The sequence below is a fragment of the Silene latifolia genome, chromosome 9, assembly GCF_048544455.1.
Source record: "Silene latifolia isolate original U9 population chromosome 9, ASM4854445v1, whole genome shotgun sequence".
NCBI lineage: Eukaryota > Viridiplantae > Streptophyta > Magnoliopsida > Caryophyllales > Caryophyllaceae > Silene > Silene latifolia.
In genome coordinates this window covers 83,102,126-83,174,214 of record NC_133534.1, presented here as the reverse complement: position 1 = coordinate 83,174,214, position 72,089 = coordinate 83,102,126, and the positions used below count along the sequence as shown (strand labels likewise).

Here is a 72,089-nt window from a genome sequence, read left to right as displayed (position 1 = left end):
TTTAGGTATGACCTAGGGGTCAATCGATCACCACCGTCACACACGACAAGAATGTCAAACTCTAGTCGACCAATCATTACCGATATATTTTGACCAGTTGACAGTAACAAAATTACTTCCCAATTGTATTCATTAAAATGAGATTTTTAATAATGATATTTAAATCATGTGATCGCACTATTGTTGAGGACACATTTCCCAACAATCTCCCACTTGTCCTCGACAAGTGTGCGTCACCAATTCTCTTGTCCTATTACTATCTCCCACTCAATGCAAGGTGTCTTTCGGTCGTACTTGCAAGTGATCATATCGAGAGTGGTTTCCTCGATCTGGAGAATAACCGATTGACCGGATTTATCTATCATAGATACCTTCCGAGCGTGGCCACGCATTTCCAATTCATTACTCCTCGAGTGGCCCCGAGATATTGTTTTAACCCTGACAAGGGGATGGACAATTCCTATCGCACTCATTCCCTTCGACTAGCCACACCATCATAACCCAAAATATGCCCATTTGACCCCATTTACGAAGGTCGTAGTAACACAAATCAAAGTTAATCTGAAACTGAGCCATCTTAGGTGAATAGTCTTTAGTCAAAAGAATCGACTCATTTGAATACTATAGCAGCTCTCGCCACGACCAGGCTATATAAATTGCCAGAACTCTATAAGCGGTCATAAGGCCCGACAAAATGTTCCTAACAGTCTGCCTATGTGATCGACTAGTCATCTCACATGACTCTATGGCACTTGAACTTGCCATCAATCGCATCACACTCTAGTTACTTCGAGACGTCACCTCATACAAGTAACTATGGGCAAATACAATGTTAATCCGTGTTCACTTTAACGGGGTTCAATTTGTCTCCACAACCCGTTTGGATGTAACAAAGTATAATAAAAGAGTTTTAAAATAAAACTCGAACGACAAATGTGATTATCACATATGAATAGTCAATGCCTGATTACTATTTCATATTCTATAATCTAATTTGATCTTGTACGTAGTTGTTCATTTCAATTCAATTGAAATGACATGACTCATCATGTTTAGCCTTTGAGAAGGCTTTGGTTAGTAGGTTTTATCAACTTCTTGTACCTTACTCAACCTTACTACATACTCGTTTTCCTTTGTAATGTATACATTTGCATTACAAAACTTTCTGAATACGTGTCGAGATCCAATCAAGACATAGGCTCTCTAGCCTAAGAATAGCTCCCACTGTTTTCACAGTGTGCGGGACTCATCCTTCTTGCACATCTCATGATCGCAAGTGTACTCAATTTCCGTTATAAATATCTCTCATTGTTCTTTATTGCCTAGAACGATTCTAGAAAATCTACTTCTTAATTAACATTGCCACAATGGTATCTTAACCATCCTAATGTGTTTTGATTATGGTTTTGTCTGAAACCATGCGCAACCTCAATTGTCAATTGTCACTTGTGTAACACCCTTACACAAAATTGCATCATAAACACTCTGCTTTACTTCCTTAATGCTTCTGCATGCACTTAAGGGTAATCTTTATGGCTTACTTGGCAAGGATTACTTAAATTCGATTTTGAAAACAATTCATCATACTCAAAGCATATGAAGTGTTATACATCATTTCTTTTTAATTGATTCGGCAGCGGAAGCAAATGAAATCAATCAAATATGTTCAATTTAATTGAACTGGTCATGAATCTTATCAACATAAGACTTCTTATTGACGCTAATATCACGTGGATTTATCTTCATAAATCCGTATATTAAAGATGTATTATAATACTCCAAGAGTCTTAAATCATTCGTAATGATCAATATGTCATCCACATATGTAAGACTAATTAAAATTCCGTAACTCCCACTAAACTCCATGTATAAACACAACTTCTCGACTTATCGAGAAAAGTTTTATCACATGATCAAAATGTTGATTCTAACTCATTGATGTCCTACTTAAGACCCTCTATTAAGTTTCACATTATCTTAGGATTGCAAGAATCTATAAAACTTATGACATGTATTGAATACATTGCTTCTATTGAAGAAGTGGGTTTTAGATTCACTCGCTATGTATTTCATAACCTCATAATGAAACACAATCCCTAAGAAGATCCAAATAGACTTAAGCATTTCAATTTGTGCAAAACCCTTTGCAACCTATCTTGCTTTGAAATATCTCTTTATTAGTGCAAAACCCTTTGTCACTTATCAAGCCTTTTATTTCGGATTCTCATGGCTCTAAGCCTTGTATTGAGTTGTGACTTAAACACTCTTATGTTAGTCATTTGTTGATTACTTTCCAGAAGTAATCAACTTGAATCAAACAATTTCTTTTGTAAGTTATAAGCTCTTTTCTTTCTTAAAAGTAGCATGAATTCATCATTTTTAACAAGTGACGAATTTAACCTCCTAGGTTTTGAAGAAACAATGTCTTACACAAAACGTCTCATGTAGCCAAGAAAGACCAGTTTCTTGCGACATAACATTCTTTGTGGCTCTTGAATAATTTCTCCCACTCTGTCTTCTAGAAATAAACTTGTATTTTAGTAAGACAGCTTCACGAGCCGCAAACCCGTCGTACTCGTGATAATTGCAAGGGAAAAATGAGCATTTGTTTCTTGTGAAAACTTACAAACATGGTACATTACCATTTCATATCTCATATGATTTAGTGGAAAATAATTTAGACAAAATGATAAATTCCCAAAAAGGAATCAAGTAACCCAAGGTAACTTGATTGAAGTCCAAACCATATCGAATAGCGTTTGGATTTTTATCCAACCACATATTATTCCATAATGTGTGCTAAGAGAGATTAACTTGTGATACTATATCACATTTCCTTTGCTTATATCAAAGTCTTCACTTTGATAATCCCATCACGACTAAATCGTGATTCCTTGAACTCTTTGAAATTCTTCAAAGATTTCTCTATTTACCTTATTAAGTGAACATATTAGCGTCAACTTAAATCGTTGGTAAAAGAAAATGATCAACCTATTTTGAATCGATAATTTACAACCTCGATCTCCTTTTCAACCAAAAGGCACGAGACATCTTGCTTTGAATACAAGATACGCATATACCATTAACAATCTAATGGTTTCAAGAGTACTCGATAACTCTTTGCGTTCATCATTCCAAAATTTAAGGTTTAATCTTGGGTTACCAATTTGAGTCTTACATCATCTTCATGATATATCATTCTAGTTTGGTTTAGAATATAATCACCTTGATGATGGGCTAGCCATACATCAAATCATGGTGTAAAGGGTCACAAAGGTGAAAACCTCTTTTGTATCTTAACAAGTTTATATTCTTATTTAGAGTTTATGCACTTAATAGTCATAATTAAGTACAACTTTAAATCCAAAAACTAGATTGAGTACACAATTACTCTATCTCTCGATATTATTGTTGCTAGTCGTCATATTCTAGTCATCCTATGTATCAAGTACAATGATGAAAACCTCCATTGGTTTCTAATATTGACGAAGTAGTACTAGCAAAATTTTATGTTTAATCAAATAAACAATTTAAAGAAGAAGGTCCCATTAGATGTCCCACAACTAACTTGTTGATTCTTCAATAATTTGGGGTAGTTTCCTTTCTCGTGTCCAACATTTAAGACAATGGAAACTTTATCGGTCGGGATTGATAGGTTTAGTATCGTCATTCTCAACAACTTTACCTTTAACATTACCTTGTATCAATTCCATTATAATCTTTACTTCTTGAACCTCGTCCTCATCTTAACGGTTTAAGAGAACGCTCCCACTTAATTCAATGAGTCTTTGCTTTGAGAAGCAAAAATGAATTCACGAAGATCACTCTTCATTTGTTCGTTTTAGTCATAAAACTTTCATTGAGGTGGTTGCGTTATTTTGGTCAATTATGAATTCTTGACAAAACTAATTACCAAATCGCTTCAAGGTACTTAATTCAATTAAGTATATGAATAATAATCCATTGTAAGTAGATGTGTTAGTCAAGTATCAAAAACCTGTTTGATAATGAACAACTTTTAATCTATACTCTTTACAAGAGATCCTTAACAATGGTTTATTTGAGGTTTTAGAAGAAAATTCAAATTTTGTCTTTAGTTACGATGTTTTAATGGAGATTTGTATCAAAATCGAAATGATATCGTATATGAATTGTGGTAAAGAAATAGAACAATATAAAAACGGAATAGTGGAAAACTTAACATTTATCGTTTTATTAATACTTGTAAACAAGTATAGCATTTACATAGTGACCTCTACCCAACTATGATAAATGATTCCAAGATCCAAATTCATATTAACTTGGGCACGGTGGGGCCGATACATCCCTTATCAATATAACTCGGTGGATTAACTCTTTAATCGATTCTACTTTTAGAACTCTTGGTCGATAAAATTACATTAACATTTATCTTTAGCCCAAAACACATCGACAAGGGCACGGTGGGGCCGATACATCCCTTATCAAATACTTTTGTTGAGTTCAATCCAAATTTCGAATAAATGTGTCCATGATCCAAACCCACATTAACTTGGGCACGGTGGAGCCGATACATCCCTCATCAACATGAATTCGGTGGATTAACATTCATCACCCACTTCCCCTACGTAACAAGGTTTGTACCCCGGTGTGGCCGAGTGCACTCCCTCACGAAATAGGTTTTCATGGTTTCTACTATTTGGTAAGGCTATGTCTCAATTGATAGGTTTAGCGAGAGGTCATGTCAATTTATTATCTATCACGTTTTAAGTGAACTAAAGCGGTGAACTACGATAATTCTAATTGACACGGTCGATAAACTCGATAAAAAGACAATGCATGTTTAGTTATGGCGATTTAGCGATGCATGTGACATAAAATAAAATGAAATGCAAGCATAAAGATAAATAAATCCTAATATGGCCTTTCCTAAAATAGAAAAACTCTTAACTATTACATATTCGGAAACCAACTCCATTGGTCCCTTGAACTTCGGTTGTTTCACGCATCTCGAGGTAACACCGTCTTTATGTATCGCCATTCTTGAAGAAATCCGTCTTTGGGAACTCCGGAATGAATAAAATTACATAATAAATTACATAATTTCCTATTATACATTTGTAACTAAAATAAAATAAATCTATTAAATTACAAAACGGTGATACGAGATCACAATTAAAATTACAACCGAATCGATATTCCCATACATTTCGGGAAATACCAATTAAAATCTAAGGCCATACTAAGTAAAATTACATAATTCAAAATTACATAAATTAAAATTATGACAATCATAAAGAAAAATGCAGCATTATAATATGTATAAACATGCTCAATTTTTATGCTAAATCGCCTTTAATAGCCAATATCATATATTACTCGGTTTTTACGGATTTGCGTGATTTCAACATTTTATAATCACAAAAATGCATAAACTCATATTTATGCATAAGTTAATTACCCTAACCTCTTAGGACTCAAAATTTAGTCTTCACTAATAATTTGACCATAATTAACCTTTATTTACAAAATTGTTCATAAATGGACCAAAAATTACAAAAATAAGCTATTAAACTTCAAATAAATCCAAAAATCCCAAATAAATTCAAAATTTGAAATTTAAATTCATGAACATTCTGGAAAAAATTCCATGACACTCATAATGTTCAAAATCTTGGGTTAAAAATTTCGAAATTTTTCCGGAAAAACAATGTTGCGGTTTATCGATATTTAATAAAATAATCATAAAAACATGGAAAAATTATTTTCATTAACTTTTCAATTTTAGATCTGAAAAATATAATAAAATGCAACATTAGACGTTTTTCCTAAGTCATAGATTATGTTTTATTAATTTTCCACTAATAATGTCACTATTTATGCTATTTTTCTTCAAAAATTCATAAATCATGCAAAAAGACTTCTTTATAGCCAATTATTTTACACACATCTTGTAAAATTGCATGTGACAACATATTAATTTTTTATGACCAGATTCGAAATTTAACTCATATTAACCTATTTTTTCACTTAAATCCGAATTAAATAATGAAAAATTCATTTTTCGAGCATAACTAGTCCAAAAATTATGAAAATTTACAGGTTATCTCAAAATAATATATGTGACAACATATCCAAAAACCAAATAAAAATACGAAGTATAGCTATTTTTAGACCAAAAATGACATTTTTACTCATAAAATCACATTTAAATGCCATTATTGTAAATTATGAACAATAAAAATCCGAAAAATTAACCAAAATATCCTAAAACACTTTAGGACCAGAAATATTAACATGCATGTAATAATTTCATGATATATCATAATAACACAAATTTTACAAGTTTTATTTGTTATTCATATAACTCGGAAAAACTTTTAACCAATTTGCATGCAAACAACCGTGGCTCATGATACCGATTGAAGGAAATGTAGATCTATATACATACTAACATACTCATATATGTTAAAATTAATTTGTCATAAAATTAAACATGGATTTTATGCATGCAAACAATAATAAAATAGAGGAGAAATCATGTCCTTACAATGATGATTTCGGTTATATTGGGCACAAGAGAGATCACCTTTCTCTCTTGTTCTTGAGCTTTTCCTTATGGATGAACAAGATCTAAGTATAAGATCTCTCCCTAAGCTTTATACCCAAGGCTTTCTCTTAATCTAATTAATATTATTTGAGCTAGTATAATATTAATCTAGGTAGAAAATTGAACCAAAATATTTATAAAACACTTATATATTTCGGTATTATGGAGGAAGAAGTAGAGAGCTTTTTATCTCTCTAGAATACTCATTTTGGATGAACAAGTAAATGAATGAATAATACACCCATAACATTATAGTGTATATTTAAAATATAAGAGGAAAAATCAAGTGATTTTTCTTCTCTAAAAATCCGGCCAAGAGGAGGTGGAAAGGAGCCAATGCATGGGCTCATTTGTCTTCACAATGCACCATAGGCATGCATGGCTATTAAAGCAAAACAATCATTATGTTTAGCTACTAATTAAACAATTAATTAGCTTAACCCTCTTCTTGTAATTTCGGTCCATTTGATAATATGGATTCCATATTATTTTTGTCAATTGTCAATATGTCACATGTCATATGTGACATAAATTTGTTATGTATTTTTAACATATTAAAAATCAACGTATTATCAAAAATACGTCACATACAAAAATCGACTTAGTAATATCATAATTACTTGTACCAAAAATTTTACCAATTTATAAATCACAACAGTTTGTATTTATAACAATTCATTCAAATTTAATTGTTACATTAAACAATTATTTCATCCGAGTAATGATACAATTCAATTACTCAGACCGTATCTCATTTAATCACATTTCAATTTGATACGTAAATTTTACTTCCAAAATCGTCCGTCAATTTTCAAATAATTTAATTAACTCGTAACGTTATACGATTAATTAAATAATCAATTAAGAGTATTGCCCTTTAGGTATGACCTAGGGGTCAACGATCACCACCGTCACACACGAAAAGAATGTCAAACTCTAGTCAGCCAATCATTACCGATATATGCTGACCAGTTGACAGTAACAAAATTACTTCCCAATTGTATTCATTAAAATGAGATTTTTAATAATGATATTTAAATCATGTGATCGCACTATTGTTGAGGACACATTTCCCAACACTAATGAACAAGGAGAAAGGGTTCACACAACGAGTAACATGGACTAATGAACAAGGACAACTGGTTCACACAACGAGTCACAAGGACTAATGAACAAAGACAAATGGTTCACACAATGAGTCACAAGGACTAAAGAACAAGGACAAATGCTTTACACAACGAGTCACTAAGACAAGGATAAATGGTTTACACAACGAGTCACAAGGACTAATGAACAAGGATAAAAGGTTCACACAACGAAAAAAGGAAAAATTGTTAACACAACGAGTCACAAGGACTAATGAACAAGGACAAATCGTTCACACAACGAGTCACAAAGACTAATGAACAAGTAGAAAGGATTCACACAACGAGTCACATGGACTAATGAACAAGGACAACTGGTTCACACAACGAGTCACAATGACAAATGAACAAGGACAAGCGGTTCACACATCGAGTCACAAGGACTAATGATAAAGGACAAGCGGTTCACACAACGAGTCACAAGGACTAAAGAACAAGGATAAATGGTTTACACAACGAGTCACAAAGACAAGGATAAATGGTTTACACAACGAGTCACAAGTACTAATAAACAAAGAAAATTTGTTCACACAACGAGTCACAAGGACTAATGAACAAGGAGAAATGGTTCACACAACGAGTCACATAGACTAATGAACAAGGAGAAAGGGTTCACACAACGAGACACATGGACTAATGACCAAGGACAACTGGTTCTCACAACTAGTCACAAGGACTAATGAACAAGGACAAGCGGTTCACACAACGAGTCACAAGGACTAAGGAACAAGGATAAATGGTTTACACAACGAGTCACCAAGACAAGGATAAATGGTTTACACAACGAGTCACATGGACTAATAAACAAGAAAAATTTGTTAACACAACGAGTCACAAGGACTAATTACCAAAGAGAAAGGCTTCACACAACGAGTCACATGGACTAATGAACAAGGAGAAAGGGTTCACACAATGAGTCACATGGACTAATGAACAAGGACAACTGGTTCACACAACGAGTCACAAGGACTAATGAACAAGGACAAGCGGTTCACACAACGAGTCACAAGGACTAAAGAACAAGGATAAATGGTTTACACAATGAGTCACAAAAACAAGGATAAATGGTTTACACAAAGAGTCACAAGGACTAATAAACAAGGAAAATTTGTTCACATAACGAGTCACAAGGACTAATAAACAAGGAGAAATGGTTCACACAACGAGTCACATGGACTAATGAACAAGGAGAAAGGGTTCACACAACGAGTCACATGGACTAATGAACAAGGACAACTGGTTCACATAACGAGTCGCAAGGACTAAAGAACAAGGATAAATGGTTTACACAACGAGTCACAAAGACAAGGATAAATGGTTTACACAACGGGTCACATGGACTAATAAACAAGGAAAATTTGTGAACACAACGAGTCACAAGGACTAATTACCAAGGAGAAATGGTTCACACAACGAGTCACATGGACTAATGAACAAGGAGAAAGGGTTCACACAATGAGTCACATTGACTAATGAACAAGGACAACTGGTTCACACAACGAGTCACAATGACTAATGAACAAGGACAAGCGGTTCACACAACGAGTCACAAGGACTAAAGAACAAGGATAAGTGGTTTACACAATGAGTCACAAAGACAAGGATAAATGGTTTACACAACGAGTCACAAGGACTAATAAACAAGGAAAATTTGTTCACACAACGAGTCACAAGGACTAATGAACAAGGATAAATGGTTCACACAACGAGTCACATGGACTAATGAATAAGGAGAAAGGGTTCACACAACGAGTAACATGAACTAATGAACAAGGACAACTGGTTCACACAACGAGTCAAAAGGACTAATGAACATGGACAAATGGTTCACACAACGAGTCACAAGGACTAATGAACAGGGACAAATGCTTCACACAACGAGTTACAAAGACAAGGATAAATGGTTTACACAACGAGTCACAAGTACTAATGAACAAGGACAAATGGTTTACACAACGAAAACAAGGAAAAATTGTTCACACAACTAATCACATGGACTAATGAACAAGGACAAATCGTTCACACAACGAGTCACAAGGACTAATGAACAAGGAGAAAGGATTCACACAACGAGTCACACGGACTAATGAACAAGGACAATTGGTTCCCACAACGAGTCACAAGGACAAATGAACAAGGACAAGCGACTCACACAACGAGTCACAAGGACTAATGAACAAAGACAAGCGGTTCACACAACGAGTCACAAGGACTAAAGAACAAGTATAAATGGTTTACACAATGAGTCACAAAGACAAGGATAAATGGTTTACACAACGAGTCATAAGGACTAATAAACAAGGACAAATTGTTCACACAACGAGTCACAAGGACTAATGAACAAGGAGAAAGGATTCACACAACGAGTCACAAGGACTAATGAGCAAGGACAACTGGTTCACACAACGAGTCACAAGGACTAATGAACAAGGACAAATGGTTCACACAATGAAAACAAGGAAAAATTGTTCACACAACTAATCATAAGGACTAATTAACAAGGACAAATCGTTCACACAACGAGTCACAAGGACTAATGAACAAGGAGAAAGGATTCTCACAACGAGTCACATGGACTAATGAACAAGGAAATTTTGTTCACACAACGAGTCACAAGGACTAATGAACAAGGAGAAATGGTTCACAGAGCGAGTCACATGGACTAATGAACAAGGACAAATGGTTCACACAACGAGTCACAAGGACTAATGAACAAGGGCAAATGGTTTACACAATGAGTCACAAAGACAAGGAGAATGGTTTACAAACCGAGTCACAAGGATTATTGAACAACGACAAATGGTTCACACAACGAGTCACAAGGTCTAATGAACAAGCAGAATGGTTCACACAATGAGTCACATGGACTAATGAACAAGGACAAATGGTTCACACAACCAGTAACAAGGACTAATGAACAAGGAGAAATGATTCACACAACGAGTCACATGGACTAATGAACAAGGAGAAAGGGTTCACACAACGAGTAACATGGACTAATGAACAAGGACAACTGGTTCACACAACGAGTCACAAGGACTAATGAACAAAGACAAATGGTTCACACAATGAGTCACAAGGACGAAAGAACAAGGACAAATGCTTTACACAACGAGTCATTAAGACAAGGATAAATGGTTTACACAACGAGTCACAAGCACTAATGAACAAGGACAAAAGGTTCACACAACGAAAAAAGGAAAAATTGTTCACACAACGAGTCACATAGACTAATGAACAAGGACAAATTGTTCACACAACGAGTCACAAAGACTAATGAACAAGTAGAAAGGATTCACACAACGAGTCACATGGACTAATGAACAAGGACAACTGGTTCACACAACGAGTCACAATGACAAATGAACAAGGACAAGCGGTTCACACAACGAGTCACAAGGACTAATGATAAAGGACAAGCGGTTCACACAACGAGTCACAAGGACTAAAGAACAAGGATAAATGGTTTACACAACGAGTCACCAAGACAAGGATAAATGGTTTACACAACGAGTCACATGGACTAATAAACAAGAAAAATTTGTTAACACAACGAGTCACAAGGACTAATTACCAAAGAGAAAGGCTTCACACAACGAGTCACATGGACTAATGAACAAGGAGAAAGGGTTCACACAATGAGTCACATTGACTAATGAACAAAGACAACTGGTTCACACAACGAGTCACAAGGACTAATGAACAAGGACAAGCGGTTCACACAAGGAGTCACAAGGACTAAAGAACAAGGATAAATGGTTTACACAATGAGTCACAAAAACAAGGAGAAATGGTTTACACAGAGAGTCACAAGGACTAATAAACAAGGAAAATTTGTTCACATAACGAGTCACAAGGACTAATAAACAAGGAGAAATGGTTCACACAACGAGTCACATGGACTAATGAACAAGGAGAAAGGGTTCACACAACGAGTCACATGGACTAATGAACAAGGACAACTGGTTCACATAACGAGTCGCAAGGACTAAAGAACAAGGATAAATGGTTTACACAACAAGTCACAAAGACAAGGATAAATGGTTTACACAACGGGTCACATGGACTAATAAACAAGGAAAATTTGTGAACACAACGAGTAACAAGGACTAATTACCAAGGAGAAATGGTTCACACAACGAGTCACATGGACTAATGAACAAGGAGAAAGGGTTCACACAATGAGTCACATTGACTAATGAACGAGGACAACTGGTTCACATAACGAGTCACAATGACTAATGAACAAGGACAAGCGGTTCACACAACGAGTCACAAGGACTAAAGAACAAGGATAAGTGGTTTACACAACGAGTCACAAAGACAAGGATAAATGGTTTACACAACGAGTCACAAGTACTAATAAACAAAGAAAATTTGTTCACACAACGAGTCACAAGGACTAATGAACAAGGAGAAATGGTTTACACAATGAGTCACATAGACTAATGAACAAGGAGAAAGGGTTCACACAACGAGACACATGGACTAATGAACAAGGACAACTGGTTCTCACATCTAGTCACAAGGACTAATGAACAAGGACAAGCGGTTCACACAACGAGTCACAAGGACTAAGGAACAAGGATAAATGGTTTACACAACGAGTCACCAAGACAAGGATAAATGGTTTACACAACGAGTCACATGGACTAATAAACAAGGAAAATTTGTTAACACAACGAGTCACAAGGACTAATTACCAAAGAGAAAGGCTTCACACAACGAGTCACATGGACTAATGAACAAGGAGAAAGGGTTCACACAATGAGTCACATTGACTAATGAACATGGACAACTGGTTCACACAACGAGTCACAAGGACTAATGAACAAGGACAAGCGGTTCACACAACGAGTCACAAGGACTAAAGAACAAGGATAAATGGTTTACACAATGAGTCACAAAAACAAGGATAAATGGTTTACACAAAGAGTCACAAGGACTAATAAACAAGGAAAATTTGTTCACATAACGAGTCACAAGGACTAATAAACAAGGAGAAATGGTTCACACAACGAGTCACATGGACTAATGAACAAGGAGAAAGGGTTCACACAACGAGTCACATGGACTAATGAACAAGGACAACTGGTTCACATAACGAGTCGCAAGGACTAAAGAACAAGGATAAATAGTTTACACAACGAGTCACAAAGACAAGGATAAATGGTTTACACAACGAGTCACATGGCCTAATAAACAAGGAAAATTTGTGAACACAACGAGTCACAAGGACTAATTACCAAGGAGAAATGGTTCACACAACGAGTCACATGGACTAATGAACAAGGAGAAAGGGTTCACACAATGAGTCACATTGACTAAGGAACAAGGACAACTGGTTCACACAACGAGTCACAATGACTAATGAACAAGGACAAGCGGTTCACACAACGAGTCACAAAGACTAAAGAACAAGGATAAGTGGTTTACACAATGAGTCACAAAGACAAGGATAAATGGTTTACACAACGAGTCACAAGGACTAATAAACAAGGAAAAGTTGTTCACACAATGAGTCACAAGGACTAATGAACAAGGATAAATGGTTCACACAACGAGTCACATGGACTAATGAACAAGGAGAAAGGGTTCACACAACGAGTAACATGGACTAATGAACAAGGACAACTTGTTCACACAACGAGTCAAAAGGACTAAAGAACAAGGATAAATGGTTTACACAACGAGTCACCAAGACAAGGATAAATGGTTTACACAACGAGTCACATGGACTAATAAACAAGAAAAATTTGTTAACACAACGAGTCACAAGGACTAATTACCAAAGAGAAAGGCTTCACACAACGAGTCACATGGACTAATGAACAAGGAGAAAGGGTTCACACAATGAGTCACATTGACTAATGAACAAAGACAACTGGTTCACACAACGAGTCACAAGGACTAATGAACAAGGACAAGCGGTTCACACAACGAGTCACAAGGACTAAAGAACAAGGATAAATGGTTTACACAATGAGTCACAAAAACAAGGAGAAATGGTTTACACAGAGAGTCACAAGGACTAATAAACAAGGAAAATTTGTTCACATAACGAGTCACAAGGACTAATAAACAAGGAGAAATGGTTCACACAACGAGTCACATGGACTAATGAACAAGGAGAAAGGGTTCACACAACGAGTCACATGGACTAATGAACAAGGACAACTGGTTCACATAACGAGTCGCAAGGACTAAAGAACAAGGATAAATGGTTTACACAACGAGTCACAAATACAAGGATAAATGGTTTACACAACGGGTCATATGGACTAATAAACAAGGAAAATTTGTGAACACAACGAGTAACAAGGACTAATTACCAAGGAGAAATGGTTCACACAACGAGTCACATGGACTAATGAACAAGGAGAAAGGGTTCACACAATGAGTCACATTGACTAATGAACGAGGACAACTGGTTCACATAACGAGTCACAATGACTAATGAACAAGGACAAGCGGTTCACACAACGAGTCACAAGGACTAAAGAACAAGGATAAGTGGTTTACACAACGAGTCACAAAGACAAGGATAAATGGTTTACACAACGAGTCACAAGTACTAATAAACAAAGAAAATTTGTTCACACAACGAGTCACAAGGACTAATGAACAAGGAGAAATGGTTTACACAATGAGTCACATAGACTAATGAACAAGGAGAAAGGGTTCACACAACGAGACACATGGACTAATGAACAAGGACAACTGGTTCTCACATCTAGTCACAAGGACTAATGAACAAGGACAAGCGGTTCACACAACGAGTCACAAGGACTAAGGAACAAGGATAAATGGTTTACACAACGAGTCACCAAGACAAGGATAAATGGTTTACACAACGAGTCACATGGACTAATAAACAAGGAAAATTTGTTAACACAACGAGTAACAAGGACTAATTACCAAAGAGAAAGGCTTCACACAACGAGTCACATGGACTAATGAACAAGGAGAAAGGGTTCACACAATGAGTCACATTGACTAATGAACATGGACAACTGGTTCACACAACGAGTCACAAGGACTAATGAACAAGGACAAGCGGTTCACACAACGAGTCACAAGGACTAAAGAACAAGGATAAATGGTTTACACAATGAGTCACAAAAACAAGGATAAATGGTTTACACAAAGAGTCACAAGGACTAATAAACAAGGAAAATTTGTTCACATAACGAGTCACAAGGACTAATAAACAAGGAGAAATGGTTCACACAACGAGTCACATGGACTAATGAACAAGGAGAAAGGGTTCACACAACGAGTCACATGGACTAATGAACAAGGACAACTGGTTCACATAACGAGTCGCAAGGACTAAAGAACAAGGATAAATAGTTTACACAACGAGTCACAAAGACAAGGATAAATGGTTTACACAACGAGTCACATGGCCTAATAAACAAGGAAAATTTGTGAACACAACGAGTCACAAGGACTAATTACCAAGGAGAAATGGTTCACACAACGAGTCACATGGACTAATGAACAAGGAGAAAGGGTTCACACAATGAGTCACATTGACTAAGGAACAAGGACAACTGGTTCACACAACGAGTCACAATGACTAATGAACAAGGACAAGCGGTTCACACAACGAGTCACAAGGACTAAAGAACAAGGATAAGTGGTTTACACAATGAGTCACAAAGACAAGGATAAATGGTTTACACAACGAGTCACAAGGACTAATAAACAAGGAAAAGTTGTTCACACAATGAGTCACAAGGACTAATGAACAAGGATAAATGGTTCACACAACGAGTCACATGGACTAATGAACAAGGAGAAAGGGTTCACACAACGAGTAACATGGACTAATGAACAAGGACAACTTGTTCACACAACGAGTCAACATGACTAAAGAACAAGGATAAATGGTTTACACAACGAGTCACCAAGACAAGGATAAATGGTTTACACAACGAGTCACATGGACTAATAAACAAGAAAAATTTGTTAACACAACGAGTCACAAGGACTAATTACCAAAGAGAAAGGCTTCACACAACGAGTCACATGGACTAATGAACAAGGAGAAAGGGTTCACACAATGAGTCACATTGACTAATGAACAAAGACAACTGGTTCACACAACGAGTCACAAGGACTAATGAACAAGGACAAGCGGTTCACACAACGAGTCACAAGGACTAAAGAACAAGGATAAATGGTTTACACAATGAGTCACAAAAACAAGGAGAAATGGTTTACATAGAGAGTCACAAGGACTAATAAACAAGGAAAATTTGTTCACATAACGAGTCACAAGGACTAATAAACAAGGAGAAATGGTTCACACAACGAGTCACATGGACTAATGAACAAGGAGAAAGGGTTCACACAACGAGTCACATAGACTAATGAACAAGGACAACTGGTTCACATAACGAGTCGCAAGGACTAAAGAACAAGGATAAATGGTTTACACAACGAGTCACAAAGACAAGGATAAATGGTTTACACAACGGGTCACATGGACTAATAAACAAGGAAAATTTGTGAACACAACGAGTAACAAGGACTAATTACCAAGGAGAAATGGTTCACACAACGAGTCACATGGACTAATGAACAAGGAGAAAGGGTTCACACAATGAGTCACATTGACTAATGAACGAGGACAACTGGTTCACATAACGAGTCACAATGACTAATGAACAAAGACAAGCGGTTCACACAACGAGTCACAAGGACTAAAGAACAAGGATAAGTGGTTTACACAACGAGTCACAAAGACAAGGATAAATGGTTTACACAACGAGTCACAAGTACTAATAAACAAAGAAAATTTGTTCACACAACGAGTCACAAGGACTAATAAACATGGAGAAATGGTTTACACAACGAGTCACATAGACTAATGAACAAGGAGAAAGGGTTCACACAACGAGACACATGGACTAATGAACAAGGACAACTGGTTCTCACAACTAGTCACAAGGACTAATGAACAAGGACAAGCGGTTCACACAACGAGTCACAAGGACTAAGGAACAAGGATAAATGGTTTACACAACGAGTCACCAAGACAAGGATAAATGGTTTACACAACGAGTCACATGGACTAATAAACAAGGAAAATTTGTTAACACAACGAGTCACAAGGACTAATTACCAAAGAGAAAGGCTTCACACAACGAGTCACATGGACTAATGAACAAGGAGAAAGGGTTCACACAATGAGTCACATTGACTAATGAACATGGACAACTGGTTCACACAACGAGTCACAAGGACTAATGAACAAGGACAAGCGGTTCACACAACGAGTCACAAGGACTAAAGAACAAGGATAAATGGTTTACACAATGAGTCACAAAAACAAGGATAAATGGTTTACACAAAGAGTCACAAGGACTAATAAACAAGGAAAATTTGTTCACATAACGAGTCACAAGGACTAATAAACAAGGAGAAATGGTTCACACAACGAGTCACATGGACTAATGAACAAGGAGAAAGGGTTCACACAACGAGTCACATGGACTAATGAACAAGGACAACTGGTTCACATAACGAGTCGCAAGGACTAAAGAACAAGGATAAATAGTTTACACAACGAGTCACAAAGACAAGGATAAATGGTTTACACAACGAGTCACATGGCCTAATAAACAAGGAAAATTTGTGAACACAACGAGTCACAAGGACTAATTACCAAGGAGAAATGGTTCACACAACGAGTCACATGGACTAATGAACAAGGAGAAAGGGTTCACACAATGAGTCACATTGACTAAGGAACAAGGACAACTGGTTCACACAACGAGTCACAATGACTAATGAACAAGGACAAGCGGTTCACACAACGAGTCACAAGGACTAAAGAACAAGGATAAGTGATTTACACAATGAGTCACAAAGACAAGGATAAATGGTTTACACAACGAGTCACAAGGACTAATAAACAAGGAAAAGTTGTTCACACAATGAGTCACAAGGACTAATGAACAAGGATAAATGGTTCACACAACGAGTCACATGGACTAATGAACAAGGAGAAAGGGTTCACACAACGAGTAACATGGACTAATGAACAAGGACAACTTGTTCACACAACGAGTCAAAAGGACTAATGAACATGGACAAATGGTACACACAACGAGTCACAAGGACTAATGAACAGGGACAAATGCTTTACACAACGAGTCACAAAGACAAGGATAAATGGTTTACACAACGAGTCACAAGGACTAATGAACAAGGACAAATGGTTCACAGAACGAAAACAAGGAAAAATTGTTCACACAACTAATCACATGGACTAATGAACAAGGACAAATCGTTCACACAACGAGTCACAAGGACTAATGAACAAGGAGAAAGGATTCACACAACGAGTCACACGGACTAATGAACAAGGACAACTGGTTCACACAACGAGTCACAAGGACAAATGAACAAGGTTAAGCGGCTCACACAACGAGTCACAAGGACTAATGAACAAAGACAAGCGGTTCACACAACGAGTCACAAGGACTAAGGAACAAGGATAAATGGTTTACACAACGAGTCACCAAGACAAGGATAAATGGTTTACACAACGAGTCACATAGACTAATAAACAAGGAAAATTTGTTAACACAACGAGTCACAAGGACTAATTACCAAAGAGAAAGGCTTCACACAACGAGTCACATGGACTAATGAACAAGGAGAAAGGGTTCACACAATGAGTCACATTGACTAATGAACATGGACAACTGGTTCACACAACGAGTCACAAGGACTAATGAACAAGGACAAGCGGTTCACACAACGAGTCACAAGGACTAAAGAACAAGGATAAATGGTTTACACAATGAGTCACAAAAACAAGGATAAATGGTTTACACAAAGAGTCACAAGGACTAATAAACAAGGAAAATTTGTTCACATAACGAGTCACAAGGACTAATAAACAAGGAGAAATGGTTCACACAACGAGTCACATGGACTAATGAACAAGGAGAAAGGGTTCACACAACGAGTCACATGGACTAATGAACAAGGACAACTGGTTCACATAACGAGTCGCAAGGACTAAAGAACAAGGATAAATAGTTTACACAACGAGTCACAAAGACAAGGATAAATGGTTTACACAACGAGTCACATGGCCTAATAAACAAGGAAAATTTGTGAACACAACGAGTCACAAGGACTAATTACCAAGGAGAAATGGTTCACACAACGAGTCACATGGACTAATGAACAAGGAGAAAGGGTTCACACAATGAGTCACATTGACTAAGGAACAAGGACAACTGGTTCACACAACGAGTAACAATGACTAATGAACAAGGACAAGCGGTTCACAAAACGAGTCACAAGGACTAAAGAACAAGGATAAGTGGTTTACACAATGAGTCACAAAGACAAGGATAAATGGTTTACACAACGAGTCACAAGGACTAATAAACAAGGAAAAGTTGTTCACACAATGAGTCACAAGGACTAATGAACAAGGATAAATGGTTCACACAACGAGTCACATGGACTAATGAACAAGGAGAAAGGGTTCACACAACGAGTAACATGGACTAATGAACAAGGACAACTTGTTCACACAACGAGTCAAAAGGACTAATGAACATGGACAAATGGTTCACACAACGAGTCACAAGGACTAATGAACAGGGACAAATGCTTTACACAACGAGTCACAAAGACAAGGATAAATGGTTTACACAACGAGTCACAAGGACTAATGAACAAGGACAAATGGTTCACAGAACGAAAACAAGGAAAAATTGTTCACACAACTAATCACATGGACTAATGAACAAGGACAAATCGTTCACACAACGAGTCACAAGGACTAATGAACAAGGAGAAAGGATTCACACAACGAGTCACACGGACTAATGAACAAGGACAACTGGTTCACACAACGAGTCACAAGGACAAATGAACAAGGTTAAGCGGCTCACACAACGAGTCACAAGGACTAATGAACAAAGACAAGCGGTTCACACAACGAGTCACAAGGACTAAAGAACAAGGATAAATGGTTTACACAATGAGTCACAAAGACAAGGATAAATGGTTTACACAACGAGTCACAAGGACTAATAAACAGGACAAATTGTTCACACAACGAGTCACAAGGACTAATGAACAAGGAGAAAGGATTCACACAACGAGTCACAAGGACTAATGAGCAAGGACAACTGGTTCACACAACGAGTCACAAGGACTAATGAACAAGGACAAATGGTTCATACAATGAAAACAAGGAAAAATTGTTCACACAACTAATCACAAGGACTAATTAACAAGGACAAATCGTTCACACAACGAGTCACAAGGACTAATGAACAAGGAGAAAGGATTCTCACAACGAGTCACATGGACTAATGAACAAGGAAAATTTGTTCACACAACGAGTCACAAGGACTAATGAACAAGGAGAAATGGTTCACAGAGCGAGTCACATGGACTAATGAACAAGGACAAATGGTTCACACAACGAGTCACAAGGACTAATGAACAAGGACAAATGGTTTACACAACGAGTCACAAAGACAAGGTGAATGGTTTACACAACGAGTCACAAGGATTATTGAACAACGAAAAATGGTTCACACAACGAGTCACAAGGACAAATGAAAAAGCAGAATGGTTCACACAATGTGTCACATGGACTAATGAACAAGGACAAATGGTTCATACAACCAGTCACAAAGACTAATGAACAAGGAGAAATGATTCACACGACGAGTCACATGGACTAATGAACAAGGACAAATGGTTCACACAACGAGTCATAAGGACTAAAGAACAAGGACAAATGCTTTACAGAACGAGTCACAAAGACAAGGATAAATGGTTTACACAACGAGTCACAAGGACTAATGAACAAGGACAAATGGTTCACACAACGAAAAAAAGGAAAAATTGTTCACACAACGAATCCCAAGGACTAATGAACAAGGACAAATCGTTCACACAACGAGTCACAAAGACTAATGAACAAGTAGAAAGGATTCACACAACGAGTCACATGGACTAATGAACAAGGACAACTGGTTCACACAACGAGTCACAATGACAAATGAACAACGACAAGCGGTTCACACAACGAGTCACAAGGACTATTGAACAAGGACAAGCAGTTCACACAATGAGTCACAAGGAATAAAGAACAAGGATAAATGGTTTACACAACGAGTCACAAAGACTAATAAACAAGAAAAATTTGTTCATACAACGAGTCACAAGGACTAATGAACAAGGAGAAATGGTTCATACAACGAGTCACATGGACTTATGAACATGGAGAAAGGGTTCACACAACGAGTCACATGGACTAATGAACAAGGACAACTGGTTCTCACAACTAGTCACAAGGACTAATGAACAAGGACAAGCGGTTCACACAACGAGTCACAAGGACTAAAGAACAAGGATAAATGGTTTACACAACGAGTCACAAAGACAAGGATAAATGATTTACACAACGAGTCACATGGACTAATAAACAAGGAAAATTTGTTAACACAACGAGTCACAAGGACTAATTAACAAGGAGAAATGGTTCACACAACGAGTCACATGGACTAATGAACAAGGAGAAAGGGTTCACACAATGAGTCACATGGACTAATAAACAAGGACAACTGGTTCACACAACGAGTCACAAAGACTAATGAACAAGGACAAATGGTTCACACAACGAGTCACAAGGACTAAAGAACAAGGACAAATGGTTTACACAACCAGTCACAAAGACAAGGATAAATGGTTTACACAACGAGTCACAAGGACTAATGAATAAGGACAAATGGTTCAAACAACGAAAAAAAGGAAAAATAGTTCACACAACGAGTCCCAAGGACTAATGAACAAGGACAAATCGTTCACACAACGAGTCACAAAGACTAATGAACAAGTAGAAAGGATTCACACAACGAGTCACATGGACTAATGAACAAGGACAACTGGTTCACACAACGAGTCACAATGACAAATGAACAAGGACAAGCGGTTCACACAACGAGTCACAAGGACTAATGAACAAGGACAAGAGGTTCACACAACGAGTCACAAGGACTAAAGAACAAGGATAAATGGTTGCTTATTTTTATTTACTACGTGTATGTATGTCCACGTCATGACCAATATTAAGCTGCTTATATTGAGGTATTATCTGTTACTCAGCTTTCCGAATGACGTTTTTTTTTCCCGTCTGGGCTATTCGTCATGGGGGTAGTCCCCGTGTTTATTTTATGGAATAACGGATTAATCTTATTTTCCTTAATATTTTGCGTGAATATTAAGGGAAATTATTTATCAAAGATTAAAAGATTGTGAAATATGGAATAGAAATATCCGGAACATTCCAAAACATTCTGACTCGGGATTTGGCGGTTATCAGAAAATGAAGACGGTTTTAGGCCCGAACTCCAAATGTACTCTAACTACTGTCAAAACGACCGTATCGGCGCGTAGATGACAATTAAGAGGTAGACATAAATATTTGAGCAATCACTTGACAATATACTTACGAACTGTCACAAATCATTCCTTGTATAAAACATGCGGCCCAATTATCACCGGGTTGTTTGCGGGAGGTGCAGAAATGAGTTATCTATAGAGCCCCCACTTTGACTGAGGCTTGGACAAGGCGAAAGTCAAAGTATAGCCATCAGGTCAATCGAAGATTACAACCTGACGACTATGGCGACGCGAGGCGGCTCAAGGGGTCTGAACCAAGGACCTGTCGTCGGGAACATTTTAAAGTCTGTCGACTATCGGCGAGGGTCGTTTAAAGTGCATTAGACTACGTAAGGAAGCTCGCCAGCCATAAGAAGAGACCATACCTGAAATTTCTTTCTCGAGATGCTTCTGGAGGTGCATAGGAGCTAAGGTTAAGCGTAGGAGCTAAGGGTATGCATAAGAGCTAAGGGTAAGCGTAGGAGCTAAGGGTAAGCATAGGAGCTAAGGGTAAAACCTAAAAGATATATAAGGATTGTGTTCTAGGGTGTGGGACCCTAAAGGAGCGCAACAACGGGAAGGAGGCCAAATATAAGTTCGACCTAAGGGGTAACTAAGGCTTGAGTGTAAGAACTCTGCCGGTCTGGGAACTTTTGGATAACGACACCCGTATCGCACTCCGTGGGGAAAGAAGAAATATCGTGAGTAGCAGGACACAGGCGGGAACTGCTGGGAGAAATCTGCTTGGGTCGTCTTCAAACAAACTTCAGAAGAACTTGAGAAGGACGATTGTATGTCGTGAACTCTCGTTGGGGAAACCTTATCGGGAATTCATCTCCATGTCTTGAGAGGGTTTGTCTATCAGCTTACTCTCGCTGGGGGAATGTAACGAAGGCGTGTCGAAACACCTATTAGAGAATACCTGCTCGTTGTGACAAACAAGGTCTTGGAAGCAGTAAATGATGTATGATAGTCTGCAATTGGCTTAAAAATGTGGGTCTGAGCGAAGAATAATCGTCAAACGGACCAGAAAATACAAAAAATGGCATCGGGGAAGAGGCGCACCAAAGATGGGCACGCAAATAACGAATTCATAACGAATTTTTTAAAATTCGTATGTAGGGAAGTTTAGGAAGAGGCACAGTAAGAGCTGCGTCCCTTGGAAGAGGCACAGCACCTGTTGCGTCTGTTCCTGAGGGTGTCTTTCCTGCGTAAAAGCGCGATGAAACAGGGGTTCATTTCATTTGTTTCGAAACACAATTCCTCAATTTCTCTCTCAAATCTCAACCATTTCCGTCAAAATTTGATCCAAACGCTTGCATTTACCATGACTAATCGAGGTATGTATATCATTCTTGCATTAATCTTCTATAATGGACGAATTAGATCGACAAAATTTAGGGTTTTCAACCCTAAAATGTCGAAAATTTGGGGCTTTTCCCCCAAATGATCTTGCCTTGCAAAACTGACCTTGTAAATGGCTAATCGGTAGTATAAGGATCATAACCGTGTATTTGTTTCGAATTTTCGTTGAGTTTTGGGCATTTGAGTGAAATTGTGACGGTTTCACAGCTAAACCGTAAATTGCTTCGAAAGTAGCCTTAGGTTTGCCCGTTTGCGATGAAACTTGATATTTGAAATCCTTGGATGATGGGTAAACTTTCTACCATCTCGGAATTTTGGTTTGTGATGGCTTTTTCAGGACACTTTTCTAGGGCATAATCGCCGTTATAACGAAATGCTGTCGAAATTTCGACTCGAACCCATGACTAGGCTTTAACTTAGGCTTGACTTAACCCAAATTACCACATGAGTGATCGGGTTTGTGGGAATACGGCCAAAGATGACGAAAAAAGAGCGATTTCGGGGATTCTAAAGCTCGAAAATTCCCTAATCAAGGTTCGTTGTTACTTGACGCAGCCTAAAATTACTTTAACGTTGCAGGTGATGAGGCTTCTACTTCTGGGAGAGATCCCATGGACATAGACATAGCCGTCGACACTTCTCGTGCTCTCGAGGAAGCAGTTGCCGAGGACGAGGTGAAGGAGGAGGAGGAGGCCCCGAGGCGGGCCAATGTTGGGCGAGGCGGTCGTCAGCTGAGGGGAGCACCTGCGTGGGCTGAGACCTAGGACATCAAGCACTTGCTTTGGGCTGCAAAGGGTCAACTGTCCTATAGAACGGTGAAAAGCTTGGTAATCTTGGATTCATTACTCATCATTCATCTTCTTTCATTTCATTTGCTCATATCTTTTCCAATTTCATTCAAACTAAAGATAGCTTTTGTTTCAAATAACAATAGGAGGCCGGGAACATTAGATCGTTCTCGGGCTACACGACAGCAATGGAGTGCTACGAGAGGCTGTCGGCGGAGGAGCGAGCCATGATCGAGCGGGGAGTATTCGGCGCCCTGGTGCAGGCTTGGAGGGATATCGCGAAGAGAAAGTTGCGGGCTAACCTTAGCCTAGTCCGCGCTTTCTTGGACCGATTCTGGGATACGACTTCCACTTTTCACATGCCTTTTGGTGAGGTGTGAGTCACGTTGGAGGACTACAGCATGATTTCTGGCCTGTCGTGTGGGACTGAGGCGGTGGAGTGGCTGGAGACTGCCATGAGGGTAGACTCGGCCGAGGCTAGGAGGTTGATCGGCTGGAACTTGGCGCCGAAGGCTACTGCAGTGCCTGGTTTGGTGCCTAGTTCCTACGACCGAGACTACTTTGCGGGGAAGACCCCGACGTCGGTGGTGATTGACGGGAGGAACACGGCTCCTCCTCCTTGTACAACTGAGCAGAGGGCCCGCTTGTGGCTTTGGTTGTTTCTGTCTTCGATCTACCTCGGAGACAAAGGAGAGAGGCTGTCGACGAAGCTTCTTCCCTTCCTTTATGACCTGAGATCCCTAGGACGTTGGGACTAGGTCACTGCTGGTTTTGCGGTCCTCATCCGCTTCATGAGGGCCATGGTTCATCCGGAGTTGATGGAGAAGGGGACTTCTCCTAGTGCTGTCGGCCCTGGACTACTGTTGGAGGTATGAACCTTCATTCAGACTAAAATCATTTCTTTTCTTTATCGAATCACGAAAGATCGTTATTGACTATCTTGCTTCACAGGCGTGGGTGTACTCCTACTTTCCGAGCCTCTCGCCCAAGAGGACGGAGCCGCTGGAGAGGGCCTATCCCGTTGTGAGGGATTGGGTGATGTGTCGCACGAGGAGCAAGCGTTCCTCTCACGTTGTCTACCGGCGGGACGCGAACGCTCTTCAGCTGGACAGCGTGAGCATCTCACTTATATTCGTTTTGCTTCTTTATTACTTTTTACCGATCATAAAGAATGATTTCTTGCTTGTCTTTTCCCAGTGGGTGCCCAGGCCTTGGGCGGAGTACGCTGACGCTCCTCCTTTTGTGGCTGAGGTCCTTCGACCTAGGAGCTTGAGTCGGTTGTTGCTGAGGACGTCGATGGGTCCTGTGTGGTACTTGGGCGAGCGCTTGGCTCGTCAGTGCTCTCGGGATGTCTTGACAATTCCCATCGATCCTCCTAGGACTATGTTCAGGGAGCCATCTGAGGCTGAGATGGAGGCTGAATTGGCTGGCGTCGGTGGCGACGCCCTCCTGCTTCCTGGTGATGACTACTCGGCGTTCCTCTATGGGAGGTTGGCGTACTGGCCGGTTGTGGTGAGCATTTACACTCCTTATGACCATTTCGAAAGTATGATGAATGATCATCGATTTAATGGAAATCCTTTGTCTTTGCAGGAGGTTGAGGCGGCGGGCATCGAGCCCCCAGAGTACCCCGAGACCCTCGAGTACACTGACGCGATCAAGAGGACGACGATCTCCGAGCTGCGTAACTTTGACGTGGCTGTGACGGATGCTGGCTTGGAGGATTTGCAGTATCTGATTCGGAGGGTGAGCCTCTAATTTGTATGATTTTTGTGTAAGAACACATTTGATTGAACTTATCCAATTATTGAGAACTTCTTATTTGAAAATGCACGTTGCGCCGTCTCGGTTTGTGGCGTTATGGAGGGTAGCCAACCGGCTGCGAGCTACTGCCGTCGAGGCACTTGTCGGCGGTAGAGGTCGTCAGGTACGAACCTTTCGCCTATTTCATTGTTTTTTGAATTTTCCAATTTTCTTATGATTGCTTGAAATGATTGACATGCGCCAATTTGTTTTTTGTAGAGGGAGCGCGAGCTGGAGCGAGAGTTGGCCCAGTCTCGGGAGGAGACAACTCGTTTGCTGAGGGAGCTCGAGGTTCGTGACGCCGAGGTTCCTGCTCTCGAGGCGAGAGTTGCGGAGTTAGGCGGCGACCTGCAGTAGTTTTTGTTGTTGTTTGTTTTGTTTTTGGCTGTATCTTGCACATTTGTACATTTAGGACCTACATTTTGGACATTTTGGACTTTGCTTGGGGCTCGAGCCCCCAGTTTGTTTTACATATCCCTTTTTTGGTTGTATATACGACGGCCTGAGTGCCTTTGCTGATGGGTTGCGTTGTTGGTTCCTGCAGGTTAGCTTTGAACAGGTTTGGTAGATGACGGTTTACGCCGTCATGCTGCCGAAATTTACATAGAAATCACACGTAAAACATACATTTGTATATATGGCCTAAATTAGCGCAAAACAATGACTTGAAAATGCAAAAATGCAAAAAATTTGGTCGGAAATGACCGGACGGTAGGGAGGGTTACCCCCTAAAAAGAAGAAAAAATAAAAACATATAAGTTTGAAATGGAGAGTGCAATGATTCCCTAAAAAGAAAATGTAAAAAAGAAATTTACAAGTGTGCTAAAATGACGAAAAATGTCGATATCGTCTCGAGATGCGCGTCTGCGAAATTAGGAAACACGAAATATGGTAACTTTGACGTATTTACCAAAATAATAACCCGTATGAATAGGAAATTACTCGCTAAGGAATTTAGGAAAGATCCAACGCGGAAAATCACAGAAACGTTGCTGAGGAAGAGGCGCAGCAGGCGCTGCGTCCCTTTGAAGAGGCGCAGCAGGTGCTGCGCCTTTTCCCCGGTGTATCTGTCCTAGCGGATTTTAGGAAACAGATTTTAGTATAAATAGAGAAGTCGATAGAGGTTTTATTCACACAATTCTTCCGTCTCTTCCTTCGTCTTATTACATAAAATTCTCAAAACAATCCTTCATCATGAATACTCTTGAAATTCGTCTAAAAGAGTGGACCAATGAGTTTTCCAACGTGGAGAAACACGACATGAGTGCCTATAATCTTGGATCGTTTCTGAGGTTGAAGCTTATCAAGGTAGTCAAACCATTCTTAGATGCTTGTCTTGATTATTGGGACCCGAATTATCACGTTTTTGCTTTCCCCGAAAGGTGACATTTGCCCATTTCCTGAAGAAATGGCTGCGATCGGTGGGTGGGACCCAGAACACTTGCCCGCTATTCCTTCTACTTCACAAGGGTATAAGAACAAATTTAGAGACTTGCTTGGGTTGACCAGAATTGAGGTGGACCGTCTAGTGACCTCGAAAGGAGTGCGAATGTTGGACTTTATTGACCGATTTATTAACAAGGCCGACCCCACCATCTCTTATGTTGCTAGGCGAAGGGCATTCGGATTTTGCTTGTTACATGTATATGTCCTTCAAGGGCACGTTGATGAGGATTTGAGAGGCGATCCCCATTTCCTGGGCCTAGTTGAGCAAATAGAACTGCGCAGGAGCCCAGCTTGTTTATGTTTAGGAGAGATCCTATTGGGTTTGGACAACAGGAAAGCCAATCGCGACCTACCTTATTTGGGAAGTCCCATTATCTTGCAGGTAAAGAATAATAAAGAAATTCTTCTCTTTTTTTTTTGTTTTCTTTTTCGTTTCTTTTTCTTTTTTTTTTTGTTTTTTCTGTTTTGATTTTTTTGTGTTTTGTTTTTTTTTTTTGTTTTTTTTTTTTTTGACACCTGCTTTTTGGTAGGTTTGGCTTATGGAGCGTCTTCGATTGATCGAGCCCCCAGTTAATGTTCCTGCCTATCATGCTCGCTCAATTGCTATGAGGACTAGGCTCTATATGGTGGACTTCACTCGAGTCTGCAATTATTGGGAAAACAAGTTGAAGAGTGATGACGGTCCCTTGATTAGATGGATCGTACCATGGTGGCATCTCAAATCTGTCACTGGAGTGTCTTCCTTGGATCCTACCCGATCTGTGCGCATTCCTGGCTTGGAATTCATGGTATGCATCTTCCCGGAGAGGTGATGAGACAGTTGGACCGGGCATAATCCCGAAGCTTGATACTGTCCCGCAGACTGCTGTGGTGCTTACTACTGAGAGTCGAAGAGAGTGGGCCCTTAAATGGGCTTAAAGAAACGTATGGTTCTTGAACTTTTCTGTTAGTGCCTTATGGGTGTCGGACTCCTATCTGCGGTGGAGGAAAGCTACTACTCCGGAGGAGCGTGAGAGATTGAGGAAGCGCGAGCCCGTTGACTACAAGGTGCGCGAGGTGGAAAAGGAGAAAGAGAAGCATCTGACTGAGGGAGAGGAGGAAGCCGGGTTTCGAGTTCTTCATCCTTCGAAGAAACCGAAGACCTCTCCTGTCGTGGACAAACTGATTGACAAGAATGTGAAGGCTAGACCTCGAGAAAGACCATTGGTGATTAGGTCGGAAGTGGCGCAAGAGCGTCCGGCTCGAGGTCACGACAAGAAGTATGATAAAAATGACAAAGGCAAAGGGAAAATGGAAGAGTAGCCTATGTCTCTAATTATTATTTATTATTATTATCGGAATAAGAAGGCGGGGTTTTTAGAATCCTAGCCTATTTTTTTTTCTATCTTTAGCATTATTATTATGTAGCGTAATATTATTATGAAATGAAGTAAAAGAGGTGAAATGGTTAAGAAACCGTTGTGGTTTTCTTTTCTTTATTCTTGTCGAATTCCAAATGCAATTGCAAATGTCCTTCTATTTACATTTTAAAATTAATGGGTTGTATCCTGCGAAGGATTGCCTACGTATTCATTAAAAAATAAAATCAAACCCTTGCGCGTAGTTCGAGTAAATGTAAAAGAATAATAATTCTAAGCAAGAGCTTGTAATGAACTTAGAAAATAAGCATGAGCTTTTTACTTACTCTTAAGGTGCAATTTAGTTTATTTGATGGCATGAGGATGACAGATTGTCAAGATGCAAGAGCATGGTGACATTAGCTTATTTCAGCTTGGCCAGGGGCCGTTTATTTAGTGCCACAAGAGCGACACGTGAGGTTACGCGAGGCGCGTTTTTGTTCCTATTCTTGGCATAATACCGCTTTAGTTGGTCAAGGTTCGTCGGGTTGGCAAATTCATTCTCATCTAGGTTTTTGATTCTAACCGCACCCCCTGGAAGTATGGACTTGACTAGAAATGGCCCGGCCCAATTAGGTTTGAATTTTCCTCGTGGATCGACAGGTAAAAGAGCTCTAATCGACTTGAGTACTAAGTCTCCTTCCTTGATGTTCCTTGGCTTGACCCTCTTGTTGAAGGCTCGTTTGATACGTGCTTGATATGTTTGGACATTATGTAATGCGCGTAGCCTACGTTCATCCAGGAGGTTGAGTTCTTCATATCTATCCCTCTTCCAATCGGCTTCCGGGATTTGACTTTCGAGTAAGATACGCAGGGATGGTATTTCTAACTCGACTAACTGTACAGCTTTCATGCCGTATATCAAAAAGAAAGGGGTGGCCCCAGTGGGCGTCCTAACGGATGTACGGTTGATGGGACATGATGTCGTCGGGTCACATCCAATCAAACACATTTATAATACTCAACATACAACTAGTTAGTGGTAAGTCGAGGTCGATCCATGGGACGGTGTGCTTTGGGTTCTAAGTCTATCTATCTCAATTTATGCTAGTGTCACAATTGATTTGGGTTTGTAGTTGTGATCTAGACTAATAAAAGCAATAAAGTAAAGCAAGCAATAAAAGAAAGGATGTAAACAAATGATTAAAAGTGCTAGGATATCATGGGGTCATAAGGAAATCATGGGAGTTGATCATACAAACATGTTTATAAAGTTGCAAGCAATTAATGTTATAGAGGAACCGAGTTGGTTTATGTCTTACGGTTCATAGGAAGAGTTGGGTCCCGGAGCTGAATCGATTAGATTGTACAACACCTACAAATCGACTAACTTTCCTCCTATTCAACTTCTATGAATGGTCTAACAAGACTCGAGTTGGTTTATATCTTACAAGTCAAGATGAGTAGATAAGAGATGGTTGTAAATACAAGGATTCATAGGCTTAACATTTCATCAAACATAACATGTGCATAAAGTTGACATCACAACAAGTAAGCAAAGTAATTATGTGAACATAGTAGATTAAGCATGAATCAATCCCATGTTTGGTTTCCCTTAATTACCCACTAATCCTAGCTAAGAGACTACTCACTCATTATCAAGTTTAACATTCTAACAAGGATGTCAATCATATTAACAAGGTAAAACATGATGAACAAGTAAGAAAGATTAACAATAATTAAAACAAGGATTGAAAGAATTATACCTATGGAGATTCCAAAATAATAATGCAAAGAATAAAAGAAGAAACTTGATTGACTGATGAAGGGTTGTCAATCCTCCAATAATAACCCAATAATCTATAATTACCCAAATGTAACAAACTTGAACAATAATTAAGGAGAGATCAATGTGAGATTTGTGGAAAGATTAAAGAGTAATCTATTCTAATCTACTCCTAATTGAATCTAAAAGGAATTTCTAATGCGGAGGCTTAATCTAATCTCCAACAACTCTTTATGATTATTTACAAATGGGGTATATATAGTAGAGCTTCATTAGGTTAACTAAGGCTAAATTAGCAATTAAATTTTTTGAGTTTTAAGCAGGGAAATGCTAGTCTTTTTGGAGAGATGAGCATCTCGGCTGAAGACGTTGCGGTCCGTCCGTCCAGGAAGGGAAGACGCTCGGATTCTTGAGGGGGTGCATGGGCGTCTGTCTGAAAATCCGCTCAGATTGTAGTGGAGGAATCCGAGCGTCTTTGTTGCTTGGACGCTCGGATTGTCATTCTGGACGGGCGTCTTGCCTGTTTGGCCGCTCGGGTTCTGCTTCAGAATCCTTTTCTTCACTTTCTTTTTATTCTTGTAGGATTGGTCTTTAGTTCTTGCTTCCTCTTCATACTAGTCCATCTAATGTCATCAATAAGCTTCCAAATATGCAAGAAAGACGGGGAATTCCGCCTAATTATCTTCTTTCCTACAAAACATACGAACAACGCTAGGAAAGCAAAGAGGAAGGTTTTGACGGATAAAATGGCTATGAAATGTTATAATAGTATGCAAAATAGGCTCAATTAGGGGACTAAATGTGTGCAAATAATGTTCACATCAACGGTATCCCCATAAAGCAAAGGGTATTTTGCTTGGCCAATCTCGATAGTTGTCAATCATTTTCTTGAGAATTGTGACAACGTTCTTGTTTGCCGCCTCTACCGCGCCATTAGTCTGTGGTCTATATGGCGAAGAGTGGTGATGCCTAATTTTCTACTTAGCTAGCAATTGCTCAGTCTCAGCTTGGAAATGTGACCCATTATCACTAATGATCTCATGTGGGCAACCATATCGGCATATGATGTTGTTTTGTATGAACTTTGCTACATTTTTAGGCGTGAGACTAGTGTAGGAAGCCGCTTCTACCCATTTGGTGAAATAGTCAATTGCCACTAGGATGAAACAGTGACCTCCTGTTCCGGCTGGAGTTACCTTCCCGATTATATCAATTCCCCAGGCAGAAAATGGCCAAGGAGATGTCATCGTATAGAGCAATGAAGGAAGGACATGTTGTACATTCCCGAAGATTTGGCAGTTGTGGCAATGTCTTACGTATTTGATGCAATCGGATTCCATTGTAGTTCAATAGTACCCCAAACGTGTGATTTTCTTTGCCATCATGGGCCCACTCATACGAGGACCGCATTCTCCATCATGGACTTCTTCCATCACTTTTCGGGCCTGTGAATGATCAAGGCAATGCACGATTACACCAAGAGGTGTTCTTTTGTATAACTCTCCTTACATGAGAACATATTGGGAAGTTAGTAGGCGTATAGCACGTTGTCCCTTTTTCTCCATATCCGGTGGATAGGTACCGTTGATCTTGAAGTTTAGGATTGCTTGGAACCAAGGTTCCTCTGTGACTTCCTTTTTGTCGGTGATTTGGTGGACATAAGCTAGCTCTAATCGTCGTTCGATGCATAAAGGCATTTCCACCATGTCGTCTGGCATATTAATCAAAGATGCAAGTTTTGCAAGAGCATCTGCAAATTGATTTTCTTCCCGAGGTAGGTGTAGATAGGTCACGTGATCAAAGAATTGGGCAACCTGGTCTATTCTGGCTTGATAAGGTGCTAGGCTTTCGCTTCGGATTTTCCAAGATCCTGAAATTTGATTGATGATTAGGGACGAATCCCCATTCACTCGGAGGTTTTTAATGCCTAAGCTTACTGCCGCTTGTAGTCCAATGAGGCAAGCTTCGTATTCTGCAGCGTTATTTGTCACCTCGAAGTCGAGTTTGACAGGGATCGGTGTATGCTCGCCTTCAGGAGAAATGAGCAACACTCCTATTCCAAATCCTCTTAAGTTTGATGCTCCGTCAAAGTAAAGGTCCCAGGAGTCTACATCGGTTTGGAGTATATCCTCGTCTAGAAATGACCAAGTATCTATTGTTTGTGCATCATTGATGGGATTTTCTGCAAAGAATTCGACAACGGCGCGCCCTTTTATAACTTTCAGAGGTACGTATTTGAGATCGAACTCTGAGAGCATCAAGGTCCATCTTGCTAGGCGTCCGTTGAGGACGGGTTTCTCGAAGAGGTATTTGACAGGATCCATTTTGGAGTATATTTTTACGAAGTAGCTAAGCATGTAATGACGTAGCTTCTTCGTTGCCCACACAAGAGCGAGGCATGTCTTTTCGAGTTGTGAGTATTTGTACTCGTACTCCAAGAACTTCTTACTAAGGTAGTAGATAACCCTTTCTTCCTTTCCTACGGTTTGAGCTAGCATGGCGCCCATGGCTATTTCGGTTACTGTGAGATATAAACCAAGAGGTTGATCTCGTTGAGGTGGCATGAGAACTGGTGGTTTAGCTAATATCTCCTTGATTCGGTCGAATGCCTTTTGACAGTCATCATCCCACATGGTGTGGTCTGTTTTCTTGAGCTTTTTGAAGATAGGTTCACAGATCATGGTGAGTTTTGATATGAATCGACTTATATATTGCACTTTTCCCAGGAATCCTATGACTTCTTTTTCCGTTTGAGGTTGTGGCATTTCGATCAAAGCTTTGATCTTGGAAGGGTCTATTTCTACACCTCGTTGGCTAACGACGTATCCCAGGAGTTTGCCATATGTTACTCCGAATGCGCACTTCTGAGGATTGAGCCTCATGTTGTACTTTCGTAGCCTTGAGAAGAATTTGCGAAGGTTCACAATATGCCCCTCTCTGTCCTTGGACTTGACGATCATGTCGTCTATGTATACCTCAACTTCTTCATGCATCATGTCATGTAGGAGTGTAGTTGCGGTGGGTTGATATGTAGCTCCGGCATTGATTAATCATACGGCATGACTGTATAGCAATAGGTTCCCCATTGAGTGACAAAGGCGGTCTTATGCATATCTTCTATGGCCATCTTGATTTGGTTGTAACCTCAGTACCCATCCATGAAGGATAGTAACGCGTGATCTGCGGTATTGTCCACCAATATGTCGATATGTGGTAGAGGAAAGTCATCTTTAGGACTTGCTTTGTTTAAGTCTCTAAAATCAACACAAACACGGATTCTCCCATCCTTTTTAGGTACGGGTACTATGTTGGCTACCCAATCAGAGTACTCGGAAACTTTGATGAACCCGACTTTGAATTGCTTATCGACTTCTTCCTTAATCTTGAGAGCCCATTCTTACCTCATTCGACGAAGTTTCTGTTTCACCGGCTTGAAACCTGGCTTAATTGGGATTCTATGTTCTGCGATGTCCCTGTCGATCCATGGAATGTCTTTGTAGGACCAAGCGAAGACGTCTTTAAATTCATTTAGGAGGTCTATGAAACTGGCCCTTTCGGCAGAACTCAAGGTAGTCCCAATCCTAAGTTCTTGGGGTTCTAGTTCGGTTCCTACATTGATGGGTTCGGTGTTCTCTATTACTAGTCCCCCTTCCCCCTATTGTAGTATTTCCTTGGCTATGTAGGGAGGTATCTCAATTGAGTCCGGATTCCGGTCATCCTCAGTATGATCGTAAACAGAATTGCGTTCAAGATAACACAAAGAGTAAGCAGACCCTGATTTATTCATATTAAAGTTTGAGAAAAGTTGAATCAAAGAAGCCATCTGATCTGTGGTCAGCGGCGGTAAAGGGACAGTTGTTGGGACATTTCCCGAACTACTGTTACTATTTGAGGCTAAGCTAGGAGAAACAAAGGGAATGGGGACGACGACAGAAGGAGACTCCCTAGTGACTTCTCTAGACTCTGACTCTGACTCCGACTCTGACTCTGACTCGAATTCATCGTCTTCTGCTTCTCCTTCTCCAGTGGTGAGCTTGAAGAGTCTTCCTTGATTGTTGGTCCACTTGATTGATTTTCTCCATCCTTTCTGCTGGTTCGCGTTTGTTTCTGTGATTAACGCGGTAGGGTTGAAGTGATCGTCTTGAAGCATCATGGTAATGATCTCATCCTGCGCGGCTCTAACAAATCGATCTTCTCCAAATAGTAGACTTACGGTGATGATTGAATAAATGGTGGAGTAGTTCCCTTCATTCTCGATCGCGTGGATCTCATCTTCGACTGGAGAAATGAGGTGTGAATAATCTAAGGTAGATTCTTAACTTGTGATCACTAGAATTCCAAGAGGATTCTGAGTGTGGTTGGGCTTACCTCCCGGCGGTATTGGTAGTCGACCATCCTCAATCATGTCTTCAAGCACATTTTTCAAATTGTAGCATTTTTCTGTGTCATGTCCATTACCCCTATGATATTCGCAGTATGAATTCTCGTCCCAGAACTTAAATTTCTTTTCTGGTTCGGGTGTAGGGCCTATGGGTTGGAGTTTGCCTTGTTTCATCAACCTTTTTAGAGCATTGGAATAAGTGTCCCCAAGATTTGTGAATTTCCTTGGTGGGGTACTCTTCTTGGATGGCCCGAGGAGGTTAACTTCATCGGTCTTGCTAGTGGAGCCGTAAGAACGACTTGTTGAGCCTTGATATCCTCGACCTACCATTTTGGACAAGAGCCCTTTACGGATGTCATCTTCGATCCTTGTTCCTAGGACGGTTAAATCTTTGAAAGTTTTGATGTTTTGATACCTCAAATGACTCGCATAGATGGGTTTTAGGTTGTCCATGAACTTCTCCACAAGGGTAGCTTCGTCTGGGCGTTCAACTAGTTGGGTACTAGTCTTCCTCCACCTACTTAGGAAGTCGGTGAAACCTTCTTTGTCATTTTGGGTAAGAACCTCTAAAGTGCGCATGTTAACTTGGATCTCAGCATTATCCGCATATTGCTTAGCAAACTCAATCGCGGCGTCTTCCCAAGTAGCGATTTTCTTGTGTTCTAGAGAGTAGAACCATTGCTTTGAGATGGTGTCAAGAGATGAAGGAAAGATCCTTAGGAACATCTCGGGTTTGATGCCTTTGATAGACATGTAGTCCTTGAAAGCACAGATGTGATTCAAAGGGTTTTCGTGCCCCTTGAATCTAGGGATATCCGTCATGTTGAAGTTGGTTGGCAACTTGGAACTCACGGCCTCATACTTACGGTTATTTTCCCTATAAATGTCATCTCCTTTGAGATACATCAATTGTTCCTCCAAGTATTGGAGTCGTTTCTCAGCTGCAGTTGTACCCATGGGAGGGTTTTCATCCCTGAAGTCATTCACGAAGTCATCAGCGACTTCACTTTCTCGAGGAGGCATCCTCGTTTCTACGGTGTAAATTCGGCCCTCAATGGTATCAAGGCGATCATGCACTTGGTCTTGAGTGACTTGCAGACGAACTAGCGCGGTTAGGATTTTATTATTACTATCTTGGAGTTGATTGAAGTTCACATCGCTTGTTCCAGGCATCTTGGAAACTGGATAAGAGACCGACGATGAATCAAAACACGATCGACCATTCTAACACACTTACTAAGAAAGAAATGTTTTGACTTGGGAAGTGGGTGTGTGCCACTTGTGTCGAGTGAGTTTTGAAAAGATGACAAAGTTTGAAAATGTGCGTCCTAGTCAACTATAGTGTAGTTGTAGGAGTGGACTCGAAGTGAGGTTTTGAAATGGGTTTTGAGCCCGGAATTTTGACTCGACAAATGGACAGAGTTTTGACTCGGTTTTGCGCTAATCATTGGCTTTTTTTTCTAAATTTACACTTTAAAAGGATTTTGATTTTACAAAAATCGTCATGGTTTCGTTTAAAAATGGTGATCACGTAAGCTACAAACATTTATACAAGCATTATAACGGGATGCTGAGTGCATTTAAAAGGGTTTTGGTTTAAAGGGTGGGTTGCCATGCCGAATAATCAAACCCGAAGTCTGTGGAGAGGCTCGTACCAAACAAGAGTAAGGCCGATCCCTAGTCCATTTCCTCAAGTAGTGAAAGTCCTTGATACAAACAAGAGTAAGCACCATGGTATGGATGACGTCAATCGTTATCCATCCTTTGGCCCAAATAAGAATTAGGACCGTTTAGACGGGACGATTGGTCGAATGGGTTGGGTTGGGCCTAAGAAGGCCGAATAAAACGATCTAGGAAGACCGAGTTATGAAAACCGACAATTGTCTTGTACAAACTATTCCCTAACCTTGTTCAAGTTTCACCCTTTTGGCTACACGTAAGTGTATTATCCCCAGCGGAGTCGCAAAACTGTGGACACGGGCCACGGGGGCGCTTGGGAAACAAGCGTTTGCATTTGTGGAGTCGCCACCAATTTATTGTGGAAAATTGGAAAACCGTTCGAATACCTCGTGTCATGTCAAGACACAAAGTAGTGACACGAACACCAAGAACTCGTTATAGCATTCTATGTCTAGAATGACTCTCGTGGATGCCAATGAACACGGATGTTCACAGAGATCTGGAGTAAGGGGTGAGGGTACGTATTAGGAAGCTCTTTTGATCGAACTCCTAATCCCGCCCGCCTCGATAGCGGCCTCTACTAATGATTAGGGAAATTATCTATACTCGATATATTGTCGATTATATGCATGCAATGCATCATCCATTAGATTAATCCTAGCATGTGAGAATTAACTAAGTCGGTGAAACAACTAATTTATCATACAATTAAGCTGAAGTAGGGATTTAGATTCAATTACATGTCGAAGCATACAAAAAATAATAAAGAAATACAATAATAAATACAATAATGAAAATTACAACGGATTCGTGATTTATGTTGAAAATACCTTTAAAACGGATGGTTTGGAAAAAATGAATAAACAAATTAACGAACAGGAATTAGGCGATAATACGAATAATAGTAGATTAATACGTAAACTAAAACTAGGTCAAGGCAGAACGGGAGTTCAGTGACATAAATCAACCTGGAGGAGGCGCAGCAGAGCTGCGCCCTCTAGAAGAGGCGCAGCAGTTGCTGTGTCTGTTCCAAGGTTGAGTTCTGGCTGTGAAGCCGGAACTGCAAATCGTTAACATTCGTGGGTGATATTAATGGTTGATTACGATATTCGACTCGGATGAAAGTTATTTAATACATTAAATACATGTGAATGAGTCATAAAAGCGATAAAACATGGATGAGACGAATGCAAACGAATTAATTACATGAATGAAAGATTGATTAGTGACACGAGTGAACTAAATAGGTTAAATATGACGAATTAATGAAGAACTAATGACGGATATGACAATAGACAGATGGAAATATACCAAAGATCGAATTCCAGAAACTCAATATGAAAGAATCGAATTTCTACAACCCGGATTGATTTTGATGACGAAAACCCGCAAATATTAGATTATAAGGGATTTAAGTCGGGAATTAACGATGAATTATATACTAACAGTGATTAACAATAGGTTGAATTATTAGAATTATTATGCTTAAGTCGTCATATGAACAATGAACAATAAACGAAAGAAAATAACAAAACGAACGAATTGACAAGAAGATTTAAGGAAGAAGAAAGGAAGCAGAATCGCGCAGCCCTCACGAAGAGGCGCGCAGCAGTGTGTGCGCGTCCCTTCAAGAGGCGCAGCGATTCTTTATCCTCTCTTGACGTCTGTCTCCTGATAATCAGTAAAAAAGGGTTTTAAACATGGTTTTACAAATCGGTTTTTAGAAGTACTTTCGACATAAACCTTACAATATGATTACAAAAATAAAGAACAATAATGAAAAGAAGGATTTACACCCTCAGACTTACATGTTTGATGAAACGAGATGAACTAAGTTTATGTTTTAGTGATGCTCGACTTGAATGTAACGAAAGTGCCCTCGTAAGAGGAAAACTATTAAGATTTATTAAGTTGATTGATTGTGGAGTTGGTCAAATTGGTCGGTCATGCAAACGAGGCTGGTACTCAGAAGGATTCGAGCTTACGTGGTCGAAATTTCAAGCACGTAGACTCCAAAAATTAAGAACGTGGTCTAGAATACAAAGGGAGAAGAGAAGGGCGGACACTCGCGTGAGAAATATGAGGAGCAAAGGCTCCTATTTATACTAATCACGTGGAGGAATTATGGTTTTCGGAGAAACTTTGGAAGTGAATCTCGAGAAGATATGAAAAGATACGAAAAATACGCAGAAAAGGACCTGGGAAGAGGCGCAGCAGGCACTGCGTCTCTTGGAAGAGGCGCAGCAGCTGCTGCGTCTGTTCCCAGGTGGTTTCCTCCTACGGAAGAAAGATTTCCGTGTTTAGTTTATGGAATAACGGATTAATCTTATTTTCCTTAATATTTTGTGTGAATATTACGGGAAATTATTTACCAAAGATTAAAAGATTGTGAAATATGGAATAGAAATATCCGGAACATTCCAGAACATTCTGACTCGGGATTTAGCGGTTATCAGAAAATGAAGACGGTTTTAGGCCCGGACTCCAAATGTACTCTAATTACTGTCAAAACGACCGTATTGGCGCGTAAATGACAATTAAGAGGTAGACATAAATGTTTGAGCAATCACATGACAATAAGCTTACGAACTGTCACAAATCGTTCCGCGTATCAAACATGTGGCCCAATCATCACCGGGTGGTTTGCGGGAGGTGCAGATATGAGGTATCTACACACTCTCACTTAGCCTTTCACACATCACACACCCTAAGTCCATCTCGGGACCGTTAGAGGGAGATAGTTAGAAGTTTTTAGAATCCTCTCAAGCTTGTCAAGTATACCCATCCTTTAGAGCCAAGACATGGAAACTTGATCCCACGTCATTTTAACCTACCTTTATGTGCTCAGGCTACATCAAGCCAGAGGACCCCATTTCGAAGCCATTGATGCGACCATAATTGCCGCATATTTAGCCCCCGAATTACCATTGTTTCCATGCTTTTTAGTGCCTATTTGGGTCATTTCTTATCTTTAGTTCTTTGTTTTGCATACTCTTTGAGATTTTGATCCCTTGGTAGGAAAGGAGTAAGAATCTTGCATTTTCATGGCAAAACGAGGCTAAATTGATTGTATTCAATGACCAAGCATCAAGGAGAGACAAGACTAGAAGGCCTTTGTACATATTATAGTAGAAGAGCATTGTTGAGAAAAGGATCCTTGAGTCCCCAAGGAAATCCCCAAGGAATTCATGAAGAAAAGGGAAGAAAAGAAGAAGAAAAGCTGCTGCCAGACAATCCGAACGGATTGTACACAATCCGTCCGTCCGCCCTCGCCAATCCGAGCGTCCCTCAAAGGAATCCGCTCGGATTCCCCGTCGCCAATCCGAGCGTCTTGACCAAGAATCCGCTCGGATTCTCCAGCCCAGATCCGGCCGTCCCGACTCCCATCCGCACGGATTTCAGTACAGCACGTTTTCGTTCTTCAAGCCACGATAAGAGAAGCCCTTCTCTCGGACAATACCGGAGTCTCCTTGCTCAACTTAAAAAGTGTAATTACTAGTTTAGCCCTTAGTTAACCCTAATGCATCCTCCCTAAATTTCACTATAAATACCCCATTAGTCTAATTAGAGGAGCATGTTCTTCTTATCAATAATTAGTGTAGTTAATATCAAGCAAAATCTCTCTTCAATATTGTAATCAAGTATTAATTAAGTTTTAATCCAAGTTTTAGTTCTTTAATCTCTCTCTTGTTCTTCCTTTATTTTGGGTAATTAGAAGATTATTGGGTTTATTGGGAGATTGACAACCTTCCATCAATCATCAAGTTCTTCTATTATTCTTTGCATCTTTATTATTGGAATCATTAGTAGGTATAATCTCTTAATCCCTTTTTAATTATTGCTAATTACTTTCATTTATTCATCATGTTTCATTATGTTAGTATGATTGACAACCTTTCTAGCATGATCAATATGATAATGAGTGAGTAGTCTCTTAGCTAGGGTTTAATGGGTGATTAGGGGAAACCAACATGGGGAATGATTCATGCTTAAATTAATGTGCTTTCATATCTTATTTGCTTGCTTGTTTTGATCTTAATACATGCACATGTTATATTTGATGAAATGCTAAGCCTATGAATCCTTGCATTTACTATCATCTTCTATCCTTTCAACTTGACTTGTAAGACATAACCCAACTCGAGTCTTGTTAGACCATGCATGTGTTGAGTAGGAAAGATTAAGTCGACTTGTAGGTGTTGTACAATCTAATCGATTCGGCTCCGGGACCCAAACTTTCCTAGGATTGTAAGATATAACCCAACTCAATCCATCACAACAATAATTGCTTGCTTATAATTTGAGAACATGTTTGTATGATCATATCCCATGAATCCCCTATGAACCCATGACACCCTAGTGCTTTTAATCAATTGTTTACACCCCTTATTTTATTCATCTTGCTAGTTTATTTTCGTTGTTATTTTAGTTTAGTAACCTTCTACATCAACCCAATTTGTGACACCCCTAGACACTACTAGTTACAATAGAATTCTCATTTCAATACCCGTCCCTTGGGATCCGACCTTTACTTGCCTCTTTACTAATTGTAGAGTTGCTCGTGGAGTATAAATTGTGTTTTGTATCGACCATTGACCAACGACCACATATGCTTAATTGTGAACACCAAATGGCTCCGATCAAAAATGGCGCCGTTGCCGGGGACGGTGTTTAATTGATTTAAGATTTCTTTTATTGTTTTTAGTTGTGTCTTTTTCACCTTGGGGGAAGTAAAACTCCTCAAGGTTTGTTCTAATTGTTTTCGAGTTGTTTGATATTTTGCATGTCTAGAAGGTTACAAAGAAATTTGTTACCTTTTGACCGTGAAATCGAAAGAACCTTGACGAATAATAGGAGACTTGTTAGGAGGAATTTGGGAGGTGTTGGTGAAATTGTTCAACCCACTAGTGAGTTTGTCAATCCTTTCGCAATAGAAGGAGAAGAGAACCCATTAAACAATACCCCACAAAATCCACCTACAATGCCTAAATTCTCGTCACACTCTATACCCACCGAGGAGGATCTACCAAATGGTACTCCTACCCCACAACATCTCACCGGAAACTTTATTGCCAAGTCCGCCTTCATCCAACTAGTTGAGAGGAGCCAATTCGGGGGAATGCCTAGTGAGGACCCTCATTCTCATATGGAAACCTTTTGCGATTATTGTGAAGCTATCTCTCAAACGGGCGTGACTCAAGACCAAATAAGATGGGTCTTATTTCCTTTTTCGTTAATCGGCACCGCAAAGCAATGGTTGAAGGGCCTTGATAAGGCCACCCTTGGAATAGATTCTTGGAAGAAGCTAGCTCTAGCTTTCTACAAAAATTCTACCCACCGGAAAAGACTAACATGCTAAGAGCTCAAATTACGGGTTTTAAGCAAAGGGATGAAGAATCTTTGTATGAAGCTTGGGAGCGGTTCAAAGGTATTTGTCGCTCATGTCCTCACCATGGACTTAGCGAATGGTTTTTAGTGCAACAATTTTGGAATGGTTTATATGAAGATTCAAGGAACATTCTCAATATGGGATCAAATGGAATGTTCACCGAAGTTGATGACAATCAAACATGGAACAAGATTGAGGAAATGGCGGTCCATAATTCACAATATAGTAGGCCTCGCAAGGCTACTAGAGGAGGAAAGTATGAAGTGGACACCGTGACTCAATTAGGTGCTCAACTTAGTGCTCACATTGACACAATCAACTTGAAGTTTGAACAAGCTATGGCTAGGCTTGAGGAAAAATCAAAAACATCAAAGCACCATGTCAATGCCATGACGGCATCCTCATCAATCCCAAGTGGGATATGTGAGAATTGTGGAACCTTGGGTCATGACTCAAGTGAATGTAGGGGAACAACCGAACAAGTTAATGCTTTCCAAGCTTACAAAAGTGGTACCCCTTATTCAAATTTTTACAATGAAAACACCAAGTTCCATCCAAATCTCTCATACAAAAGCCAAAATGTTCAAAACCCTCAAACAACATACACTCCACCACCCATGAGGAATCAAAATCAAAGACCCTTTTACAATCAAAACCAAGGTTACCAAAATCAAAATCCATACAATCACCAAAATGACCAAGGTTTTGATGTCCAAAAAGCGGTCCTCCAAATGCAAAAGAATCAACAAGAATTTTTCACTCAAATGCAAAAAGATAGCCAAGCAAAAGATACCACCATCAACAACATTCTAGCTCACACCAAGATGTTGGAAACACAATTGACTCAACTAGCATCTTCAAGCTCACAAAGACAAAAGGGGCAATTACCACCTCAAAGTAATCCCCCTAGACATGAAACGGTTAGTACCATTCACTTGAGAAGTGGTACAAGATATGAAGCACCAAAGGAGCAAGTTGAGAATGAAGTTGTGAAAGCTAGTGAAAATGAAGTTGTTGTGCAAAGTCCCAAAGAAGGGGAATCATCAAAAGAAGAAAGTTCAAAGAAAAATGAAGACAAAGCCAAAGAGAAGGAGCCCATTGTGGTTAGACTTCCTTTTCCAAGTCGTCAAGCCAAGCCCAAATTTGATGATCAACTTGGAAAGTTCATGGAAATTGTGAAGAACTTAGAAGTCTCAATTCCTTTCACGGAATTAATCAATCACGTTCCGGCTGTTAGGTTCATATACCTATTATTAGACTCCTCTAATAGTGAACTAATTAACTTGTTAATTATTTGTTCTTTAGATCTAGTGCATGCATAACAAAATGAAAGATTCATGAGAAAAACAATGTTCCTTACATTGTATAATGGTTCGAAAATTTGGGCACAAGTAAGGTCACCTTCCTTCACTTGTTCTTGAGCTTATAATGATGGATGATCCTCCTAAGACTCCAAGTTTAGAAGCCACTCCAATAAATTGCACCCAAGATGAATCCCAAAAATCTCTACTAATATTAACTAGATATATAGTAGAAACAATACCTTAATAATACTAATATTCTTATATTACTACTTCTAGTAATAGATTTTTATGTATTAGTATTTGATGAGAGGTTTTTATCAATTTGCATGTGAGGAATATAGAGAAAAAACATGTAAAAACAAGCAACAACCAAGTAGTGTAAAATGAGCAACCAAATGCCCCTTTTAACATGCCAAAAACCGGTGGCCTTATGACAAAAGAGGAATCTTTTGTCATTTGTTTTTACTTGTTTGTTAAGTGTAGGTAGGGTGTGTAAGATGTAGGCATGATTAGAGCTAGTATGATATGTCATTTTCACACAATAACCAACATAAAGATAAGACAAAAGAGCATCTTTGCTCATCTCTTATTTGGCCGAAATATTGGTCTTTTATGGACCATTTTTGCCTTTTGTCATTTGTCCCACAAATGCTTATAAGTCTTATATTTAACAATCTTACATATTTAATTATTAATGTAATTATTTAACACTTAAATATTACAACTAATAATATAATATACACTCCACTTTTTGAGTAGTATACTACCATTATATCATCATATAATGGGTCCCATAATTGCCGCTAGTTAAAAAATTACAACTTCTTGTAACTTTAAATAACTAATTACCTCTACCTCAAAACTTATATTTATACCTCAACTAATTTAGTAATATAACACTTAATTACTAAATATAATCTTATTTAATCACATTAAAATAAGACGCAAAATTTCACTCCCACAATTAAGGAATTAATTAATTCGTATCGCATACAATTAATTAATTATCTATTTGGGCCTCATCCTATAGGTGTGACCTAAAGGGATCAATCGACCACCACCGTCACACACGACGTAATGTCAAACTCTAGTTAGCCAATCATTACCGATTAATGACGGTCGATCGTATAAAGAATCATCCCTCACGTATTCTTAGTATGAGATTTAATTATGATATTAAATCATGTGATCGCACTATTGTTGAGGACACATTTCCCAACAATCTCCCACTTGTCCTCGACAAGTGTGCGTCACCAATTCTCTTGTCCTATTACAATCTCCCACTCAATGCAAGGTGTCTTGCAGGTCGTACTTACATTTGATCATATCTTGAGTGGTTTTCTCGATCTGGAGATTAACTGTCTGACCGGAATTATCTATCAAAGATACTTTCCGAGCGTGGCCACGCATTTCCAGTTAACTACTCCTCGAGTGGCCTTGAGATTTCAAACAACCCTGACAAGGGGTGGACAATTCCTATCGCCTTATTCCCTTCGTTCAGCCACAATCCATCATAACCCAAAATATACCCAGTTTGACCTCGTTTAAGAAATCGTAGAGTATAAATCAAAGTTAATCAGAAGTTGTGCCAACTTGGGCGAATAGTCTCTAGTCAAAAGAATTGACTCATAAGAATACTATAGTAGCTCTTGCCACGACCAGGCTTTATGAATTACCAGAACTCTATAAGCGGTCACTGCCCGACAGATTGTCCCGTACAGTCTGCCTATGTGATCGACTAGTCATCCCACATGACTCTATGGCACTTGAACTTGCCATCAATCGCATCACACTCTAGTCACTTCGAGACGTCACCTCATATGAGTAACTAGGGGCGAATACCATGTCAATCCAGTTCACTTTAATGGGGTTCAATTTGTCTCTACAACCCATTCGGATACGACAAAGTAGCGGGTGAGTTTAATAAAACTCAAACGATAAATGTGATTATCACATATGAATAGTCAATACACTATTACTACTTCATATTCTATAATCTCTAGTGTATTATAAACACCAGTTTAAATGCAATAAAAGCTTGGAAAGTGGATATACCCGATATCCGTATATTGCAACCTTTTAATTGCTATTTCCTTCGTTCAACGTCATCTCTTAATGACATCAATGTCATCTCTTAATGACATGAATTTCTCTAAGTATATGTCTAGACTTCATACTAGACCCAAGCTCTTTAACTTGAAAGAAGCTCCCATCTTTGTTATCGCATAACATGTGATAAAGTCATTTGTAGAGGGATTCACCCTTAATCCTTACGTTGACCATTTTATCACAACTAACTTAGATTCCTTTTGTAGAATTTGCAATGCGCAAAACTAAAACACATTTCTTAGTTTCTTACTCCTTTGTCAATAACATTTACTTAGGATTTCATCAAATCCTTTTAAGCTTGGAAACTAAAGTTGGTGCAACCCTTCAACACTTTAACTTAGTTTATCATCCAAACATGTGTACAAGTCATCAATTGTACTTTAAGGCTTTCACAAGCCCATCATATGAATTAACTTATTATTGACTTATCATGCACCTAGCATATGGTACATCACAGCACGTGCGTCTGTTGGCATACATAATCGTTCTAATGGCGGAAACATTAGTAATCGATTTCATGTAATCAACAATTTAATGGGTTCAGTGAACGACTATGATTCCATCATAGTAATTCCACTTTCATCATCATGAATAAGCCATTCAACTTTGTTGTTGTAGATGCGAAATATCTTATCCTCATAAGACTCTCAACTCTATGCCAATATTCTCTCACATAGATTCAAAATCTAGAATACTTTGCATCCCTTTCCAAGTCTTCCAATTACTCTTACCAGAAGAGATTATTGGTATATTATTCTCAATAAGGAATATGTTATCAACATATATGACATGGAGAAACAATTCTAGCTCCCACTTAACTTCATGTATATCATGATTCTTCAATCATGTGAATGAAACAATTCACTATAATCACATGAACGAAAAGTATAATCCTTTAATGCTAGCTTAAGATCATCTTGTGATCACTTAAGATAGCTACGCATAATTTGTTAGGATTCTTAGATCTTCATCTAATCTTTTGTATTTTAAACACTTCCTTCTCTAAATTCCCATTTTAGAAAAGCGAAATTTTATTTGCCATTCTTCATTTAATGAAATGTGGCAATCCCTAACACAATTTATCTTGATCAACATCTTCATGTAAATCTTATGCATTTAAGTACTCAAAAGCTCTATTCAATTTAAGGAGACACTTTCCTTTAAGTAAATCTACTTTTGAGTAACAATTTTCGGATTGTAATGCTTCGGCTCAAATGTAATATGGTCATTATGCTATCACTTTCACAAAGTAATATTTTTAAACAATAAAGACATGTGCGATAAACTCCCACTGAACTATACTCTCAATCTATCTTCATAGACTATAGTTCGATACCAACGCACACTCTATAATACTATTACTTTCACAAAGTAACATTTCAACTATAAGAGATGTTTGTGACGATTCAATCTACTCCCACTCTATCTCTCAGAAATACACCTAATTTCTTGAGAGATAGCTTTGTGAGACACAAACATATATTTAACGGAGTATTAGGAGTTCTCAAAGACTATATATTAACTTTCAAAAGGCCATCCTAACATGGCAGCTTGATAATATGACAAATCGATCCATGTAATTTGGTTTAATAGACTCTCTATTCTAGGTATCTCATGGTTGACCATCCAATTAGAATAATATGTCCATTTGGTATCGTGAATTCCCTACTTGATGAATTCAAAAACTCATTACAACTCTTAGAATTGATCTTATATAAGTAAGTTGTTACTTTAAGTAACAAAGACATAAGGAGAATCAGATTCATAGCTTATGGACATATAATGATCCCATCATCATAATCGTCTAATCAATCAATTTAAGTTGTTTATCTAATGTTTCTCTACGCAAGTAATTTAATGATGATGATTTTAGAACAATTTAACATAATAAAACAAGTGATTTGGGTTGAAAACCAAATCACCAATATCCAAAATACAACCCGTGTTTAAAGGATACAAACCAATTTCCAAGTCACACAAGGAAATCAAAATAGTTCTAAAAACATGAAATTCATCATAAAATTAAAGACAAAGCAAATTAAAAGCCAAGTTTCCATTGATCCATCACCATGGTCGGCTACTCTAGCTTCCCTCGTGATCCTCTAGACTTGCTTCTCCTTGCCTTTGTCCTTGCTAGGAGGGGGCCCTATTTACAATAAAAAGGGTAATCATCACAACTTGTATCACATACTAATTGAGATTGAAACATAAAAGATAGGGATAGTCATATATACCTACTGGAGTAACTTTTCCAGCTTTGATGTCGCCAAGATACTTGGAACAGTTTCTCTTCCAATGTCCAACACCACAACAATAGTGGCACTTGTCCCCGGAGGAGGCACTGTACTTGGGCTTGGAGGAGCTTGCTTCATAAGTCTTAGCTTTGTTCCTGTTGGGAGTTCGCTTCTTTCCCTTTTTCCCACTTTTCTTGAAGGTTCCTTTGCTCTTTTGATTGATATTGAGCACATCTTTGGTGGTGCTAACACTTAGCCCCATATCCCTTTCGGCTTGCACAAGCATTTTGTGCAACTCATCAAGGGAAACCTTCTTATCTTGCATATTAAAATTCACCCGGAATTGAACATATGCTTTGATTTTGCTTAGGGAATGAAGAATTCGATCAATCACGAGTTCATCGGGAATTTCCACCTTTTGCGATTTCAAGGTCTCAACATGCTCTATCAACTTGAGCACATGTGGGCTCACCTTTTGGCCCTCTTTGATGTTTAGATCAAAGAATGCGGAAGCCGCCTCATATTGAATGACCCTAGGAGCTCGTGAAAACATGTTCACAAGCTTCATGTAGATCTCATGAGCGGTGCTAATCTTTATAGCACTTCGTTGGAGTTCGGCCTCCATAGAAAAAATCAATACATTTTTCATTGCGGCCGACTCCTTTTGGTAATCCTCATAGGATTGCCTAGCGGCGGACCTAGTATTAGGTGGTTCGGTGGGAGATGCCTCGGTAAGGTAACGAAGCTTGTCGTCACCTTGCGCGGCCAAGCGAAGTTGTGCATCCCAATCGGCGAAATTGGACCCATTCTTTTCTAACTTACATCGATCCATGAAGGATCGGAGCCATGACACATTGGAAAGCGGGGTGGAACTAGTGGATGCGGACGCGTTTGGAGTTGCCATTGCGGTTGATTAAAACAAATTTTTGACTACAAAATAGGAAATGAAGGAATTAATTTACATCTATCGTATTAATAATACTCGTAAATTTAACTACAAGTATTGCATTTATATAGTGACCTCCACCCAACTACATAAATGATTCCAAGATCCAAATTCATATTAACTTGGGCACGGTGAGCCGATTCATCCCTTATTAATATAACTCGGTAGATTAACCTTTTAATCAATTCTACTTTTAGAACTCTCGGTCGATAAAAATTATTCTAATTCTCATCTTTAGCCCGGAACACATGCGACTACGGTCAACAATACTTCCGTTGAGCTCAATCCAAATTTCGATGTAATAACTTTTTACTACCCCATTTCGCCAACGTAACAAGGTTTGTATTACGGTGAAGCCGGATTAACTCCCTTGTGAAATTGGTACTTCATGAGTTTCTACTATTTGGTAAGGCTTTTTCTCAATTTTTAATATGTGAGAGGTCTTGTCAATTTATTATCTATCACGTTTTAAGTGAACTAAAGCGGTGAACTACGATAATTATAATTGACACGGTCGATGACTCGATATGAAATGCATGTGTTGTTATGGCGATTTGGCTATGCATGCAACATATTAAAAGAAATGCAAAGCAATAAATAAAATTCCTAGTATGGCCTTCCTAAAATAGAAAATCAAATAATCTATTACATATTCGGAAACCAACTCCTTTGGTCCCTTGAATCTTCAATTTGGCACGCCTCCCAAGACACCGTCTTCGTCGGATCACCTTTCCGAATGGCACCGTCTTGAAGATGCTCCATAATTACAAATAATAATAAAAATACAAAGCTATTCCTATTATACATTTGTAAAATGGAAAAACTACTGAAAATAAAATAAAAGTGATTCGAGATCACATTAAATTACAACCGAATCAATATTCCCTTTCATTACGGGTAATATTGATTAAAACTAAGGCCATACTAAGATAAAATTACATAATTCAAAATTATATAAATAAAAGATATTCAACAATTGAAATATGCAGCATTATAATATGTACCTATCATGCAAAATCATGTGCCAAATCGCCCTATTTAACTTATGTCGTACATATAACCCGGTTTCATGGAAATGCGTGATAATAACCTTTTAAAATCACTAATTAACACTTAAATCACATCTAAGCTCAAGTTAATTATCCTAACACATTTTAGGACTCAAAAATTAGTCATCACTAAATTTTTGACAATAATTCAACTTGATTTAATTTTATGCTCATTTTTGACTTTAAAATCATTATTTATATGAAATAAATCCAAATTAAATCATAAATGTTTCAAAATTTGAATTTTAAATTTTTGAACATTCTGGAATAATTCCATGACCCTCATAATGTCAAAAAACATGGTTAAAATTTTCGAATCAATTTTGAGAAAATATAGTTGCATTTTTATCGTTTTTTATCTCATAAAATGTATAAAGTATACGAAAATTAAACCAATAATTTTTACAACTTTAGATCTGATAAGTGGGATAATTATGCAACTTAAAATAATTTTCTCAAGCCATGCAATACGTTTTAGCTAATTTTTGCTAAAATAGTCACTATTTATGCCATTTTTACTCAAAAATTCATAAATCATGCTAAAGAAGATATTTAAATCTAGAAATTTACATACTCTCTGTAAATCTTGCATGTGACATCATATTAAAAGATCATGGCTTGATTCGAAATTTAACTAATTTTAACCATTTTACCTCTTTTAATCCATTTTTATCTCATAAAAATCATAAATCATGCAAAATTAATCAAATTAACTCGTCCTTTTACACACAACTTGTAAAATATGCATGTGAGGTCATATAAATTTTTCAAGGTCAGAAACGAAATTTAACTATTTTTAGCATTTTAATTCCCATTTTAGTCATAAAAATGTAATAAAATGACCAAAAATCCTTAAAATGAGCAATAAATTTCCATGAATCATAAAAATGACCTAAAAACATTTTAGGACCAGAATATATAACATGCATAGTGATTTCGTGGCTTATACTCATAAATCACAAATTTTTAAGTTTTATATGTTAACCTTTTAACTCGGAAAAACAATAACCGATTATGCATGCAACATCCTTATGCTCTGATACCACTTGTTAGGTTCATATACCTATTATTAGACTCCTCTAATAGTGAACTAATTAACTTGTTAATTATTTGTTCTTTAGATCTAGTGCATGCATAACAAAATGAAAGATTCATGAGAAAAACAATGTTCCTTACATTGTATAATGGTTCGAAAATTTGGGCACAAGTAAGGTCACCTTCCTTCACTTGTTCTTGAGCTTATAATGATGGATGATCCTCCTAAGACTCCAAGTTTAGAAGCCACTCCAATAAATTGCACCCAAGATGAATCCCAAAAATCTCTACTAATATTAACTAGATATATAGTAGAAACAATACATTAATAATACTAATATTCTTATATTACTACTTCTAGTAATAGATTTTTATGTATTAGTATTTGATGAGAGGTTTTTATCAATTTGCATGTGAGGAATATAGAGAAAAAACATGTAAAAACAAGCAACAACCAAGTAGTGTAAAATGAGCAACCAAATGCCCCTTTTAACATGCCAAAAACCGGTGGCCTTATGACAAAAGAGGAATCTTTTGTCATTTGTTTTTACTTGTTTGTTAAGTGTAGGTAGGGTGTGTAAGATGTAGGCATGATTAGAGCTAGTATGATATGTCATTTTCACACAATAACCAACATAAAGATAAGACAAAAGAGCATCTTTGCTCATCTCTTATTTGGCCGAAATATTGGTCTTTTATGGACCATTTTTGCCTTTTGTCATTTGTCCCACAAATGCTTATAAGTCTTATATTTAACAATCTTACATATTTAATTATTAATGTAATTATTTAACACTTAAATATTACAACTAATAATATAATATACACTCCACTTTTTGAGTAGTATACTACCATTATATCATCATATAATGGGTCCCATAATTGCCAGTTAGTTAAAATTACAACTTCTTGTAACTTTAAATAACTAATTACCTCTACCTCAAAACTTATATTTATACCTCAACTAATTTAGTAATATAACACTTAATTACTAAATTTAATCTTATTTAATCACATTAAAATAAGACGCAAAATTTCACTCCCACAATTAAGGAATTAATTAATTCGTATCGCATACAATTAATTAATTATCTATTTGGGCCTCATCCTATAGGTGTGACCTAAAGGGATCAACTGACCACCACCGTCACACGACAGTAATGTCAAACTCTAGTTAGCCAATCATTACCGATTAATGACGGTCAGTCGACTGTATAAAGAATCATCCCTCACGTATTCTTAGTATGAGATTTAATTATGATATTAAATCATGTGATCGCACTATTGTTGAGGACACATTTCCCAACACCGGCCTATGCAAAGTACATGAAAGATATCCTCACAAAGAAGAAGTCGATCCGGAAACTTGAGACTATCGCCTTCACTAAGGTGAGTAGTGCAATACTTCAAGGGAATTCACCTCCAAAGTTAAAGGATCCGGGAAGCTTCTCAATACCGTGTACCATTGGCGACACAACGATCAACAAAGCCTTATGTGATCTAGGGGCTAGTGTGAGTGTCATGCCGTACTCGGTAAGTAAAAGGTTGGGAATGGGAGAGCTTAAGTGCACCAATATCACTCTTCAAATGGCCGATAGATCGACGAAGACACCACTAGGGATATGGGAAGATGTCCCCGTGCGAATTGGGAAGTTTTTCATCCCGGTGGACTTTGTCATTGTTGATATGGAGGAAGATTCCAACATTCCAATCATCTTAGGAAGACCTTTCCTACACACCGCGGGTGCGGTGATTGATGTGAAACATGGAGAGCTCACTCTAGAAGTGGGAGATGAAAGCATAACTTTTAATCTTGACAAGACCATGAGAGCTCCTCGTTTGCATGAGCCATGTTTCATGATTGATCATTATAGCCGGAAAGATGAAAGGAAGAAATCGGAACTCCAATGGAGGAAGAAAATTGAAGATGCTCCATTCAAAGAGCAAGTGAATTGTGACAAGGAGAGCTTGCAAAGCTCATCAAAATCAACCAAGGAAGAAGATGATGGCCTCATTGGCCAAGAGAAGAAATTGGGAGAGTTGTCTCCATCTAAGCAAGAGATTTTCAATGATCAACTCAATGAAGTTTGTGGTCTTTGGGACGACGAATTTGAAGGGATCTTTAATCCCTACATTGGGCATGCCATCGATCATGATCAACAACAAGAGCCACGGTCTATTGAGGACCTCTACCACAACAATGAACAAGCTTTTGATTACTTCTTCAAGGTGTTGAGCAACATCAACAACACCTTGAACATGCCCCCTTGACATCTCATCAAGAATGAGAGTTTGGTGGAGTCCTCCCTAAACCACCACTTGTAAATATTTCTAACTCCCTAACTTACTTTTCAATTTTTGTATTGCATTTTTGTCATTTTTGGATTTTATTTACTTTGATCAAAATAATTGTCATGAAAAGAGAGAAGTGAGGGAGGGATTAACAATTTTAATTGATGTGTAGTGCTTTACCTTAGTATAGGGATGGGAATTGCCTAGGCTATTCATGCCTTAGTAGTGCCCCCACAATGAAGAACACAAGATTTGAAAGAAAGAAAGAATGATAAGGGAATGCGTTTGTGCACGGATGGAACTGAATCCGTGTACACAAGGACCAATCCGAGAGGATTCCTGAGAATCCGCCCGTCCGAAGAAGATCCGAGCGCGTCTGTCGAGAAGACGCCCGTCTTGGGCTGAGCTGAAATTGCAAAATTCTTGACTGTTGAAGAATCCGAGCGGATTTCTGAAAAGACGCCCGTCTCACAGAATCCGTCCGTCTTGTGAACAAGACGCCCGTCTTGCAGCTGAGAAAAACAAAGAAAAATCTCTGGATAGAAATCTGTCCGTCCTGCACAAAATCCGCCCGTCCCACAAAAAGAATCCGAGCGGATTCCCCAGAATCCGCCCGTCTCTAGGCGGGATTTTGAAATTTTTGAAGCTGAAGAATCCGCACGGATTGCGCCCAATCCGCACGGATTGTCCCTGCGTTTTGAAAATGTCGAGCTCTTTAAATACCCATCCCACCTTCATTCATTCATTCATTCATTCATAAACACTACCCATAACAACAAAACCCTCATCCTCTCCATCTCAAAAACAAAAACCCTCAACAAAACTCACCAAAATCAAATCAAACCATCCTTCAAACAACAAATCAATCACTCCATCTTCAATAACAATCAAAACCAAGCACAAAATCTTCACCTTTGAGTCGATTTTTGATTTCATAAAGGCAAGGCCTTTCACCTTCAAATCGATTTGGGCATTCTACAAATTGAAGATTTTTGACTCTTTACTTGGTTAGTTCATCAAATGGCAAGAACAAAGGGAGCAACAAAGGCAACAAAGGCACCAAAAGCAAAGGCTCTCTCTCAAAGGCAAAAAGCTCTACAAACAAAGAAAGCTTTGGCAATGGTGGTAGCAACACCAAGCTTGGAAGTGCAACAACAACAAATTTCTATGGGAGCATCACCTTCTACTCCGGTAATCGATCAACTCTTACATTATCCGGAGGTAACTTTCATCTCCGATACCCATAGGAATACATTTGTCAAGTTTGCTATGAAACAAATCCAATCCACCAAATTCATATGTCAAGATGCTTTAGAGAAGTTAGGTGTTCTTGAACAAACAAGAGTCTTTTTCAATGCCATGGGTTTGAAGAAATTGTTTGAAATGAAGGAAGTAACATACCCCTCCCTTGTCTTGGAATTCTTAAGTTCTTTAAAAGTGACAAAAGTTGAGAATAGGGAAAATATTGAGTTTCGTCTAGCTAACACTAGTAGACGCATTACCTTTCCGGAATTGGGTGGAATTTTGGGTCTTAGCGATGAACATAAATATTATAAGCAATATGGTAAGTATGACCCCGAGCCTCTTTGGGAGGCAATCTCCGGGAAGAAATTTGAAGATTTTCATGCTTGTCGTTCTCTTTTGGTCCATCATCCGGGCATAAGAGTATGGCACAAAGTTGTGGGAAATACCATAATTGCTAGGAAAGACACCAATCATTTCACGGGACTCGATTTTATTCTCCTTGAATCAACTTTGAATATTGGAAGAATTCACACCAAGCCTTACAATTCTTTGAGGCTATTGGTTGATAGATGGCTCTATGTAGATAGTGGGAAGAAGGGTCAAACCGTTATTGTTAATGGCGGCCTTGTCACGGTCCTAGCCAAGCACTTTGATCCTAATTTCAATAAGGATAGCAAGTACAAGGCAAAGGAAGGTGGCCATCTTATTGATATGTCCATCATGATTAACAAGTTTAAGTGGGTTGCTCACAATCCCCTTGACAACAAGTATGGGTGGCTTACTAGTGAGGCTCGATCATTCACTTTACCCGCCAAGATTTGTCGTCTTAGTGTCCACCGGGCCAACTATTTACTTCCCCTATCCGAAGAAGCCGAGTACATCATTCAACAACAAAAGGGTGATCATGAGACTCCCTCCTCTTCCATTATTATACCACCTTACCCCTATGAATATGAAGAGTTCAAACCGCAAGGAGTTGAAATTGGAAAAGACTATGTCACTCTTCTTATGCAAGCCATGCACAAGCAAGCTTATGAAGATCAGAAGAATGCTTATTTGGCTCAATATCCTCCCCTCTTACATCTAGCTAGGCAAGGACTCCTTGATCCATCTTGTCCTTTGCCTAGTTGGGCGGATAAAGAAGCCTTATTTCCGGGTGCATCTAGGGACGTGGTGGAAGACAATGAGGTTGTTGGAAATGGTGAAGAATTTGATGATAACATTGAGGAAGAAGCAAGTGGAGATGATGAAGGAGATGGTGAAGATGATGATGAAGAAAGTGATGAAGAAAGTGCCAAGGAAAGTGGCAATGTGACCACTTCTCATGAGGGAAGTGGTGATGATGATAGCATGATGGAAGACTAGCCTTGGAGACTCCTACACTCCCATGGTATGTCTATATCTCTTTGTATTTTATTTCATTTTGATCATTGTTGGAAGAATCCTAGCAACATCAAAGGACTCACACCTCGGTACCATTGAGGTGTTCTTTATTGTTCCCATTCTTGAAAATCCAAAATGACAATCTAATTTCATGCATAGCATAGTGTGTGCATGAACTATACCCATCCTTGACATTAGCAATAGTGTCTCATTTGGTTTGGGGAAGTTAATGCATACACAACGGGAGGTAATCTAAATTATCCTCTCCGTCATAACAAAAACCATGCATCATGTAGTGTAGCTTAGTGTAGAATTGCATTTAGTATAGAAATCATGCATCATTTTGCATAATTTCCATCATTTTGGCCATTGAGGACAATGCCCATATTAGTGTGGGGATGGGAATTCTAACACTTAACTTTTATTCAAAAACCATAAAAATTGAAAAATTTCAAAAAAAAAATAAAAAAAAATCGAAAAAATTGAAAAACCAAAAACAAGTTCATTTCCTTTGTATATATTGTCTTGTATATATTGTGTTTGTTTATCCTTGTTCACTTTGATCGACTACGCCACATCCGAGACATGAGGATATTGAAGACCGCATGGTATGATCTTTCCAATCTCCTTTTTCCTCTCTATGTTAATGACTATGTGGCTTTATTTTGATTGATGCGGTAAAAACAATGTGAACCTAGGACTTGCATTTAGTTTATATGGCATACTAGTTGGTAGAATCATTTGCATTAGGATGTTTATATGTTAGTTGCATCATGGCATGTAGTTTGCATGTTAGAAAAATTTTGCGAAACCGTCTATTTGGGAAGCTTGACAAGTGTATATAGGCCCTAGTAGATGCTTTTTATTCTTAAGACTTTGCTTGTTAGAATGCTTGTAAAACACCCTAGGATGTGTCATGCTAGTATCCTTTGACCCATGGTTTAAGGCCTAGTCAAGAGTACCTTGTGGTGTGATAACTCCTTGGCTACCGTTTATTCCAAGGTGACCCTTGAAACCATGCATACTTCCATCATTCATCCATGTTCTACCACATTTTTGTCATCAAAGGGAATGGGCACAAAAAGAAATCAATTTGAGTTCAATGAAATGAAAAGTGAAAGAAAGTTTGCAAAAATGCATCAAATGAAAAGAGGAGCAAAAATAGAACTCCTATGCTTCAAATACAAGGCACCCTCGTTACTAATTGGGGTGACTTTGAAAATGTTCAAAAAGAAATGTAAAAAGTTGTCAAGTATTGAAATGCCAAAAATCAAAAAGAAATGGCAAAGAAAGTGTTCTCAAAATGTTATATGCCACAAGAAATTGGGGGGAAAAACAAAAACAAAAGCAAACTCCCAAAATGAAACTCAATTACTATCGATCCCTTTATCCATCGTATCCATTTTTGTGCATGGTAGAGAGGGGACGACCCTTCTTCTTGTCTAGGCAAGAGGGGGAATTCCGCGATCCTCCAGTGTTTCTAACACCATAGGGAGTCTACTCTTGACAAAAGCATTTAACGATTGAGGACAAAAGTACCCTAGCTTGACACCTTTTGGAGGTGATTTATTGGTATCCTTCTAGGCTTAGTAGTTTGAACAAATTGCATCTATGAAGGATTGTGTACCCTTGAATTGCTTCCCTTGTAGATAATTTCCGCCACTTAGATGAGGAAAGTGGCTATTCTTTTTGTAGATGCATCCATTATGTGTTTTTGTGTGCTTAATGTTTGGATGTGTCGCCATTTTGGCAAGACCCACCTTGCCTTGCAAGAAGGCATCCTACCTCATGGTTGTCTTGTTGTGAGTTGAAGGGGCGGAGTGAGACCCGCTAATTGTCTCATATCGGCTATTATTATTAGGTTAGGTTAGTATTGGTCCTAGTCTTTGTCACCTCTTTACTCGGGACGAGCAAAGGTTCGGTTTGGGGATATTTGATGCGACCATAATTGGCGCATATTTAGCCCCCGAATTACCATTGTTTCCATGCTTTTTAGTGCCTATTTGGGTCATTTCTTATCTTTAGTTCTTTGTTTTGCATACTCTTTGAGATTTTGATCCCTTGGTAGGAAAGGAGTAAGAATCTTGCATTTTCATGGCAAAACGAGGCTAAATTGATTGTATTCAATGACCAAGCATCAAGGAGAGACAAGACTAGAAGGCCTTTGTACATATTATAGTAGAAGAGCATTGTTGAGAAAAGGATCCTTGAGTCCTCAAGGAAATCCCCAAGGAATTCATGAAGAAAAGGGAAGAAAAGAAGAAGAAAAGCTGCTGCCAGACAATCCGAACGGATTGTACACAATCCGTCCGTCCGCCCTCGCCAATCCGAGCGTCCCTCAAAGGAATCCGCTCGGATTCCCCGTCGCCAATCCGAGCGTCTTGACCAAGAATCCGCTCGGATTCTCCAGCCCAGATCCGGCCGTCCCGACTCCCATCCGCACGGATTTCAGTACAGCACGTTTTCGTTCTTCAAGCCACGATAAGAGAAGCCCTTCTCTCGGACAATACCGGAGTCTCCTTGCTCAACTTAAAAAGTGTAATTACTAGTTTAGCCCTTAGTTAACCCTAATGCATCCTCCCTAAATTTCACTATAAATACCCCATTAGTCTAATTAGAGGAGCATGTTCTTCTTATCAATAATTAGTGTAGTTAATATCAATCAAAATCTCTCTTCAATATTGTAATCAAGTATTAATTAAGTTTTAATCCAAGTTTTAGTTCTTTAATCTCTCTCTTGTTCTTCCTTTATTTTGGGTAATTAGAAGATTATTGGGTTTATTGGGAGATTGACAACCTTCCATCAATCATCAAGTTCTTCTATTATTCTTTGCATCTTTATTATTGGAATCATTAGTAGGTATAATCTCTTAATCCCTTTTTAATTATTGCTAATTACTTTCATTTATTCATCATGTTTCATTATGTTAGTATGATTGACAACCTTTCTAGCATGATCAATATGATAATGAGTGAGTAGTCTCTTAGCTAGGGTTTAATGGGTGATTAGGGGAAACCAACATGGGGAATGATTCATGCTTAAATTAATGTGCTTTCATATCTTATTTGCTTGCTTGTTTTGATCTTAATACATGCACATGTTATATTTGATGAAATGCTAAGCCTATGAATCCTTGCATTTACTATCATCTTCTATCCTTTCAACTTGACTTGTAAGACATAACCCAACTCGAGTCTTGTTAGACCATGCATGTGTTGAGTAGGAAAGATTAAGTCGACTTGTAGGTGTTGTACAATCTAATCGATTCGGCTCCGGGACCCAAACTTTCCTAAGATTATAAGATATAACCCAACTCAATCCATCACAACAATAATTGCTTGCTTATAATTTGAGAACATGTTTGTATGATCATATCCCATGAATCCCCTATGAACCCATGACACCCTAGTGCTTTTAATCAATTGTTTACACCCCTTATTTTATTCATCTTGCTAGTTTATTTTCGTTGTTATTTTAGTTTAGTAACCTTCTACATCAACCCAATTTGTGACACCCCTAGACACTACTAGTTACAATAGAATTCTCATTTCAATACCCGTCCCTTGGGATCCGACCTTTACTTGCCTCTTTACTAATTGTAGAGTTGCTCGTGGAGTATAAATTGTGTTTTGTATCGACCATTGACCAAAGACCACATATGCTTAATTGTGAACACCAAATGGCTCCGACCAGCCATATTACAAGCCATAATCCCTTCGAGCCTTAACTCCACCTAATCAAGCTCCAGATATTTGTTCATCAAACCCTCTTATTTCCGAGCTCCACATTCCAAATATCCAATCCAGTTTCACCTTGACCCAGACACGGAGTCTTCAAATTTTTTGCTACCCAGAGCGGGACATACCCATATCATCCTTAGGATCTACTGAGTGTGCTCACATGACAGGGAAATTTTTACAAACTTAATTATACCTTTTTGGTCTATGATCAGAGGGAGTTATCTCAAATCAATTCTTCGAGTCACCAAAGAAATATACCCTTGTGATCCATGAACTTTAAGGCCCTAACAGCATAGCTTTGGCACACAATCAGAACAACGATCTGGTTTGATTTCACTTCGCGTGAATACGTAGGCAGTCCTCATGGACACAACCATCCCAACTATTAACTTTCAACCTCAAGTATCAACCAGATCCACCATAAACTTTCAACCTCAATTATCGACACACATTTTACAACTTTTAACTTCCAACCTCAATTACCACACCAACCATCAACTTTCAATCTCAATTATCGACACCGATTTTACGACCATCCCTTCCCATTTCATAACCATCCTCACCATAACCATCCATTTTCACCTCTTTACTGGGGGCTCCTTCTTATCGCTCAGTCTCCCTTTTTACCAAATTATAGGGTCATCTTCTCATCCTGGGGGCTTCTCTTCTGAGACGCCACCCTTCCTTCATTTTTGCCTCCTACTCTTCGAGTCTCATTTGAGTCGAGCTAGTGCCCAGTCTGGACAATGACAAAGGTCTTAGATCAATTCTCCAAGTTATCGTGCCTCAAGAGGGGTCTCTTTTACAGCAAACGATGGTGAAAGACATCCAAGTAGACAGCTGATCCATGGCTCATACCTTGCCTTTATATGTCCCCATCATTCTTGCAATTCTTTTACCTTTGGAACTGATACGCGTTGTCGCCCATACTTGGCTTGGGGTTACACATACTTAAGCAAAGTCTGTCAAATTCATCCTTGTGTCGCGTCAAATCTAAGTTAGTGTTGCGTCAGTCATACAGACGCTTGCGTCCGTATAAGGTCTACGTCGCATCAGTCATACGTCTAAAACCCGTTGAATATGTATAACACATTACAAGCAACAAATTCCACCTTTATTTAAACAATTTTATAAAGAAGAGAGCTTTTAAAATTTGTGTGTTTTCTTATGTGCTATGTGCTATTTGCCTATTAGATTGCGCTCTTGTGTGGCTACTAACCATGCAGATAGTCAAGAAGTAGTGCTCGCTCCAACTTGGGGTTTGCCCGAGTCTTCATTCACCCCAATAGCAGTCAAGATGTTGCCTATAAGCATTCGCAGTGATGCTCAGGATTTTCTTCCATGACGATCAAAATGTTCCTAATCGTCGATGTGTTCCCTAGCAAGATTTCATTGTCGCTATACAACCCATTTCTCAGAACGTCTTGCCTCTGTCCCAGCGGTTTCTTCCAACGTCCTGCTGACCTTCACATGGTTTCCCACGGAGTTCGAGAGAAACAACTCCCGAAGAGTTCTATACCTTCAGATCTTTCAGAAACTTGCCTTAATCCTTCGGAGTTATCCCTTCAAGATAACCTTCATATGTTCTTCCTTCAAATAGACTTCAGATAATCCTTTATTCCTTCAGGATAATCCTTCATATGTTTTTTCCTTCAGACAACTTTCAGGATAATCCTTCATATGTTCTTCATTCTGTAACCTTCAGATGACCCCGTCAATAATTTTTAGAAGTTCTTTTTAGTTAAGTCCTCATGTTCAGTCCTTTGGAAAGTTATCCTTCAGCCTTTCCTTTAGAGATAGCCTTCAGAGTTAGCCTTTAGAAATGTTAAGAAGTTCCTCCAGTCCCTGTAACCCCTAATACCATCAAACACCAAGTTATCTTCAGACCAAAGAGTTTTGCCGAAGCGCCTTCAATCCCTGTAACCCCTAATGCCTTCAGACACCAAGTTATCTTCAGACCAAAGAGTTTTGCTGAAGCACCTTCAGTCCCATTTCACCCAGGGGTGTCTCAGGTATGATTTCTTGTTATGGCTGGCGAGCCTCATTACGTAGTCTAATAGACTTTAAATGACCCTGCTCGATAGTCGACAGACTCTAAAATGTTCCCGACGACAGGTCTTTGGTTAAGACCCCTTGAGCCCCCTCGCGTCGCCAAAGTCGCCAGGTTATAATCTTCGATTGACCTGATGGCTATACTTTGACTTTCGCCTTGTCCAAGCCTCAGCCAAAGTGGGGGCTCTTTAGATACCTCATTTCTACACCTCCCACCAACCACCAAGTGATGATTGGGCCGCATGTTTGATATGCGGAACGATTTATGACAGTCCGTAAGTTCATCGTCAAGTTATAGCTCAAACACTTGAGTCAACCCCTGAGTCGTCATCTACGCATCGATACGGTCGTTTTGACAGTAATTAGAGTTCATTTGGAGCACGGGTCAAAAACCGCTTCATTTTCTAAAAACCGTTTAAATGCCGAGTCGGAATATTCCCGAATGATCTAGAATTCTCTAGATATTTATTCCTAATTAAAATTAATATTTTAAATAATATCTATCATAATATTATGTTTTATGGAATAAGGAAGTGTAAATCTACATAAATTCTATAATAAAACGTGGAAATCTTTCTTGCTAAGGAGGAAACCTCTAGAGAAAAAACGCAGCAAAGGCTGCGCCTCTTCGAAGGATCGAAGCTCGTGCTGCGCCTCTTCTCCAGCCGTCTTTTCGTATTTTCCAGAAGATTTTCGTGATTTGTTTCCAAATCAGTGTCATTCCAAACTCCTCCATATGTTTAGTATAAATAGAGGCCTCCCGCCTCCATATTTGGCACGCGAGTGTTCCGCCCTTTCTCTCTCTCTCTCTCTCTCTCTCTCTCTCTCTCTCTCTCTCTTTGCATTCTAGACTATGTTATTGCCTTTCGACGCCTACGTGCTTGATCAATCGACCACGTAAGCTCAGATCATTCTGAGTCCCAGTCACGTTGCATAGACCGACCAACTTGACCAACTCCACCTTTAATCGACCTAATTTTATTCGATAACTTTAGTCGAGCACTTTCCACGCATATTCGAGTCGATCAATCACTAAACGATAACTTTAGTCAATCTCGTTTCGTCAAACATATAAGTCTAACGGTGTAAATCCCATTTTATTATTGTACTTTTATTTTGTATCAATTAATGTAAATCTATTTCAAAAGCACGTTCGAAAATCGATTTAAAATCCATCCTTTAAAGCCGTTTTTTATGAAACAGCAGAGGTCAGACGTCGAGAAGAAACGCAGCAGCAGCTGCGCCTTCAGGAAGGATCGCAGCCTTACTGAACCTCTTCCAGAGGCTGCCTGTTGCTCCTGCTCTTCTTCTTCTTCCCCGACTTCCTGTATATTTCCTCCTTTTCTTATTCTTTTATTTTTCTTCGTTCTCTTTGTTATTTCAGTATATAGATCATATTTTAACAACTCCCTTTTAATTACAATACTTAATTCGTCCTTAATCCCGAGTAATTAAATACTTGCGGGTTTTCGCCTTTTTAATTCAAATTGATTCCTCGGAGTTTCGACTTGTTCATGTCGAGGTTCTAGAGTCCCAATTTGATACATAAGCTTTCTCTTGAATCTTGTTTGTCTAGTTTCGTCTTAATCTAACCTCAAGTTTCGCCTTTTTGTATTTCCGACACGAGTTCATCGTATAATCATAATCATGTAAACTGCTGTAATTTCTCGTTTTAATTCGTTTTATGACTTGTCCAGATACATATAATCGGTTAAAACACTTCAGTTCGAGTCTAATATCGATAATTCATCCTAAATCTACCAACGAACGATATGGGTGTTGCGATTCTGACTTCACAGCAAGAACCCAGCTCGAGAACAGACGCATGAAGTGTTGCATCTCTTCCAAAGGACGCAACAGGTGATGCACCTGTTCTGGGTTGGTTTCTGTCTCTGAACTCTTTCTCGCTTTGACGTAGCTCCTAATTACGGTTTAAATCAACTATTATTCGTATTATCTCCTCTAATCTGACGTATTTTCATATTGTAATTCTAATTTTATTTTTCTTTTATTTTCTTCTCCGAGATCCCGTCTTTGAGCGTTCCTTTGATGTAGATCAAATAAAGCTTGTAACTTTTTGTAATTTTAATTATTGTAATTCATTTATCATTATTATTATGTATGATTTAATTGTATGGCATTCACATGTATTGAATCTAACATTTTCTTCGACCAAATTGTTTGCTAAAACACGTGTTAACCGACATAGTCCAATTTCACATGCTAGGATTAATCCATGTTTGTTGCATTGTATGCATTTCATCAATGACATATCAAATATGAACGATTTCCCTAATCATGAGTAGAGGCCGCTATCGAGGCGGGCGGGATTAGGTGTTCGAATTAAAGAACTTCCTGATATGTACCCTCACCCTTTACTCCAGTTATCTCTGGACATCCGTGTCCATTGGCGTCTCGAGAGTCATTCTAGACATAGAATGATAAGGATAACTGGAATAAAACTACTAAAACTTGAATTTGGACAGAAAAAGAGTGCTAAAAACGATTGCAAAATGCTAAGGATTGAGTGATGGGATATGACTTAAACCAAGCACAAATCCAAGGTTTAAGACTAAGAGTTTGTTCAAGCACTAAGCAATGAACTTACTCAACCCCTAGCACTAAGCAAAGGAGGGTCTTCTAGCACTAAGCAAAGAATTTTAGAGAGAAAAACTAGGTCTTCACTTGTATTATAGTTCAATCAAATCTGAAGTTCTCAAGTGCCTAGCTTGTTTTATATAGACCAAGGCTTACAATCTTGACCCTTGATTACAAGTTGCATCTAAGGGCCACAAAATGAGCAGCTAAAGAGCACAAAAAAGGCAGCCAAGGACTCTTACAATGTTGAAATGAAAATGACATAAAGTAAAGAAAGTAAACTAATAGTCCAATCTTCCTTGTTTGTAGCTCAACTTCTTATTTATGATTATATTGACTGATTAGGGGCTTGTGGAACCGTGTAAGACTCCCATGCTTTGCAATGTTTCTTCAATTAAAATCTGAATGGTAGCTCTAGGAGATAAAAGATCCTACACAAAAACGTCCCAAACTCACCCAAGATAAAAATTAGGAAGGTTCGAGCCATGACTTCTTAGACGGTTTTGGTGTTAGACCTTAAATTGTGACGAGGTCCAAAACCGGGTGAAATAGGGCCTTTCTCGGTTTGATTCGTTTCAGTAACGAGTTCTTAGTGTTCATGTCATTACTTCGTGTCTTGACATGACCCGAGGTATTGGAACGGTTTCCAATTTTTTCACAATAAATTGGTGGCGACTCCACAAATGCAGGCTTATTCAACCTTTCCCCGGTTTCAATGCCTCACAAATCGGTAATGGCCCATGACGTGCTTTGGCAAACCAAGGTTCCTTGGGATAAGTGTCACAGCCTCAAAGCCAGAACGCACGGGTGCATGCGGTACGGGTGGCACATGTCTACAAATAATACCCCAGGATAACACAAGAGTAACACAGCAATAACACTAGGATAACATAGGTGAAAAATTAGTAATTGAGTAACATTACAATAACACCACAATAATAGCAGAGTAACACTACAATAATACTAGGCTAACACATATGAGAAACTTAACAATTGATTAACAATATAATAACACTAGGTTAACAATAGAATAATACAACAATAACATCACAATAACCCCAGAGTAACACTAAAATAATACCAGAGTAAACTTAACGACAATTTTACGGCATGTAGTTTCATAATATTTGAAGTTTTTTTTATGTGTAAATTTGACGATTTTATGATGTGCTTTTTTTATAATATTTGAAAAACAATTTCGTGGTATTTCTAACGAAAAAAAAGATTCAATGTAATCCCCCTTATACTAAACGAATAAGAGATCTCCCAAATTTTCTTGCCTAAATTATTTTGGCTATAATTGGGCTTTTATTATATCATATCTGTAATTGGGCTTTCAATATATTATATCTACAAATGGATTATACTGAACTTTCCCTTTTCGACCGATTAATGCAAAACATTAATAATAATCAATTTTACAATTAAATTCCAAATTGACTTAAATATCAATTGTATAATTGTTATTTTCTTTAATATTCCTATCTAAATAAACGCGTATTCGCGCGGGATCTATACTAGTAAGGTATTAGTTAGTTAATTTGTCATTCGATGATTAATCGTCCCACATTGATTTCGATCTTGAAAATGTTGAATTTTTTAAAAAAAATTGTTAGTTTATGTTGTTTTCGGGAGAATTTGAGAGAGGAGAGAGAGTGGCACTAGAAATATGACAAGAGTAGTTTGGTCAAAAGCACAAAAAACGTCGACGATTTGTAATAAAATATGGACGACATATCGCTACTCCCTTATTTAACACGAAGCAATTGACTAATGCAAGTTTTTTTTTCTTTTTTTTAGGAAACTAACTAATGCAAAGAGAATTCGAACATGTTATCTATCGTACATAGAACATACAATGCACCAAAAAAAAACATAGTACATACAAGGCATAGTTACATACAAATAAAAAACATACGTTAGACCTGAGCCATACAATTTTGGCCACTCTTCTTATTATGCCCACTAAGTTTTGGCAAACAAATATCTCACATTATTAAAACTTCATGTCCACAAGGTGGCGTCCTACATGTCACATGCTACTGCAACTCACCACATGAGCACACAATAAATTAGGCGCTCACTGCACCTCACCGTCCTTGTGTCTCTATCGAAGTCCGCGCGTTCAAGTGTTTTCGATTCAGTAAGGCCAAGAAAAATCAAACCAACAATTATACAGTAAGAAATATAGAGAAGACGAGACCGAACCCAAGAATGTGGTGCTTAAGGTAGCATGGTATGCTTCTAAGCTGCTCGGTATAGTTACTTTTGCTCCTCAAGTGCCCCGATTTGCTACCCCCATTGATGATTATCAGGAGCTTACTTGATACATGAGGGACATGGGTATAAGTTCTAAACGCTAGTTGAAGCCACTCTTGTCTTTCAGATTCGTTTACTTGATTTAAAAGCTTAATATCTCTGAAAATATGGCTATTTTTGGTTTAATTTTTATTGGAGATAAAAGCATATGATGTTAGCTTTCCAACGAGTGGTCATATGCCTTATTTGGTTAAGTAACGAAGGAGATATGATCGTTTTAAGTTGAGTTGTCCAACTTCTACGCGGGTGACGAACTGACTCAAGTTTACTTCCCTAAATCGAGTCTTATTATTAGTTTCCTTATTTTATTTTGTCTAATAAGTTTAAGGTAGTGTTGTTTATTTCCTTGTTGTCTATTTCCTAATTTTGGCAAGTTGTAATAAGGCAATTTTGCTAATTCTCTAAGGGTCGAGTTTAGAAAAGTTGTTTTTAGGCAGTTTTAGGAGTCCTCTTAGTCGGCTTACTCTACTATAAATAGAGGTCTTTGTGTTCAGTTTTATTCATTGAATTGGAGTTTGAGAATTAACACAAGAGTTTCTTTTGTGTGCTTATTGTTTGCGAGTTATAAGTATTTAATTTTCTTCCTTGCGAGGTTGAGAGTTGAGTGTGAGTCGATCCTTGCGAGGTGAGAGTCATACAAACCAGTTGTGAGTTGTTAAAAATTTCTTGTGAGGAAGGAGTGCAATTCGCTTCATATCCTAGTTTTAGTTGAGGGGTCTTGCAAGATTTTCACAACTAATTCATATCTTTATTGTTTTCGTTAATCTACATAAAAAAAACACCAAAAACACTTTATTTCCGCTGCGTATTTTTCATAAAACTAAAATTACTATAAGTTATACTAGTTTTACTCTAAATTTCGCAAAAGCCGTGGTTATTTTACATCAAATTGGTTATCAGAGCAAGGTTTAGATTTATTTCTCAATAGATCTGTCTTGGGAGTTGAGTTTATCATTTGTCACATGTGTTGCCATGTCTCGAAGGAAATTCAAACAATTTTTGAAGGTGTTGGAGGAATTTGAACAAGAATTCTTTTTGAAGGAAATGCGAAAGAGAATTGACCGTATTTCATCCAATTTAGAAAACTTGGAAAGTTTAATTTTTCGATCTTGTGAAAGAGAGAAAGTAGTGGAAAATATTGAGGATTTCAATGTTGATCATGAAGAAAAAGAGCAAGTAGAAGATGTGGTTGAAGATGAACTATTTTCTTTCGATGAGGAATGTCTTATAGATGATACATCATTATATGACCCTAACCAATCGGCTATTTTTGATGAAGAATTTGAAGAAATTTATGACGAAGCTCACGTGGATGAAAGTGATCATACAAGTTATGATGATGCAAATCAAGATAATCTTAATCTTATGCCAATCTTGGATGAGGAGTTCCTGGACAATAACATTAATTTTGATTCTCAGTTTAAAGAACCGTATCAATCACCAATTGATAAATACATTGATGAGAAGCTATATGGTGGGAACTCTAATTTTTTATTGAAGTCAATTTGTATGGAAGCTCGTGATGATATTGTTGTTTCGAGCAACTATTATTTGGATTTTGGTAGAATTGTGCATGGAGGGTGGTGGGGAGGAAAGCACAAGAAAATAAGGCACAAAAAAGGAAGGCACAAGAAAGGAAAGGACAAGAGAGGAAGGCATGAGAGGAGGCTGATATCGAGCAACATAGAAGAGCTTATGGTTTGTATCGAAGATGATAAGCTGAAAGATGATTCAAGTTCATTGCCAATGTTCACCACTAGTCTTGAAATCAGATTTGTGAGGTTCATATTAAATCCGGGAGGTCTTTGGTCCAAGAATCGGGTCGATTCTTTTTTGAAGAAGGGGAGAATGATACATGAGGGACATGGGTATAAGTTCAAAACGCAAGTTCAAGTTACTCGGGTCTTTCAGATTCGTTCACTTGATTTAAAAGCTCAATATCTCTGAAAATATGGCTATTTTTGGTGTGATTTTTATTAGATGAAATTACATGATGTTAGCTTTCCAACGAGTGGTCATACGCTTTATTCGGTTAAGTAACGAAGGAGATTTGAGCGTTTTAAGTTGAGCTGTCCAACTTCGACGCGGGTGACGAACTAACTCAAGTTTACTTCCCTAAATCGAGTCTTATTATTAGTTTCCTTATTTTATTTTACCTAATAAGTTTAAGGTAGTGTTGTTTATTTCCTTGTTATTTATTTCCTAATTTTGGCAAGTTGTAATAAGGCAATTTTGCTAATTCTCTAAGGGTCGAGTTTAGGAAAGTTGTTTTTAGGAAGTTTTAGGAGTCCTCTTAGTGTTCAGTTTTATTCATTAAATTGGAGTTTGAGAATTAACACAAGAGTTTATTGTTGTGTGCTTATTGCTTGCGAGTTATAAGTATTTAATTTTCTTCCTTGCGAGGTTGAGAGTTGAGTGTGAGTCGATCCTTGCGAGGTGGGAGTCATACAAACCAGTAGTGAGTTGTTACAAATTTCTTGCGAGGAAGGAGTGTAATTCGCTTCATATCCTAGTTTTAGTTGAGGGGTCTTGCGAGATTTTCACAACTAATTCATATCTTTATTGTTTTCGTTAATCTACATACAAAAAAAAAACACCAAAGTACTTTATTTCCGCTGCGTATTTTTCATAAAACTAAAATTACCATAAGTTATACTAGTTTTACTCTAAATTTCGTAAAAGCCGTGGTTATTTTACACCATTACTAGTGATGCTTCAGGAACTGTTATTATTCAAGTTCTTGACTCATTCTACTTAGAGCGCAGTGAAAAAGCCTTTACAAGTAAAGTTTTCTATTTGTCTTTTCAATTCACCTTGTAACACAATGAGAAATTTTGGCCCCTCTGAAATCAGCTCCTGGCTAAGCCACTAAAACATGAAATATTTTCATTAAATAGCCTTGTCCGATACGGGACACAATGTCAAATCCAACACCTGCAGCAGCCTGTCATCCTTCTAAACTTCAATCTAAGTGCAACAAACCTCAATCTCCTAGCCGGATGTCATGCCTTCTGAATAGGACAGGTGCATGTTGTTTTTCCTGCTCTGTCTCTTGTTGCTTAGCCAGATGTTCCAAATCCGTTAGTTGTAACAAAGTTGTCGAAAACCAAGTCATCTGAAGTAATCCCGATAAAAGAGACTTTCAGACAAGGATCAGTTATGGTGGGGGAGTAGAAGAATATCCTAATCCAATCAAGGTTTTGAAGTGCTCCTGTTGCTGCTTTGTTTCATGGTAGACATCAACAATAACTTCTATTTTACCTCCTACAGATTTATATTTATTAATTAATTCAAGGGCTCCAAGTTCACTTATTTAATTGATTGAAAATGTAGCTTGTTTCACGATTGGTAACATTGCGAATATATTGGATCATTTAAACCAATCGTCTAATCTATATGCTTTTTATATTATTATTCCCTTTGTCCCAATCATTTATTTGCCTTTTTTGTTCTTTGAGAGGGGTATTTTAATCAAAGTTGAATAAATGATTGGGCAGAGGGAGTATCTTAAATATAAACATTCATTTTGTGTAGAGAAATAAACTATGGATTCCATTGACCAGATAGGTTATTAACGAAACGGGAGTATTGCCGAGGACAAGGTAGAAACTACTAACACCTAAAAATAATACTATTCTTTCTTTTATTCATGTTAATTCCATTAATTTGACCTTATTTGGATACCATTTTACCAAACTGGTTTGAATGCAAGTAACAAGTCCACCACACTCTTACACCGACTTACCACTTTATGAAGCAAAAGCTCACGCCTAAATAGATAGAACACAATTACACAAATCATTAAACATTTAACGAAGCACTAAATTACACCTGTAACGACCGTTATGGATTTAGATAAAATAAATCAGCAAATTCAGGAATTCAAACGAATTACGGTTGAATCGAGAATGAAAGATCACATATATATATATATATATATATATATATATATATATATATATATATATATATATATATATATATATATAATACCCGAATTAGAGCGGTGGGAACAACGAATATTATGTGGACATTGATGATCTGAAAATTACTCCCTCCCATCCAGACCAAAGGTTACAATTGCTTTTTGGCATTATTCATGGTCGTAGGGAATCTTTGTTATTATTCTTAATCTATAAGAGAAAATATAGTCATGTGAGATTTTGTTTCATTTATCGTCATGAATGCTATAAGAATATCAAATTTTTATAATTTTAAACAATATGTAACTAAAGATATGCACGTTACTAAACGTGCCTCGATAAGTGTGATAAAGCAACTGTAACCTTTGGTCTGGATGGGAGGAAGTATCAATCAACAATTCAGAAAACGGTAAAAAAAAACAAAGAGGAAAGAGGAGAAAGTGTTAGGAGAGGGAGGAGGAATTCTAACTATCAGCATTGTAATTAACAAGGTAAACAACAAAATAATACTTGATAAAGGTGAAATAGAGCAAGAATAGAAGATTTAATTACCTTGAATTATGAATTGAGTAGTATTTCAGAGAGAAAACGCGGAAAAAAAAGGGAGTAACACTTGAGTAAAAGATGAGAGAGAGAGAGAGAGAGAAAGAGTAAAACTTTGCAGTGATCAGTTCATCACAGGCGAAAAAAACTCAAAAGAAATTTGTATAAATTACAAGTTCGCCCTTAATCATGCCACCATAAATGACACTTAAAATGTTGTGAGCGAGATTTAATCTGAGCACTTAATTTACATCTAATTCAATAGTCCAGATTTGTGAGCACGAACTTAACATAAGGAACCAAACTCACAAGGTCCTATATATATATATATATATATATATATATATATATATATATATATATATATATATATAGAGAGAGAGAGAGAGAGAGAGAGAGAGAGAGAGAGGTGGAATCCGGTGAGAACGAACACTCGGTGAGAACAGTGAGAACGGTGAGAACGACCTTAATAACCAAATATTCCACGCGTCCCTGTTCATCACAACCAAATTTCATTTCTCACGCTCATACTCCAGATCTAATACAACTCATCCACATCCACCATCACCACGACCAACCATCACCACGACCAACCACCTCCACCAGACGATGCCGACGTAACCACCGCCAGACGCCGACAAGCATTCATGTCCTTATCTTTTTATCTCAATCGTCAGAAATAGCTCGTATGTTGATATATGTCGCCGGAAACAACTCATACACTCCGGGGACTACTACTCTTAGCACACAAATGGCCGGAAAAGGCGGCTAACTTCACGACGGAGGCCACTATGAACAACCTCGACACCATGGAACACCACCAATCTCCATTATTACTGATTTGCGAACCCAGATATCGATTTTCCTTCCTCTAATTTCGAGTTTCACTTAATCTACTACAGTCGCCTCCTATTTTGAAGACCACCGAGACAACGACGACAATAGATGGCTCGGACGGAGTTGGGGCGTCGAGCCATTGATTTCTCAAATCGATTGATGGGTTGATTTTGTGAGCTTGGTATAATTACGAATGGTTGCACCGGAGTTACGCCGGTATCGGGCATCTGCCGAAAATGGTTGTATTTGTTGGGTGTGGTGGTGGATGACGATGAGTGAGTTGAGGAGTTGGAGATTGGATTAGAGTCGTGCATCGAGGAAGCTGAGCGACTAC

At 38.4% G+C, this 72,089-nt stretch overlaps 1 non-coding gene across 1 annotated transcript; it reads right to left on the bottom strand.

Annotated features, from left to right (window-relative positions):
* Positions 1-42,108: 42,108 nt before the first annotated feature.
* LOC141602789 (small nucleolar RNA R71) lies at positions 42,109-42,215 on the bottom strand. Its single transcript, XR_012524698.1, has one exon. It is a non-coding gene; the product is annotated as a small nucleolar RNA R71 (small nucleolar RNA).
* Between the last annotated feature and the right edge of the window lie 29,874 nt (positions 42,216-72,089).